This window comes from Lepidochelys olivacea (genome assembly GCF_965140295.1).
Source record: "Lepidochelys olivacea isolate rLepOli2 genome assembly, chromosome: 4".
Lineage (NCBI taxonomy): Eukaryota > Metazoa > Chordata > Testudines > Cheloniidae > Lepidochelys > Lepidochelys olivacea.
The window spans coordinates 40642732-40703679 of record NC_140414.1 but is presented as its reverse complement, the minus strand read 5'-3'; the positions used below and the strand labels follow the sequence as shown (position 1 = coordinate 40703679).

General features: G+C 42.6%; 1 protein-coding gene across 1 annotated transcript; it reads right to left on the bottom strand.

Moving 5' to 3' along the window:
- Positions 1–323: 323 nt before the first annotated feature.
- FAM241A (family with sequence similarity 241 member A) lies at positions 324–27751 on the bottom strand. The gene is made up of 2 exons (XM_084626824.1): positions 27507–27751; positions 324–2384 (listed from the first exon to the last, which is right to left on the bottom strand). The coding sequence occupies exons 1-2, from the start codon at positions 27606–27608 to the stop codon at positions 2139–2141; spliced, it is 348 nt and encodes a 115-aa protein (XP_084482950.1). The 5' UTR covers positions 27609–27751; the 3' UTR covers positions 324–2138.
- Between the last annotated feature and the right edge of the window lie 33197 nt (positions 27752–60948).

The following is a 60948-nucleotide window of genomic DNA, read 5'->3' as shown; positions in this document are numbered from 1 at the left end:
ATCCTTAGGCACTTGTGGGTCCAGAGCTCCTTCCATTACATTCAAATTGTATTCATACTTAGCTTTTGGAAATCCAGATTTCCAGCAATGTTTGAGTAAAGTATATGAGAGAATATTTTATGATGTACAGTATTCCTATGTCATCAGTATACTTATTTTACTCATGTACAGACTGATATATTCTTTAACCTGGGCCCAGTCAACACACACTTACAGCTGAGCTTAACTTCTCACATGCAAACAGTCTCATTAATGCAGTGGGGCTACTTACAGAGGTAAACATATACATGAAATGTTGCAGGATCGGGGCCTTAGTGCTTAAAACCACAAACAGTAATTGGTTTCAATGGTTGTAAAAGTTTACAAGGAATGGCTCCACAGGTCCTGCAACTGGATCAAGGTGTGCAGGCCATGGACTCCAATATTCCTAAGGACCCAATTAACTAAAGGATCAGGGCAATAGAGATTGTTTTCATTGTGTTCAATGGTCTTTAGATGAAGCCCATAGTTTGTAAATAACTAAAACTACACATGGTTAAGGTCCGTCAATCCAAAAATGTTTGCAAAAACAAAAGTAAAGTAAAGTAGCATTTCAAAAGCTTATATCTTAAATTGTAAACTGCTTTATTTAAACAAATGTAATAATGATAAAATGCATATGGATAGGGTCAATTCTGTATTTAAAATAAATACAATGTTTTGAGAGGTGCTAAATTTTTAGCCTATTAAGTGAAGATTTTCTCTGGCCTTTCCTCTGCTCAGCACTTCTCAGGATTGGATCCTACATTACCAAAGTGGATTTTACAGATTTATTTTAAAACTCTATACAATATTATATCTTATTCTCTGATATTTCAGCTTACAACATGCATCTCTAGATGGTATATTTCCAAATCAAACACCAAAAATTCCTGAGTAAGACTGCAGCTGAAATCTATCTATACTTATCTTACTTGTGTAATCGCTTATATCTTACAATAGGGCCTGGGTCTGCTGTGCTTGTACAAGCAAAACTTGCATCTAAGTTAGGACTGGGCCTAGACTGCAGTAAACCAGAATCACCATCAAAGTTGATAGATTCACATTTAATACTAGTAATTCAACCCTCCTGTGCATGAGGTGTAGAGGGACTGTGGTCAGTATTCAAGCACATTAGCTGGAATAGTAGTTGCAGGGGTGGGGATTTATATTTATTTGAAAAGTCCCCAAATTATTTCTTTTAAGAGAACTGTTCTGATATTTAAAAAAGGCATTAATGGCCAAAGCCAAGCACACGAGTAGACCTAGGCCTAGTCTACGCTAGAAACTTTGCCAGCACAGCAGAGTCAGTTAGGGGTGTGATTCTTCTCTCATAATTATATATTGGCAAAAGCCTTAGGGTAGATACAGTTATACTGGCAACAGTGCTTTTTTGCCAGTATAAGCTGGGATAGCTATGTCAGTATAGCTAGACTGACAAACCTTTTCTAATGTAGGCCTGGCATTACAGTAACTAATGTGTGTGCACACACGCACAAGCCAGTGGAAGAACACATTTTTATTTAGTTAACAGATTTCAGGGTCCAGCTTTCAAAAAGCTTACAGGAGAACAATGTAAAAATAACAGAACATAAAACTCATGGTTATTTGTACTCTTCAAAACAGAGAGGAATTTCCATTACACAAGAACCTGTCATTTCAAAATATCAGCCACACCATAGAGGAGAGGCTGACCCCATTTGGATGGAGGTGTTTTTATACCACATTTAATAAAAAGACAACCTAGGACTGAGCCCTCAAGGGTGCAGTGGCTCACATACCCTCACTCAGGGCTTGTCCACACCAAGTTAGTATTTGACAGTAGATTCACACCCTGGCTTGCTGTGTACTAACGTACTGTGTAGACAAGGCCTTCGAAAGAGTAAGTTACTTTGGACAGTACCATTATTGAGAGCATATCCTTTTCATTCCCTTTGGATATGTGCTAGGACTGATGACTTCCTTTAAAATGAGTATGTAAATTTTAGTCTCACAAATGTAATGTGTAGCATGATTTGGAAAATTGCAGCCTTTAATATGCCACTGTTTGCTTAAACACATAAATCCACTGAAAGGTGACATGGTTGTAATATGTTATCCAGCAGGCCATTCACCATACTCTACTGTTGCACGTATATAATGACAAGGCACAAAACAGCAACTAGTCCAAGAGCTTGTAAGCCAAGGAACCAAAGCATAACCCAGAAGAATATGACTATTACAGGTTCCACAATCCGTTCTCCAAAATACATCCTTGTGAAGCCTATGCTGATAAGGCTTTTGTTTAGTTCACCAAAGAGAGTCCCCATCTTTTTATAGTCATCTATAACAGGCTCTACAGCGTGGTTTCTTTGTTCTTGCTGGATCTGTAGACAGAAAACAAAAGCAGGAAATAGTTTGGACATATAGAATATGTATACGATACTTTTCAGAGTAGCAGCTGTGTTAGTCTGTATTCGCAAAAAGAAAAGGAGTACTTGTGGCACCTTAGAGGCTAATAAATTTATTTGAGCATAAGCTTTCGTGAGCTACAGCTCACTTCATCGGATGCATTCAGCTGTAGCTCACAAAAGCTTATGCTCAAATAAATTTGTTAGCCTCTAAGGTGCCACAAGTACTCCTTTTCTATATACGATACTGTTATTATTGTCTGTGTCTTACAATTTACAAACATCTCAGCTGTTTCTACTTTCAAGAATTAGGAAAAAAAAGTCAAATAAAATATACCAAAAAGTAGATGTAAAAAGGAACTCATTAAATTCAATACCTGATATGAGTCACGTATTTTAACATAGTCAACAGTGAATACAGTGGATTCATTGAAAAAGTCATTTCCAGTAAGACTTTAGAACCACTGAACCTGCATGAATAACCTCTACTAGCAGACTACAAACCTTTAGGTATTTTGCACAAGACAAAGAAACTGAAGGGATTTTTATTATTGAAAGATGGCCAGGGAAGACAATGGGCTAGGCTAGCAACAGGGAAAGCTGAAATTCATACTAGTGTGAATACATGGTGCAAGAAGTTGTGGAAACCTCCCACTATTTCCAGAGGTAGCGGTAGGCTGCAGTAGGGGTTGAGGAAAATCACAGGTGAAGCAGTGGTACCAGGGAACCTTTGCACCATTAAAGGGGGCTCCACACTAGCTCCAAATGGGACAGATTGGAGGGGGGCAACTGGATCTTCACTTATGCAGATCTTCACGTATGCAAATCCAGTGGTACAAACACCATTGTACAAGAGCCATAGAGGGGCAGAAGTCACTATTCTATCACATGGGTTGGAACAGCGGCTGCAGAGCTGGGGCAGCTCTATGGAATTCATTGTGCAAAACCTAAATACTTGGGAATTGAGTGAAGAGGGGTGAATTTCATGTTCAATAAGCACACTTTCAAGATGATAAAGTAGCTCAGGCACATGCCTTTTCTGATGCTTCCATTAGTAGCTATCACAGTGTAGACGAAGCTCCGCATCAATATTTCCGTCAACAAATCAATATTTCCAACAGGCTGGATGTAAACCCTAATTATAGTTATTAAGTGTTCATCATAAAGCAAAGTTTATGGAAGAGGGAGTACTGTGTCAAGTCTGGATTTATATTCAAAAGCTAATTTCTAACCACAGCTTCAATTATATCTAAGGGTAGAAGTCCACCTATTTCCTGTGGGTACAGCAGATAGTAATTGGCTGCCTCATGGAGACTACCTGGGTAACTGATAGTGGGATCTGGTCCCCATTACAGAATCTGATAACCTATAATTTTAAAACGCTGAATTCCCATTAGTGTAAAGCACTTGCACTTAAGGGCTATATTGCAGCTCCAAGGATCACAGTGAGCACGCATGGAAAGACACCGCACACGTGGCTGGAGATACTTTCCATGTGCAATGCTGATGCAGACAGAATACTTCTGGGAGTGCCTGTAGGAGTAACTCCTACTCCTTCCTGGAGAAACAGCATCTTCTGTCCCAACACTGGTCTTGGACAGCTGGCCAGCGCAAAATGGGATAGGGCCTGTCATAAATATAAAGGGAAGGGTAAACCCCTTTGAAATCCCTCCTGGCCAGGGGAAAGCTCCTCTCACCTGTAAAGGGTTAAGAAGCTAAAGGTAACCTCGCTGGCACCTGACCAAAATGACCAATGAGGAGACAAGATACTTTCAAAAGCTGGGAGGAGGGAGAGAAACAAAGGGTCTGTGTCTGTCTGTATGCTGGTTTCTGCCAGGGATAGACCAGGAATGGAGTCTTAGAACTTTTAGTAAGTAATCTAGCTAGGTATGTGTTAGATTATGATTTCTTTAAATGGCTGAGAAAAGAATTGTGCTGAATAGAATAACTATTTCTGTCTGTGTATCTTTTTTGTAACTTAAGGTTTTGCCTAGAGGGGTTCTCTATGTTTTTGAATCTAATTACCCTGTAAGATATCTACCATCCTGATCTTACAGGGGGGATTTCTTTATTTCTATTTACTTCTATTTTTTATTAAAAGTCTTCTTGTAAAACACTGAATGCTTTTTCATTGTTCTCAGATCCAAGGGTTTGGGTCTGTGGTCACCTATGCAAATTGGTGAGGCTTTTTATCCAACATTTCCCAGGAAAGGGGGGGTGCAAGTGTTGGGAGGATTGTTCATTGTTCTTAAGATCCAAGGGTCTGGGTCTGTAGTCACCTAGGCAAATTGGTGAGGCTTTTTACCAAATCTTGTCCAGGAAGTGGGGTGCAAGGTTTTGGGAAGTATTTTGGGGGGAAGGACGCGTCCAAACAGCTCTTCCCCAGTAACCAGTATTAGTTTGGTGGTGGTAGCGGCCAGTCCAAGGATAACGGGTGTAATATTTTGTACCTTGGGGAAGTTTTGACCTAAGCTGGTAAAGATAAGCTTAGGAGGTTTTTCATGCAGGTCCCCACATCTGTACCCTAGAGTTCAGAGTGGGGGAGGAACCTTGACAGGGCCACATCCCATGGGGTTTGTTCAATGCCACAAGCAATGCAATGACTTCCCTGATACTTGCACTACGGGAGGGTAGCAGCCAAGATCCAGGCTACACCATGCTCAGTTGGCCTTTTGGACAAAGGCAAAACCTTCAGCAAGACCCTTAAGTGAACCATCACCTCATCAGGCCAACAGTTCTGAACTATCTTCAATCTCCACAAGGAGGACTGAACAAATTTTGATAGCCTGGAGGAAACAACTGAAAACATTAAATAATAGTTCACCCCTGAATTTATGGATTTGAATTCTTCCCCATAACATAGATTAACACTACAGAGTACTGTCAGATTTTTGATGGAGACGCACATATCAAACTTAGTTCAGGACCGCCTAGAGTTTTACTTTTGTCTTATACATGTGACATGAATTAGTCCCAGGCCATTGGTGGGAAAGCCTGTAGTCCTTGCCTCTCTCGTATTACTTTACTCTGAAAGGTTGAAGCCAGCAAAATCACATACATTTTATTACATCAGAACAATGAATAAATACAATATCCTATTATTCTGTAATAGCCTATATTACAAAATTTAAAAGTCTCTTCTAGAAATGTTTTTTAAATGAAGGCATTTACTTCATTCCCCACTTCTTAAGCACTGATACAAACAAACAATCTTGTATTCCTGAATCTCTGAGGTAAAATAGATACTGAAGCACATTAAAACTAGAACAAAAGCCTTCATTGTACGGCATGTTTAATATGGCAGAATAAATGTCACCCATTTTTCTGATACTGTAATATCTGTGGCAGATTATAAAGTAACTTTCAAAAATGAGATTCTTCATCTAGGGGAAAGCTGCTAAAGCAGATAGCATGTTAGTAATCTTTTCCTTGGACCGAAAAAATCTAATAAAGAGAAATAATGTAGGGCTCTCCTCAGTAATTCAACATATTTCTAAACTAGTCTCTGTACAGATCTGAGTTAAAATTAGAATTTGAAAATGTGCTTCCAAGACTTTTGAGATGAGCAATTTTGCTTCAGCAGAGTATCAAAAAACAAGTGAAACTGAAAACAGATTGCCAGCCATAAAATATAGATGGCACATTTTTCTTCACTAATGCTGCATAATCATTCCATATTCTTGCCAAGTACTTTCTTTACCAGTGGAGCTACAGTGGGAGTACTGTTAATATAAAACTCCAACAATTGGTTATGATACTTCAGACTGCTAAAGAAATATTACTAAATAAAGCTTAAATTTATTCATAAGTAGTCCCATTGAATTTAACTAGAATACTAAGCAGCATAAAGTTACGTAAATTGTCAGTGTTTGTAGGACTGCAGTGTTAGTGAGTGTATATGATCTTTGTTCAAAAATGAACTTTCAAACACTTAGCATTATCTGTCACTGTTTTAGACCCTTATTCACGATTGATTTCCATGAGACTATTCACACGGTTAAAGTTAGGCATGTCTTAAACCTTGCTGAATCAGGCCGGGCCTTTGTGAGTGCTGCCATAATATAACAATGTTTTCAAAAGAGAGAAAAAAAATGGTTACTCATCTTCTCGTAACTGCCATTCTTCGAGATGTGTTGTTCATGTCCATTCCAACCAGGTGTGTGTGTGTGCATGGCAGCCGGAAGACTTTTCCCCGTCGGGTTGGTCCGGGCCCGACCGACCTGCCAGCCCCTCAGTTCCTTCTTGCCAGCTACTCCGACAGAGGGGTAGGTGGGTGGGTACTGGAATGACATGAACACCACATCTTGAAGAACAGTTACAAGAAAGTCGGAGCTGTCCACTAACTGGAGCACTGCTCCACCGAAGGCCACATCGTCTTTGGCCTGCTGGGTAATCATATAATGCGCGGTGAAAGTATGTATGGAGGAACACGTCGCTGCACTGTATATTTTCTGGGTTGGGACTTGCGCTGGGAATGCGGCTAAAGAAGCTTGCACCCTAGTGGAGTGCGCTGCGAGCAGAGGGGCAGGCAACTCTGCCAGGTTATAGCATTCAAGGATGCAGGATGTGATCCACGAGGAAATCTGTTGGGAGAAGACTGGAAGATCTTTCATCCCGTCTGCCACAGCCACAAACAGTTGAATGTACTTCCTAAACGTTTTTTCAATGTAAAAGGTTACATTTCTGCGGACATCCAATGAATGAAGCCTCTGCTCTCTGCATTCAAGCGTGGCTTAGGATAAAACAGTGGGAGGAAGATGTCCTGGTTGATGTGAAACTGGGAGACCACCTTTGGGAAAAAGCTGGATGTGGCTTGAGCTGAACCTTGTCCTTATAGAACACGGTGTAAGGAGGCTCTCATGTTAAGGCCTTGAGCTCAGACACCCTCCTGGCTGAGGTTATCGCCACCAGAAATGCCATCTTAAATGACAGGTAAAGCAGGGAATACGTCGCCAGCGGTTCAAAGGGCGTACCCATCAATTTGGAAAGGACCAGATTGAGGTCCCGGGTTGGGGTTGGTTGCCGAACGTGCGGATATAGCCTGCCAAGACCTTTCAGAAAACGGCTGACTATAGGGTTGGCAAACACCGACCGGCCCTCTTAGCTTGGATGGAAGGCAGAGATGGGGGACAAGTGAACCCTTACTGACGACATGGACAGCCCCTGCTACTTGAGATGGAGAAAGGAGTCTAGTATGAGTGGAATAGAGGTGAGTGTCGGGGATGGGTGATGCTGTGCCAACCAGATTGAGAATCTCTTCCACTTGGCAAGGTAGGTAGCCCTGGTGGAGGGTTTCCTACCACCAAGGATGACTGTTTAACTGGGTCTGAGCAGGAGAACTCCGTGGGGCTCAACCATGGAGCTTCCACGCTGTGAGGTGCAACAACTCGAGGTTTGGGTGCTGGCGACGGCCGCGATCCTGAGTTATCAAATCCAGGAGGAGCGGCAAGGTAACTGAGGCTTCCACGGACATTTCCAGGAGATTTGTGTACCAGTGTTGGTGGGGACAGGCTGGAGCTATCAATATCACTGAAGCCTCTTCCCTCCATATCTTGAGGAGCACCTTGTGAATGAGAGGGATGGGCAGGAATGCATATAAGAGACGGCCTCCCCAGGGGAGGAGGAGAAATGTGTCTGTGATGGTGCCCGGGCTGTGATTCAGGAAGGAGCAAAACTGTTGGCACTTCCTGTTGCGTTGCGTGGCGAGGCGAACAGGTCCATCTGGGGAAAGCCGCAACATTGGAAGATGGAGTTCGTGACACCTGGACGTAGGGACCACTCGTGGCTGTGAAAAGACCTGCTGAGACAGTCCACCAACTCATTCTATACTCCTAGGAGGTACGATGCTTGCAGATGTATCGAATGAGCTACACAAAAGTCCCACAGCGTGAGGGCTTCCTGGCACAGGGGAGAGGAGCGTGCACCTGTTTGTTGATATAGAACATTGCCATGGTGTTGTCTATCATCTCCCTGTCAAGTGGGCTTGGAAAGTCTGGCATGGCAGATGTACCGCTCTCAGCTCTCCGATATTGATGTGGAGAGTGAGTTCCACTTGAGACTAGTGGCCCTGTGTCCTGAGGTCTCCCAGATGTGCTCCCCAGCCCAAGGCTGACGTGTTCGACACTAGCCAGAGGGATAGCTGAGGACAAGTGAAGGGACCCCTGCATACACTACCAGTGGTGGCTCAACCCACAGGAGGGAATCGAGGACCAGGCAAGGCAGAGGCATGACCCTGTCCAAACTGTCCTGAGCCGGCCAATACACTGAGGCTAGCCACGATTGGAGAGGCCAGAGTCTGAGTCTGGCATGTTGCAACACATAGGTACAAGAGGCAATGTGTCCTAGAAGTTTCAGGCAATTCCTTGCTGTGGTGGTGGGAAACTGCCTGACACTTCGAATGATGTCACCCAGAGCCCAAGAACCTCGCTTCCAGGAGGTATGCCCTGGTGTGTGTCAAGTCCAACACCGCCCCATGAACTCTTTCCACTGAACAGGGGACAGAATCAATTTCCCCATGTTCAGGATAAGGCCCAGTTCATCAAACGTCATTCTTATGAAGTCGACTTGTGCCTCCACTTGAGCCCTGGAGTGGCCCTTGATCGGCCAGTCATTGAGGTACGGGAACACCTGTACCTGGCGTCTGCGTAGGAATGTGGCCATGACTGCTATGCACTTGGTAAACACACAAGCCGCCGCTGACAGGCCGAACGGAAGGACTGTGAACTGGGTAGTGTTTGTAGCTCACCACAAATCTGATATACCTTCTGTGGGACAGTGGAATTGCTATATGAAAGTACATGTTCTTCAAGTCAAGGGCGGCATACCAGTCCCCTGGATCCAAGGAAGGATGATGGAGGCCAAAGAGACCAGGCGGAACTTCAGTTTCCTCATGAACTTGTTGAGCTCTCGGATGGGCCTGAGCCCGCTTTTTGGTATTAGGAAATACTGGGAATAGACGCCCTTTCCCTTCAGCCCCTGAGGAACCTCTTCCACTTCTCCTAGCGATAGGAGCGAATGCACCTCCTGTATGAGAAGTTGCTCATGAGAAGGGTCCCTGAAGAGGGATGGGAAAGGGGGGTGGGAGGGCAGAGAATTGGAGGGAGTATCCCCTTTCTACCGTGTGGAGCACCCAGCGGTCTCATGTGATACGGGTCCACGCAGCGTAGAAAGGGGATAGTAGGGACGAGAAGGTAAGGTGGTTTGGATCCAGTCCAAGTTCTGGTGTGCCGTCCTCATTTGCACCTTCAAAAGGCCTGCTTCTGGCCAGCTGAAGGTTCAGATGAGCCAGAGCCCTGGCCCGAATATGTGTGCGGCCTCTTCCTGCTGCTCTTGTTTCTCCTTCTTGAGCTGTCCTGCAGGTTCTGCGGTTGGTAAAACCGTGGAGGAGGTTGCAGCCTAAAATGCCTCCACTGCGTGGTGTGGGTGTCGAGGCCCAGCGATTTGAAGGTGTCTCTTGAGTCTTTTAGGCTATGTAGTCTTTCATCCATCTTTTTGAAAAGAGAGTCACACCCTCACAGGGTAGCTCCTGAATGGTTTGCTGGACCTCGTTTGGCAGACCTGATACCTAGAGCCAGGAGCGCCTTTTCATGGCAATCCTGGTAGACATAACCCGAGTGGCTGCATCAGCCCCATCCAGAGCGGCCTGCAATGAAGCTCGGGAAATGAGCTTGCCCTCCTCCACAAGGGCCGAGAATTCAGCAAGGGAGTCCTGCAGCAGCAGCAGCTCTGCAAACTTTGCCATTGCCCCGCATGTATTGTAGCAGTACCTGCTCACAATGGCCTGCTGATTAGAAATGCGGAGCTGCAAGCCGCCAGTGGAGTAGACGTTTCTACCAAAAAAGGTCGAGTAGTTTTGCCTCCCAATTCTTTGGTGAGGGACCTTAATAGCCCTGGTGCTAATGTTGGTTAGCAGCGTCCACGACCAAGGAATCTGGGGAGGATGGGTATACAAGTGCTCATAGCACCTGGACGGCACAAAGAAACATCTTTCATTTCGCGTAGGCATAGGGGGCAATGAAGCCGGGATCTGCCACAAGGTTTTTGTGGTGTCAGCAATGGCCTTTATGAGGGGTAGAGCAAAATATGTGCTGGTCCAGAGGGGCTGAGGATATCCATCATTGGATCTGCATCCTTCACTACCTCTTTTGCCTGAATACCCAGATACTAACTTCAGTGCTTAACTTCAGTGCAACTATTCAGGATACATAAAGTTAAGAATATGCGTGAGTCTTTCGAGGATTAGAGCTTTACTGACCTGAATCCAATCCCCAAAGTAATGTCAATGGAAAGTCAGAGAAAGCACCAACAGAGAACCAACTAAGAAAACCAAGTTGTACATTGCAGTTTATTGAACCATCTTTTGTCTTTTATTGTAGAAACAATATTCATGGTGGGAGAATATACTCACCTTGCTTCAGCATTTAATCACCTAAAAAACCGATTTATTGCTAGTAACTGAGCTTCACAATTACATTTTCACCAGTAGATAACACATTTTCTCCTAAAACCTGTATATTTCTGTGTCAAGTTTTAAAACAGGATCTTAACTATAGACATCACCATCAGCTCAGTCTATGATTTATTTTTGCAGTTGCTTATCTCTAGGGAACAGAACACCACTATAAAAACATGCTGTTAAAATATTTTAGGAAATTTTCTTATATTGGCATACCCAGTAATCCAGGTAAGATCTGTCAAACGCTTCTGAAGAATTAGTATAACCTTTCGCTTTGTGCTCTCTACAGCTATTAATCTAATGTGGTGGCAGCGATCAACTGTATTAAAACAGCCTGCATAAAATTTTCCAAAGCACCTATATGGTTTAGGAGCTTAAGTCCCACTTTCAAAAGTGATGCACTTAAGAGGCTGTGGGCTTGTCTAAACGAACTATTAGTTCATGGCAAGCTGAAGTGTAAATCTACACCACATGAGGTTGCCATGCACTAAGTGTCCATGTAGACCCTGCCACCAAATACTAAAAGTTCCCTTGTGCACTTTGATGTAAACTGCTTTGAAGGGGTTTAGCACAAATCCCACTGATTTACAATAGGTCATTTGCTGCTAAATCACTAAGGAACTTTTGAAAATCTCCCTTATCTAATTAGCTATTCTGAAATTGCTTTACATAAAGACTAGTACAGGTAGGTGATGATCGTACAATGATTAAATTGGAACACTTAACCTTGGTGTCACAAATGTGCTTGCTTTTCAAGCTAGGATGTCCATACATTTTTGTATCCGCTCAGTATAAAAAATAATTTGAAGTCTCACTACATTTTACTTGTGGCAGGTTGGCCATGCCATTCACAGACTTACAAGACTGCCTGTTGTCTATTTTCAGGAAACCACATGACAACTTTGTGGTTTACATACTGTTAGTAGGCAATGCACTGTTTCTAACTAAAATGGTCTCTCTCGCCACCATTTACTCCTGAATAGGGACCCAATGATAATCATCATTTTAGCCACTTAAAAAGTCAATATTATACATTAGATCCCATTATGGCACATTAAAACATGATAAACTCCCAAATAAAACTTAGGTATAAAAATCCCACAATGAAATAATATGATTCAAGCAACATTAAAACAAGATTAAGGAAATTTAGCTTTGAACTTTTACTTCTAAATAATTTAAAACAGATTACTGTATAAATCTAAGGCTAACAACGTTGTTTGCAAATATCTCTTTTCCAAGACCCAATTCTGTAAGGTGCTGCGTGACCTCTGTTGCTACTGAAGTTATTATAGGTGCAGCCTATAATGTTAAGTCACATGGAGTTTCAATGGTACTACTTGCAAAGTAATGCACGAACTCATAAATAAGGATGGCAGAATTGGACATATAGGAAATATATAACTTTTCAAGCTCAAGAAGTTAGTTCTTTCTACTGCACATTGCAGGGTGTAGTACGTTAATATAGAGGGGCTTTCATTTTTCACTTTCTGTTATCTACAAATCAAGTTTGCTAGAGGGCGTCAACAATGAACAGAAGAGAAATCAGATGAATTAAGATAACTAACTTAATCAGAGCATTGCAGCAATGATTATGGTTGGTATTACAGTTTTAGTAAAAGTCCTTGTTTTCAGACGTGTAAGTTTCTGAAGAAACATGATTTGGTCCAACCTCTACCATGTCTGTTCTTCGTTTAAAAATGACTTTTTGTATGGGGAAAAACCATAAGTTATTGAGCTTGGTGCAGGAATTACTGGGTGAAATTCAATGGCCTGTGTTCCGCAAGCCAGACTAGGTGATTATAATAGTCCTTTGTGGCCTTAAAGTCTGTGAAATAAAACCCAACTCAGCCATTTTTTAGTTATTGGAGTATTTCAAAACAAATCAAAACAAAAATATCCCAAGATTTTTCATGCTTTAAGAGATTTTAAGTGCACTTTTGTGTGCTCAGATTTCAGAAAGATGGGTTATTTAAAAAGAAAAAAAAATCTCACAGAGTGATTGTCCCACAAGAGCAGAAGAGTTGAACTGACTAGAATGCTATCAGTTTCACTTTTCTCTTCTTGTTAGTACAACATCAGCACCGTCTGAAGGAGCAGTAGCAGAACTGTGAATTCCCTCAGTGGGAGAATGTCTAAAAACATAGTGGTGTGAGAAAATGTAAGATTCCCATAAACTTTTGCCAATTTAAAACCACTGTATTTTTAAGGTTAGGGAGGAAATGCAAAACTTAGAACTAGGGGTTGTGGAGGAGGGAAGAGAAAGGGAGTTTAAAAAAAGGGGCAGGGTGGGGAGCTGCCAGTAAGTAATGGGATAAACATTAGAATCATAGAATATCAGGGTTGGAAGGGACTTCAGGAGGTCATCTAGTCCAACCCCCTGCTCAAAGCAGGACCAATCCCCAATTTCTGCCCCAGATCCCTAAATGGCCCCCTCAAGGACTGAACTCACAACCCTGGGTTTAGCAGGCCAATGCTCAAACCATTGAGCTATCCTTATTTCCACCAGAAACAAAAGCTCTTGTCAGATTACAGACAAGAAGCACTATCTCCAGAACAGCTGATTCAACTGTCAAGACATGGCATAAGCCATAAACGAGGACAAGTCACATGCACAAAGTTACCAAAAGAAAGAAATAATGGAAAGAATAGCGCACTTAAGATTATCACCACATTCACCTTAAATGTGAAAAAAAAAAGCTTTGGATTTAAATCTGAATTGACATTTAATAATAAATGTCTAATAGGCACAAGAAAAAAAAGGTTACCACCAATAAATGGCAAAATAAAAATTAAAAAAACCCAAACCAAGCAAGGCCACAAATTTTTCCTGCAGTTTCTAGCCTTAACATAACCCAGCTACTAATTTTATCTCACTAAGGGTTATTTTCACATCAAGAAGCAGTGTGTATGGCTGATGGCATGCATACTTTAATGTAAAAAAAAATGCTATGAAACTTGACTTTTTAGCTTTATAGTTATTTGCTGAAAAATACTCAACAGAATTTTTTGAATGATAAAACATTAAACACAGGAAGCTCTAAAGATGTGACAAAGCAGGGTCTCTAGAAAATACAAGGTAAAATGAAGTTCTTAAGTGTAAATCTGACCAAAAATATGAGAAAACAGATTACGAAAGCTGATGTCAGGGATATTCATGAAGGAATCAATCATGAGCACCTTCACCTCCCATGGAAGGACCCAAATTAGGTAACCAGGCTACGTATTCAGAGCAACACAACAATCAAGGCTGGGAAACAGAATCCTGAGCACAAATGTAACGGATGTTTGCTGGATATGTAGCTGCTAACACAACAAATGGAAGAGTAGAATACTCAATTTTCCAGGCACTCAGAGTGATCTGCTAGATAGGTCAAGATGGTGGTTTGGCTAGATTGTGATCCCATTTGCTACAGTTACCCCTTTGACAATCGCTTGGGCTACCTACATATAGCCTCTGCCTGCATTCCTGAAGACTACCTCCATTGAATTCTGCTCCGTGGCATACAAGGTTGCCATGCATGGGCACTCGGCTTACTAATGATGTATGTTCTCAAACCAGAGCAATTCTGCTGTTTCTTAAGCTTTCCACTGCTGTGGGGAAGGTCAGGATTTCAACCTGTTTCCAAACATAACTTTGAATAATAACAACATCAAAATAATAAAATATTATTACTACTACTACTACTTATTATTATTTTACTTGGTTAAACACAACAGGATTTGGCTAAGAGTTAACCAGCAAGGATATTTTTGCTTTTCCTATTTTCCTCCCTCTTCTATCATTAAGTTAGAACGGAGCATCATACAGGAAATGTAGTAACCTTTCATCAAATGTTAGCTTTTATGAAAGTTTGGCATCCTATTCACTCAAAATACTTTATAAAACCAATCTTGCTGTTCCCCAGCCACAGGAACATACCCTACAAAGAATTCACATGCACAACTCCCACTGACTTTCACTGAAGTTTAACATGCAGATTGATGGCAGAATGCAGCCTGCAGCCTCAAAAACTGATGATTAGTGTCTTTGACTGTGCAGGTCTAAGTGACAATATAGATTTTGATATTCAGGCAATAGAATACTGGGCAGAAAAACAGTAAATATCTAAACTGCTTTGGGCAAAATGACCAGGTTCACTACCCTAGAACATTTATTCTTCTGCATATAAATTAAAAGGCTAATAGATGGAAAGCAAATGAGGAACAGTTAAACAGTGCTTGCAGATGATAGAACAAACAATGAGCAAAGATTTCCTGTATAGGAAAATTGCCAAGACCACCAGTATTTCTGGAAATAGTATCCATTAAAGATTTCTTTTCTAAATTTAAACAGGGAATTTCAACAAAGCACATGTTGTGGTATTAACACAGAACGATATCTGGGTCCAGTATTCATCACAGTAAAAGTATATAAACATCTTTCATATTTTGAAAATGAATATATTTTTGTAAAAATGAGAGACTTACTTGAGCACACTATGAAAACCATCATATCGTAGTCATACTACCTCCCTGTCGATGCCACATTTGATAACACATGCCAACAAGATCATCATCAGCAGCAATAAGCTTCAAAATGCCAGCAGAAGTTTTAAATAAATTTTGTATTAATGTGTTGCCTGCCTTGGATATTGAAATTATCTATCCATGTAACAGGTACAACCCTGACAAGAGTAGTGTAACTTTCCATACATCATCCACAAATGTACTTCAGCCCTAACCTGGAAAGAACACTCTTTAAGAGCAAGAATGTAGTCCATGTTGATTCAAATTCTTGGCCTCTCTGTGTGTGGATCTATTTTCAGGACAGGGACCTAAGTAGTCCTAAAATACCTAATAATTTGCCTCTGCGCATAGCATGATCATGGTCTCTTAACTCTAGGGATTTTCAGCTTTGGAATTCACTTCCCTTGGTCTGAAACAACCAGAATTTGCTGATGTTAGAGAATTCTGCAAATTTCATCTATGTCCTCTGCCTTTTAGCCAAGGGGAGATGAATCTAGGTTAGTAGTATTTGGGCGTGAGCTATTTTATGTTTTAAAATATCCTTTTTGTTAGCCTTGTTTTGCTAGGCTGGATTAGCTGCAAAGTTTGCTGATTGTTTTATAGATTGTGCTTTAAAATTTGTTACAGGCACCGAGAGTTTAGTATTTGTGCTTTTAATTTACATATAATTCAAAAGAAATAAGATACAAAGGCCTGAACAACCAGAAATAAAGTCTGAGTAGCAATAAGTGACTTGTTTTTATAGAAGGAGAAACAAGAACAAACAAGAATAAGCTTGTAAGACTGACCAAAGAGATAAGGAATAAACTGACAAACAATGAAAAGAAAAGCAACTGCTATGCAAAAGTTGTATTCAGCTGAAATGGCAACTAAAGTTCAAATACGATGATGCAAACCATAGGAAAAAAGAAATCTAAGAGTACTGCCTCAAGTTGTTATGGCAACTGAAATCTGAGCACAGCAACCAAGTGAACACTATCCACAAGTCTGAATTCCTGCGCATTCAGATCTTTGTGAAAGAGTATACTATAAGGAACTTAGATCAAAATAATATTTTATGAAAACACAAAGCTAGACCTGCCCACCCCACCCTATGATTTATCATCATGTTGCATCAAATAAAACATTAAAATAGGGCAAAAACAAAACACAGGAAATTTTAAGACAGCAAGAAGGAAAATCATTTTAGAAGTTGTGCTCCATGTTTCTTTTAGATCCATCTTCCTTCTCTGTCAAACTATACTAAGATGCCTCTATTGCTATCATTAGAAATTTATCCCATCCATATTATTTTAAATATATATTTGATTTTAGCCCCTTTTGCGCTGGTCCTTTCTTTATAAAGCCTTTTCTTGTATTTAAACATGTCCAGATATGCTTGAGGCATCTAATAACCTCAGGATTTTGTTTTTCTTTTAGCGATGTCCCCTTCTAAAATCAAGTCAACTTTACACAGCAGCACTCTAAGCTAAAGGAAAGAATTACAATTTAGCACATATGTATCCTGGCACTGATCTATTCTCAAATTCAAATTATAAAGGAACAACAGACAACTTCTTAAATGTATGGAAAAAGCTATAATCTGGAGAAGTTTACTACAAAAGTGAACAGAACATGTTAATACTTAACACGCTATTCAGTTGTGAGGGGAAAAAAAAACAACTTACTGCAGTAAACATCATGTGGCTACAATCACTGAAACCTTGTTGAGGAAGCTACAGAGCACTGTATTACTGTATACATGGCAGCCTCTTCAGTAGGGAGCCAAGACATTCATAGTGATAGCACAAACTTATTTGAGACCATTACAGTCACAGATGAAGCCTCCACTCCGTTTGCAGATGTCCCTCTGCATGCTTGGGAATCTACTGAAATGTACATATCATCCCACACTTAGGTGTTTATATATTTTTATAATAAATTACTGCTACCCATTTTTTTCTGTAGTAAATTGAAATACTGTATGTCCAAAACAACCCTCCAGATTTAAACACCCTTTAAGCACTTGAGACCCCCTCCCCCAAAAAAAGTGTTATTAAAAAAACATTTCAGAGAAGGAAAAAACTATACTGGACTACTGTCTGGAAAACTGTTTAATATATAAAGGCCAAGTTCTGCCCTCAGATATACTTGTACAATTTTCTACTATTACAGTTACACTGATGTAATTTAGAGCAAGACTGGGCTATAACCTACTGTGTGCAGTTTCCAATATGTAATGTTGTATAAATTCTAGTGAATAGGTGAGGTGAATTCCCCCTTTTCCCTGCCACTGCTGAATCCCATTTTAAGAATAAGTAATCAGGACACTAGAATTTTGGTAGGAATTCTGTAAAATTAAGTAGCATTCAATTAGTGGAAAAATATGTATGAGGACATACCATTTTCACCAATTTTCCAGTGCTGTAATTCTATGTGCATAAGTGCCAAGAAATCAAGGTCCTCTGTTGACTGAAAGACCCCTTTGAAGGATTTCAGCCATAGACCCTTTAACCAAAAACAACTTTAAAATGTGTATTGGAAATGTTCCAGTCAAAACTTTTAAAAGATGTCCGACCAGACACAGTATTAATTGGGCATAGAGATAAACCCATATACTGCAGATGAGAAATAGAGAGACCATTAGGTTTTATATTTAACTGGGTCTGGAATAAACCAGAAACAGTACTTGAGGCACCACAATTTCTATTCTTAATGGTAGAAATTTGCTTTTGAAAACTCGCTGATCCTCTGGTAGTTTATGATTTAAATGATGTGGTCATTGGCTCTGGTAGAGAAAGGAAAACTATTAGTGTCCATTGATCCTACAGTTCTGCGAATGATGAAACGTCTAAGAGTGGGCTGACACAACTCTGGCCTCTGTCAAGTTAATGTGAGTTGGAGACAGCAAGATAAGAGTGAACTTAAAACATCAGAGAACTATAAAATATCCTGCAAGGCAGAAGTTGCCAGTGCTGCTAATCACGCAAAGGCAAAACGTAAAGGCCACATCTGTAGTCACTGAAATTATCCTCTTTGACTTAACCTCTGTTTTTTCCATACTGGAAAAATACTTGTAGCATAGCTCGTTGAAATCTTCTTTAAAAATTTCAGAGCTTCAAAACCTAAACAGGCTGAACAAATAATAACTGAGTTTATAATCTGAAATCTCTCTGCCTCAAAAAAAAATAAATAAAAAAAGTTCTCCAAGGAAAACACCAAGAAGAAACATGCTTTTGGAAATAAAATACTGTTAAAAAATGACACGCTACATTTGGTACAGGTGTGTGCCTGGATCAATTAACTACTCTATGTGCAAAAATGCCATACATTAATTCTTGCATCTACACCACATACCATGTTTGGGAGGAAGTCAGATTTTTGGCTTATCTGTTTGGATGGCTGAGGAAATGCAGGATTGTGATCATGTGGCTGAGCTAAAGGAGAAGCCACTTACACCTCACTACACTTAACCAGGGGTGAAAATCCTGGTCTCAGTGAGGTCAATGGGAATTTTGCCATTGATCTAAGTTACATAACTTCAGCTATGTGAATAACGTAGCTGAAGTCGACATACTTAGATCTACTCACCGCAGCGTCTTCACTGCAGTGAGTCAATTTCTGACGCTCCCCTGTCACCCGCGCCTCTCGTGCTGGTGGAGTACTGGTGTAGACAGGAGAGTGCTCGGGAGTCGATCGCTGCCTGCCAATTCGGCGGGTAGTATAGACATACCCTTAGTGAAGGAAGACTTTAAATGTGGACTTCTCTGAGCGGAGACATAAAGAGCTTTTGGTACAATCTGCATGACACACTTTTTTCCCCCCTTTTACAAAGCAGTATTTTTCTGGTTTGATGATAAAAGACGTTTAGAATCTACAGCTCTTAATGTAGGTTTTAGTTTCAGTTTTGATAAACCAACATGGTGCCTGCCTATCTGTAACACTTTTATCAGTAACAGGCATTTATAGTTCTATGCTAGTTAACAATACAAAGTTTGTTTGCTATCCTCATCTTTTCTCTTATACAATACATACAGAACATAATATGACATTTAGCCCTCATCTACATGGGAAAGATTTTTCATGTTTCTCCACTATAACAAGCAGAAAGCTATAGTAAAAGAGTGGGTTCATCCTGCCTTGTTTATTCTAGGTTAAGCTACTTCCCTTGTGTCACTGTGTCCACACAGCTCTGTGCTTTTTCAGAATAACTAAGCATTCTGGGCAGATATTCCCTGATGAAATATTCCACAACTAGGCACAGGGTCGGGGGCCGCTCCGCGTGGCTCCCAGAAGCAGCGGCATGTCCCTCCTCCAGCTTCTATGCGTATGGGCAGCCAGGGTGCTCTGCTCCGCACGCTGCCCCACAGCTCCCACGGCCAATGGGAGCTGCAGGGGTGGTGCCTGCAGACGGGGCAGCATGCAGCGGAGCTGCCTGGCCATACCTCTGCATAGGAGCCGGAGGGAGGGGGACATGCTGCTGCTTCCGGGAGCTGCTTGAGGTAAGTGGTGCCTGGAGCCTGCACCCCAAGCCACGCTTCCGAGCCACCCCCCTGTGCCTCAACCCCCTGCCCATTCTCCTCCTGCCCTCTGAACCCCTAGGTCCCAGCCCAGAACACCCTCCTACACCCCAAACTCCTCATCCCCAGAGCCTTCATCCCCAGCCAGAGCCCCTATCCATCCCGTGTCCCAAGCCCTTGCCCTGATCCCTTTCCCGCCCTCCGAGCCCCTCGGTCCCAGCCCAGAGCACACTCCTACATCCAAAGCTCCTCATCCCCAGCCCCCGCACCCCAACTGGAGTCCTCACCCCCGCCTGCCCCAGCCTGGAGCTCCTCCTGTACCCTGAACTCCTCATTTCTGGCCCCACCCCAGAGCCCACACCCCCTGCTGGAGCCCTCACCCCCTCTCACACCCCAACCCCAATTTCATAGAATCATAGAATATCAGGGTTGGAAGGGACCTCAGGAGGTCATCTAGTCCAACCCCCTGCTCAAAAGCAGGACCCATACCCAATTAAATCATCCCAGCGAGGGCTTTGTCAAGCCTGACCTTAAAAACTTCTAAGGAAGGAGATTCCACCACCTCCCTAGGCAACGCATTCCAGTGTTTCACCACCCTCCTAGTGAAAAAGTTTTTCCTAATATCCAACCTAAACCTCCCCCACTGCAACTTGAGACCATTACTCCTTGTCCTGTCCTCTTCCACCACTGAGAATAGTCTAGAACCATCCTCTCTGGAACTACCTCTCAGGTAGTTGAAAGCAGCTATCAAATCCCCCCTCATTCTTCTCTTCTGCAGACTAAACAATCCCAGTTCCCTCAGCCTCTCCTCATAACTCATGTGTTCCAGACCCCTAATCATTTTTGTTGCCCTTCGCTGGACTCTCTCCAATTTATCCACATCCTTCTTGTAGCGTGGGGCATTACACTACAGTGTAGTGTGAGCATTCATGACCCGCCATACAATTTCTATTATCCAGATGGGGCCCTCGGGCCAAAAAGTTTGCCCACCCCACTTTAAAATCAGCTGGGCTCTTCTGAACAAAGAAAATTTTTAGCTCATTTGCAAAAATATGAAATAGTTATTTGTATTGCTGACTCTTTGGCTTATTAACATTTAAGTTGTTAAAGTTTTTTCCTCCTATTATTTTACTGAAAACTCTCTGATGCCCTTGATTTTGTTGCGTTTTGTAATGCTGCATCTGCTTTGTTATTTGCTCATTGTTCAGCACTTGAACACATGAGAAAACATGCTCTAGAGCGAATGAAATATTTCTAAAAAATATGAAGGTGTATTTTCTCTTAGCTGGCAATTAAAACTCCCCCGTCTGCCTATACATTTTAACAAGATTCCTGTCCCTTCATGAAGATCATCCTCACTGCATAAAAAAAGAGGGACAGAGATGCTTTAAACAGACAAATGTGCTTGTCGTCATCACACTCTCCTTCTAGTGGCTCCAGGATGGCAGCTTTGCACAGGTAGAAAGGGCATGGCCATAATCATTTAGGCTCAGGTTCCATGATGAAATGCCATGGGCACCTGATAAAACATGTGGACATGATCTCCCTGAGTGCTCTCGCAAGGGATTCTGCTATCTCCTGGTAGCATTGCTCCTACCACTGGCTCTGTCACTGTGGTTTATTTTGCTAGTCTGCAAGAAGTTCCTTCCTCACTGGAATTGTTAATGTTGGAACCTGCAGCATTAACTTCAGAGGCAGTTTGTTTCTTGTACCAGGGAAGCATAATATGTATAGCAACCACTGTCTGTTCCTTCTATTTCCTGTCCCTATTCTATGGTATCCTGTATAAGGACCTCCCACAGGCTACAGGGTAGGAGGAGGAAGTGTGCAATGGACCCACTACTCTTTCTGTTGTATACCTCCCTACCACACACCAGTTCCACCCATAGTTTTGTTTGTATCTCTTTTACAGGAGAATGGGAAGGAAGCATTGGCCCCTCTAACTGATCAACATTTTTAAAAGATAGGTGCACTGATGTCAGTTTAATTCAACAAAGTTGTGCTATATTCCTACTTGTCTCTAAAGTTACGATTAAAAGAAAAGAACACATTCTATAAGTATCAAGCAAGCTTCTTCTACCGATGAAAAGGACGAATCATGATTGAGTGCACTCACCACTCCATTTTGTGAAATTTCATAAAAATCAACAAAAAGCAATATTGATTGTATCTTGGTTTGAAGTAGCTTTGTATGCTAACATGGATGAATTATTGGTTGTTTTATATTTCAACAGAGAAATTGTTAAAGCAATTACAAAGGGAAATATCAAATAGTTTAAATTCAAAATTTTGATTATGCAGAAATATTTTACACAACATCAAATCCCTGTGGCAGGAAAAAAACCACAGCGGCCCAACACTGTAGCATGCAATTTCAGAAACAGGAACTACACAAAAATGAGGAGGTTAGTTAAACAGAAATTAAAGGGTTCAGTGACAAAACTGAAATTTCTGCAGCTGCGTGGAAACTTTTTAAAGACACCATAATAGAGGCTCAATTTAAATGTATACCTCAATTTAAAAACCATAGTAAGAGAACTAAAAAAAGAGCAAACCAACTGGCTAAACAACAAAGTAAAAGAAGCAGTGAGAGGAAAAAAGGCATCCTTTAAAAAGTGGAAGTTAAATCCTAGTGAGGAAAATAGAAAGAACCATAAACACTGGCAAATGAAGTGTAAAAATACAATTAGGAAGGCCAAAAAAGAATTTGAGGAACAGCTAGCCAAAGACTCAAAAAGTAATAGCATTTTTTTTTAAGTACATCAAAAGCAGGAAGCCTGCTAAATAACCAGTAGGACCACTGGACAATCAAGGTGCTACAGGAGCACTCAAGGACGATAAGGCCATTGCGGAGAAACTAAATGAATTCTTCGCATTGGTCTTCACGGCTGAGGATGTGAGGGAGATTCCCAAACCTAAGCCATTCTTTTTAGGTGACAGATCTGAGGAACTGTCCCAGACTGGAGGTGTCATTAGAGGACATTTCAGAACAAATTGATAAATTAAACAACAATAAGTCACCAGAACCAGATGGTATTCCCCCAAGAGTTCTGAACGAACTTAAATGTGAAATTGCAGAACTATTAACTGTAGTCTGTAACCTATCATTTAAATCAGCTTTTGTACCAGATGACTGGAGGAAAGCTAATGTGAGGCCAATTTTTAAAAAGTGCTCCAGAGGTGATCCCGGCAATTACAGGCCTGTAAGCCTGACATCGGTACCGGGCAAACTGGTTGAAACTATAATAAAGAACAATATTGTCAGACATACAGATGAACATAATTTGTTGAGGAAGAGTCAACATGGTTTTAATAAACGGAAATCATACCTCACCAATCTACTAGAATTCTCTGAGGGGGTCAACAAACATGTAGACCAAGGGGATCCAGTGGATATATTTAGATTTTCAGAAAGCCTTTCACAATGTTCCTCACCAAAGGCTCTTACGCAAAGTAAGCTGCCATGGGATAAGAGGGAAGGTGCTCTCATGGATTGGTAACTGGTTAAAATATAGGAAACAGACAGAGGTAAATAGTGGTGTCTTCTAGGGGTCTGTACAGGGACCAGTCATATTCAACATATTCATAAATGATCCGGAAGAAGGGGTAAACAGTGAGGTGGCAAAATTTGCACATGATACAAAATTACTTAAGACAGTTAAGACCCAGACAGACTGCGAATAGCTACAAAAGGATCTCTCAAAACTGGGTGACTGGGCAACAAAATGGCAGATGAAATTTAATGTCGATAAATGCAAAGTAATACACATTGGAAAGCATACTCCCAACTATACATATACAATGATGGGGTCTAAATTAGCTGTTACCACTCAAGAAAGAGATCTTCGAGTCATTGTGGATAGTTCTCTGAAAATATCCAATCAATGTGCAGCGGCAGTCAAAAAAGCAAACAGAATGCTGGGAATAATTAAGAGAGGGATAGACAATAGGACAGAAAATATCATTTTGCCTCTATATAAATCCACAGTACATCCTGAGTATGGTGTGCAGATGTGATCGCCCCATCTCAAAAAAGATATATTGGAATTGGAAAAGGTTCAGAAAAGGGCAACAAAAATTATTAGGGGTATGGAACGGCTTCCATATGAGGAGAGAGTAATAAGATAGGGACGTTTCACCTTGGAAAAGAAACGACTCAGGGGAAATATGATAGAGGTCTATAAAATCATTACTGATGTGGAGAAAGTAAATAAGGAAGTAAAAAGAAAAGGAGTACTTGTGGCACCTTAGAGACTAACCAATTTATTAGAGCATAAGCTTTCGTGAGCTACAGCTCACGTGAGCTGTAGCTCACGAAAGCTTATGCTCTAATAAATTGGTTAGTCTCTAAGGTGCCACAAGTACTCCTTTTCTTTTTGCGAATACAGACTAACACGGCTGTTACTCTGAAACCTGTAAATAAGGAAGTGTTATTTTCTCCTTCTCATAACACAAGAACTAGGGACCACCAAATTAAATTAACAGGCAGCAGGTTTAAAACAAATAAAAGGAAGTGTTTCTTCACACAACACACAGTCAACCTGTGAAACTCCTTGCCAGAGGATGTTGTAAAGGCCAAGACCATAACAGGGTTCAAAAAAGAACTAGATACATTCATGGAGGACAGGTCCATCAACGGATATTAGCCAGGATGGACAGAAATGGTGTCCCTAGACTCCGTTTCCCAGAAGCTGGGAATGAGCGACAGGGGATGGATTACTTGATGATTACCTGTTCGTTCATTCCCTCTGGGGCACCTGGCACTGGCCACTGTCGGAAGACAAGATACTAGGCTAGATGGACCTTTGGTCTGACCCAGTAGGGCCACTCTTATGTAAATACAAATATATTCATAATATTGTAAATGCGTAATGAACACTGTTCTTTGCTTGAATCATCTGCAGAGCTTGCAACCCAAACATTTTGCCATGATGTAAAATGTGATTATTAGGGTCCTACCAAATTCAAAGCCGTGAAAAACACATCACGGACAGTGAAATCTGATCTTCCCTGTGACATCTGGAGCCCAGCCGGCGGCTCCTACCCTGCTCAGAGTTCCAGCTACTAGTCCTGGCCAGGGATGGGGAGAAACAAGGCTTCCTCTTCTCCAGCAGGGGCCGCTCTCAGAGTGGGTCAGACCCACCTGTGGCTGCAGGACGGTCAAGCTGTCACCCCTGCCCCCTCGTGGAGAGGCTCTGGCTCCAGCTGTCAGCCCCTACCTTGGGCAGGAGATTGTTGGGAAAACCAGACATGTGGTAATCCACCCCCCATACTCTGTTACCCTCACTTCTGCGCTGCTGCTTTTGGTGGCACTGGCTTTAGAGCTGGGCACCCGGCCAGCAGCCTTCCTCTCTGGCTGCCCAGCCCTGAAGGCAGCACCTCTGCCAGCAGCAGCGCAGAAGTAAGGGTGGCAATCCTATGACCCCCTTACAATAGCCTTGTGACCCTCCCCCGACCACCTTTTGGGTCGGGGCCACCACAGTTACCAATACTGTGAAATGTCAGATGTAAACATCTGAAAACGTGTAACTGACTGATTTGAAAACCTCCAGGTCACGAAATTGAACAAAATGGACCTTGAATCGGTAGGGCACTAGTGATTACCCACTGTGAAAGTAACTCTAAACAAAAATGAAATTAACCAGTCTGTTTTCATTGGCTAGTTGAGTGAAATACAGAATTTCCCTAAGTGATGTTAAATGCATAACCTGTGTAAACAAACTAAGTAATTAGTTAAATTCTTATAATTATTCAGTTTTCATAAACCCCATTGTTATCAGAGAGACAAGGTAGGTGAGTAGTTACCATTTATTCCACCTATAATCTGTTCCACCTTGTTAGTAATGACGCTTTAAATAGGTTTCCCAGACCTGAGGAGTTCTGTGTAAGATTGAAAGTGTGTCTCACCAACAGAAGTTGGTCCAATAAAAGATATTACCTCACCCACCTTGTCTCTCTAACATCCTGAGAGAACATGGCTACAATACTGCCATTTTAAAAAGTCCTTTTAATTAATTGCGGCAGCTCAACCAAATATTGATGTGAAGTGCAACACTTGTTTTAAAGCTTTTTTGTTGTCAGGACCTACATCTAAAGTCATTATTGCCTCCATTCTATTAGCATAGAACACTACATTCAGGTGCGTATGTACTAGCAGAGCCTGATGCAGGACTGGAACCATTGTGAAGATATCAATAATTATTCTAAACATTCCTCCTTACCAAATCTGATTTCTCTTATTAAGGGGATGGGGGAAACAATGCCACCTCACCACATAAGTAGTTATATTATTAGAGGGCATAACAAATGTTACTGTACTATGTAACTGCATTTTATAAAAGGATGTTGTTGACATGATTAAAATCTGCAGTCCTATAATATACAATTTGAGTTGTTATAGGAAGTTTGCTTTAAGTGGTTTCATAATCATCTTTTGCCTCAATCTAAAGAATAAATTTCAAGTAGATCACCTAATTTTCTTACTGCCTCCCATGTACTTTGCATTATTGTAATGTCTTTTTGAGTCTTTAATGTATTTGGTCGCTCCTCAATTTTCTCTTGCAGTTCAGACCAGTCACGAACCGAAATTGCTAACTGAGGAAGTTGTGTGCACAGCTGCAGGAACCACAGAAAATTGATTTTGATGGCTTACACACAATACAAAAGCTGTACTATTTTTTAAGGATTCATACTCTAAAGCTGGATACCATTAAATCTTGTTTGCAGTTTTCCTGCTTAAGATGGAGTGACTGAAGATCTTTTTGAGATAGGGAGATAAAAAACGATGAATCTGATATAATTTATAAATTTGCAGGGGAGATACCAAAATCTTGAAACCCCTTGAATAACTAGCCTCAGCTCATCAGAAAGATCACCCATCCTCTCCCTTTTCCAGACCAGGTGACCAAAGCACCAGGCTGCCAGGTGACTCGCACACTGAGGTCCAGCACACTCACCGGTACCTCAGCCACCCTCGCTCCAAGCTCTACGCTTCCCTGGCTGCCCGGTGTAGTGTAGGATACTGCTCTGCGTAGTAATCAGGTAGCAATTTCGTACAATAGGATTTCTTACAATCTACACGTATCAATAAGTGCTACCGGTAGCACGTTACTACGCGGAGCGGTATCCTACACTACATCGTAGCACCCAACACACCCACCAGTTCGCCGGCCCTGCACCGAGCAGCCGCCCCGGTGGAAAGGTCTCAAGGCACAGCCGCTCCCCGCTTCGCCCCCCGGGGCTCCGCTTCCCTGCTATGCCCACCCCCTTCACCGTGGGCAGGAGGCGGCGCGAAGGCCGCATCGCCCCGTGCCCCTGGGCCGGGCGGGGCCGCGCCCCCTGCCCGCTCCAGCACGGCATGGGGTGGCCCCGCTGGGTCTGTCCGCGCCCTGTGCTCCACTTGCTGCTCGGGGAGCAGGGGGGAGAGACACCAACCTGCACCAGGGTTAGGCAGGGGGTACAACCCCTCACACACATGGCGCCGCTCCGGGTACAGCCCCCTGGTTACAACCCCCCCCTCCCCCCAGGCGCTGGGGGAAGAGGCTAGCGGCTGCCTTCTCTGTCAGCAGCTGGTGCCTGTGGCTCTGGGGCGCGGCTGCCCTGCCCTGTGCCCCAGGCGGGGAAGGTGAAACTGACCCGCTCCTCTGGCTGCCAGTGTCTGTGCCGGGCTCCTGCTGCTTCCGCGTCCCCTTCGCACCCGCAGTCTCCGGGCGGCAGCAGCCCCGCCATGGAGCCCATTCCCCTCCGACACCAGCGCCCTCTGCTCCCCGGGGCAGCCTTGCCCGCAGCGCCGCCGCCGCCTCTGCCCGGGACGCGCTACGGGCGGAGGGTCGAGCCCCGAGCGCGCCGCTCAGCCGCACAATGCCCGCCGCGGCCGCCGCCTGGCAGGGCGGGTCTGTGCTGTCACGGGGTCTGGGGGGCGGGCGCCAGCATGTGTGAGAGAGCGGGGTGGGGAAGGGCGTGTGGCTGGGACCCGTGGGGCTGGCGGGGTGCCTGAGGCGGCATGTGTCTGTGGGCAGGCGGGAGGACCCCGCCTGGGTGTGCGTCTAGCTGAGGAGAGGGAGCTGGCTGGGGCTGAGTGGGCGTTTCTTTGGAGGCGTGTGTGTGTGAAGAGAGGCTGAATTTTCATATTCCAGCCCTGCCAGTCGGAACACAGAATTAAAGACAAAGCGCTAGAGCCCTTCCCTGCAGGATCTAGCTAACTCCTACTGACTTCAGGGGAAGCTATTCATATCCTACTGTCCGGGAGAATGAGGCCCTGACGCAGTCAGAATTTACTATATTGTCGTCTGAATGCCCCACTGGACACACTGGGACTTCTTTATTTTTCTTGTCACAGTTGTAATGCTCTACCCTAGAGTTTCCAAACTGTAGTCCACAGCACTGCTGGCGGTGGCCATCAGATCATATGCTGGAGAGCTGAATGGTTATATAGTGCAACATGCTACTCCTTATTTCTAGCTTCTAAATCCCAGTAAAAGCCAAAACTATATTAAAAATGTTCCTATCACCTTCTATAATCTAAGCAATGGCTGTAGGCAGGGCCAGATTTACAGTTTACGCACCCTAGGCACAGCATCTTCAGGACACACCCCTTCTCACCTACAATTGACCTTCCTGTTTTCAGTAAAAAATGAAACTTCTAACCGACTTTTAACTTTTAGGTGCCCCAGGCATGTGCCTACTATGCCTAATTGGAAATCTGGCCTTGGCTATAGGGAGTTGCAACAATGATGGTGAATGAGAAAGGAGATGATCTGTCGTTTAGACAAGTGGGCGTCAGTGTCTACGGACCAGCAAAGGATAATATTTTAATGAAACCCTTCCTCACTTTACAACGTTAAACAGTTATATATGATCCAGGCTTGTATGTCAAGGTATTGATGGCAACTTCCATTGTAACAAGCACCATTAATATTTTAAACTTTTGATTAGACAGAGAAAAAGAAAAATCAGTTACAAGGTTTGAAATGTAAAGTATTGAATAAAGCTTTCGTCTTTAACAATGTTCCTTATTCCCTTTCCTTTTAGCTGTACATAGTCTTTTATACAGAGAAAACTCTGACAGTCTTTTAAATGGTATTACCTATTATTTAGATGGTCCGAAACAGTTGTTGTTGGAGTCCAGTCCTGTTTTCTCTTACACCTCTCCCCACAAGAGAAAATGCAGCTTCTGATTTTAGCTGTCTTTCTACTCACAGGCTCACAGCATTGTTTGAAAAGGTGGAGTTGTCTTCGTGGCTAAGCCAGACTCTTAAGGTACATCTACACTTTGAGCTGAGGGTGTACTTTCCAGTCTGAGGAGGCATACCTGCACTAACTCTGGTGGAACTAGCATTGTAAAAATATAGCACAGCAGCAGAGGGTGCACCCAGGGATGTATTCAGCATTTTGGCTGGGATTATAGTTGGAGTGGCTAGCCCCTCCTAGAGCTAGCACAGGTATGTCTCCTCAAGATGGGAATTACACCTCCAATTCAAAATGTAGACATACCCTTAGATAGAAAGTAAAAGGAGAGTGACAAGAAAAAGGAGAAACAAATGAAAGTGGTGATACCATCTGGTTCCCACTTTCTGTCCCTGTCTGGTCAGGACATCTTCCAGGATCAGTATGATGAAGGCCCAACAGTGTCATTGTGGATCCCAGCAGACAGAGGGGCTGCCAGCCATTATGATGAATCTTGCTTCCTCCAGTCCACCAGTCCCCTTCCTCCAATTTCTACAATCTTTCAGCTCATTGTCATGCCAGCCCACGACTTTCCCAGGAGTCTTGTAGACCACTTACCATAGTTCTTTTAATCATGTAATAAATCCAGTTTGTGCCAGTCTATTTGGTGCAGACTTTTATGAACAATTTTATATAACAGGGTGAATTGGACTTCTGTTAACTGGGGCCAATTTAGAGTTACAGGCCTCCGCGCAATAAGTCTGCACAGTTTTGAACAGGAGAATAGGTGATTCACTAAACAATTTCTGAGTTAAAATATGATCTGTGCTCTATTGCAAGGAACTCAACTAAGCAGCAAGTAGAGTTATTTGTCATATGCCATGACTGTTCATTGTTGATTTCTTTTCCCACACAATTTTACTTTGTAGTACATGAGTACGTAAACAACTTTTATGTAATTGATACAAAGTGAATTCTGTTATTTGTTTTAATACAGTCAATACAAAGAAAGTTTAACTTCAAACACAATAGATTATAAAACACAAGCAGAAATACGAGGTCATAGTTCCTAAAGGAACCACAGTTCAGACAGTATGGATCATGTATGTGATGGTAATAGAAATTTATTAGTGCACAACTTTTGTTGCACATAAATTTATAGATTACGTAGAACAGGTACATACTGTGTGTAGCATTTTGTGTTGTATATTATAAATAGCAGGTATTACTGCATATGGTTTTAACACCTTAGACCTAAATTGAGGTCTTGTTTACATAGAAAAGTTGTATTTGTCAAATCATAATCATTTTAAAAATAAATTTGGTTCATAGATTTGTAGTTTCCAAGGCCAGAAGGGACCATTATGATCATCTAGTCTGACCTCCTATATAACACAGGCCATAGAATTCCCCCAAAGTAATTTGGAGAGCAAATCTTTTAGAAAGCATCCAATCCATACTGGGTCAGACCAAAGGTCCATCTAGGCCAGTAACCTGTCTTCCAATAGTGGTCAACGCCAGGTGCCCCAGGGGAATGAACAGAACAGGTACTCATCAAGAGATCCATCCCCTGTTGCCCATTCCCAACTTTAGGCAAACAGAGGCTAGGGACACCATCCCTGCCCATCCTGGCTAATAGCCATTGATGGATTTATCCTCCATGAACTTATCTAGTTCTTTTTTGAACCCTGTTATAGTCTTGGCGTTCACAACATCCTCTGGCAAGGAGTTCCACAGATTGACTGTGCATTGTGTGAAAATGCATTGTGTGAAAAATACTTCCTTTTGTTTGCTTTAAACCTGCTGCCTATTAATTTAATTTGGTGGGCCCTAGTTCTTGTGTTATGAGAAGGAGAAAATAACACTTCCTTATTTACTTTCTCCACATCAGTCATGATTTTATAGACCTCTATCATATCTCCCCTTAGTCATTTCTTTTCCAAGGTGAAAAGTCCCAGTCTCATTAATCTTTCCTCATATGGAAGCCGTTCCATACCCCTCATCATTTTTGTTGCCCTTTTCTGAACCTTTTCCAATTCCAATATACCTTTTTTGAAATAGGACGACCACATCTGATGCGGTATTCAAGATGTGGGCGTACCATGGATTTATATAGAGGCAATATGATATTTTTCGATCTTATTATCTATCCCTTTCTTAATGATTCCCAACATTCTGTTTGCGTTTTTAACTGCCACTGCACGTTGAGTAGATGTTTTCAGAGAACTATCCACAATGACTCCGAGATCTCTTTCTTGAGTGGTAACAGCTAATTTAGACCCATCATTTTATATGTATAGTTGAGATTATGTTTTCCAATGTGCATTACTTTGCATTTATCAACATTGAATTTCATCTGCCATTTTGTTGTCCAGTCACCCAAGTTTGTGAGATCCTTTTTGTAGCTCTTTGCAGTCTGCTTGGGACTTAACTATCTTGAATAGTTTTGTATCGTGCAAATTTTGCCACCTCACTGTTTACCCCTTTTCCCAGATCATTTATTAATATGTTGAATAGGACTGGTCCCAGTACAGACCCTTGGGGGACACCACTATTTACCTCTCTCCTTTCTGAAAACTGACCATTTATTCCTACCCTCTGTTTCCTAACTTTTAATCAGTTACCAATCCATGAAAGGGCCTTCTCTCTTATCCCATGACAGTTTACTTTGTTTAAGAGCCTTTGGTGAGACACCTTGTCAAAGATTTTCTGAAAATCTAAATACACTATATTCACTGGATCCCTCTTGTCCACATGCTTGTTGACCCCCTCAAAGAATTCTAGTAGATTAGTGAGGCATGATTTCCCTTTACAAAAAACATTTTGCCTCTTTCCCAACAACTTATGTTCATCTAAGTGTCTTGTTCTTTACTATAGTTTCAACCAGTTTGCCCGGTACTCTAGTCAGGCTTATTGGCCTGTAGTTACCGGGATCACCTCTGGAGCCCTTGTTAAAATTGGCCCCACATTAGTTTCTGTACCAAATAAGTGGAGGATAGCTGATTTAAATTATTACAAATTACAGCTGGTAGTTCTGCAATTTCACATTTGAGTTCCTTCAGAACTCTTGGGTGAATACCATCTGGTTCTAGTGACTTATTACTGTTTAATTTATCAATTTGTTCCAAAACCTCCTCTAACGTCACCTCAATCTGGGACAGTTCCTCATATCTGTCACCTAAAAAGAATGGCTCGGGTTTGGGAATTTCTCTCACGTCCTCAGCCACGAAGACAGATGCAAAGAATTCATTTAGTTGCTCCACAATGGCCTTCTTGTCCTTAAGTGCTCCTTTAGCATCTCAATCGTCCAGTGGGCCCACTGGTTGTTTAGGAGGCTTCCTGCTTCTGATGTACTTAAAAAAAATATTTGCTATGACTTTGAGTCTTTGGCTAGCTGTTCTTCAAACTAATTTTTGGTCTTCTTTATTATATGTTTTCACTTCATTTGCCCGAGTTTATGTTCCTTTCTATTTTCCTCACTGGGATTTAACTTTCACTTTTTAAAGGATGCTTTTTTGTCTCTCGCTTCTTCTTCACAGTATTCCAGCAGCAGTCATACCAGTGCCAAATATAGAAGTAAGAGCTTGCAATCTAGAGAAAAGACAGACAGAAGATACAGGAAGGATAAAGCACACAAGCAGAATGAACAGTGTGATGGCAGCAAACATCACGTTAGTTCCTCAATTTTTGGGGGGGGGGCGGTTGGGGGTTAGGGTTACTTAAGAGGGATAAGCTAATTGGAAAGAAAAGGGAAGGGACATTTCATGCCCTGTGCGACACAGTAATGCTCAACATAATCCCCGCTGTAGATGCAGGTAGGACAATGGAAGAATTCCACTACCACCTCTTGAGGGGGTGGAGTTACTACAGCAATGGAAAAAACCCTTCCATTGATGGATTAAATGCCTACACTACAGTGATGCAGCTGCAGTGCTTGTAGTGTAGACATACCCCTAATGTCACGGTTACTGAATGACCCATGCATTAGACCCCTTTTAGTCCCTCTGGAGGCCTGGCTTCTGGCAGATCACTCTAGGTCAGGGGTGGGAAAAATCTAGCCTGTCTAATGTTTCTGTCTGGCCTGCCAGGCTCTTTGGCTGCCCCCTGGCGACCTCTGGGCCGTTAAAAGTCCAGTGGCGCAGCGGGGCGCTCAGGCTGCTCCTAGAAGTGGCCGGCTGCTGCTGGCATGTCTCTGCATGCCCCTGGTGGGGGGGGGGAGGCAGCTCCGGTTTCCAGCCAATGGGAGCTGTGGGGGTGGTGCTTGCGGGCACAGGCCGCGCACGGAGACCCACTCTCCCCTCCCCCCAAGGGGCACACAAAGAAGTGCCAGCAGCAGCCAGCCGCAGCCGCTTCCGGGAGCGATGTGGGGCCACGGCTGACAGGCAGCCTGCTCGAGCCCTGCTGAGGTGCTGGCTGGGAGCCCCCTGTAGTAAGTGCCTCCTGGCCACAGCCTGCACCTTGCACCAACTACTGCATCCCAACCCCCTGTCCCAGGTCAGAACCCCCTCCTGCATACAAACTCCCTCCCAGACCCTGAACCCCTCACCTGCACCGCAATCCCTTGCCCCAGCCCAGAGCCCCCTCCTGCACCAAACTCCCTCCCAGAGCCCTCACCCTCTCCCGCACCCCAACACTCTGCACCAGCACGGAGCTCCCTCCTGCACCCAAACTCCCTCCCAGACCCTGCATCTCCTCCATTAATATAGTAGAAATGTGCGGCCCGTGACGACTTACCAAAATACGTGGAGCGGCCTCCCTGTGAAAATTATTGCCCACCCCTGCTCTAGGTGTAATCATGCAGTACAACTACTCCTAGACTGCATCTCTGGGTTGCAGCCTCCTATGCCAGCCATGTTAGTCTGATAGGCCCAGCTGAAAAACTGTTGTTTTCTAACCAATAGATCATACTTCCTCTTTAAATAAATCGCTAATGTATGGTATGTGGTGCACATGTCCTCCTTTCTCAAAACCTGGGGTGGATACACTAGATTAGGGCTGGTCTACATGGGGAAATTAATAAAAATAGCTTTTGTGGAATAAACTATTTCAGAATAGCTTCCTGCGTGGACACCCTATTCTCGAATAAAAATAAGAATAATTAGTGCACTTCCAAAGCAGAGTAATTATTCTGGAATACAATCACTTTTGTTCCAGAGTATTGTGCACAGAGAGAGCTATTTCAGAATAGCTATTGCTGGGTATCTTATTCTGCAATACCTACTCCAATCAATTTCCTTATGTACACAAGCTCTTAGAGTAGCTTTGCAAAATTGCACCAGAAGGAGGCCGGCTTGCAAATCTATTTCTCTGCCAGACCCCCAGAGGCTTCACCAAACAGCCTAAAGAATTCAGTGGGGGCAAAAAGTCCTCATTTAGCACAATAATCTTTCCCATTCCCCTTCAGGTCACAGTGCTTATCTAGCCCTGATGTTTGCTGCTAGAGCTGCTGCCAAGATCTGCCATGTAGAGAGCTATGACTGGGAGAAGAGGAACTGAACTGCAATGTGTTTTGGGTCTTCCAAGAAGGAAGGTCAGAGGGGAACTGTGTGGATGATTGTACTGCTGAAGGGTAGAAGTCTGACTGGGGGGAGAAGGAATAGAGTAGATGGTGGATAACTGCATCTGTTTTGCCTTATTCTTTTTGGAATACACATGTTCCCATTTGATTTAGATACAGAACCTGGAAAATTTGAGCTCCACTGCTACAGTGAACCAGTTCTGCCCTTACACTGGTATTGAATTTTCTTTATTTTTCTTTTCCTGTTCTTCATTACAGATAAGTTCAAATCAAAGCACCACCCCTAAATACTTCCAAACTTTGGGAAAGTCTGGGTCTGTATCCAAACTTTATGACTTAGGGTCATGTCTGGTCTTTGTGTTGCCAATTCTTGTGATTTTTTTAATTGAGAGTCTGGTGACATTTGATATATTTCTCACATCCTCAGTACACAGAATCCAATCATTAAATGAAAGCCAAGATTCTCACGTAAAACAAACAAACAAAACCAAAAAAGTTTCTAGTCATCTGGGCTGTGGAGCAAAGCTTGAAAACACGACTGAACTGCACCCAAATGGTTCAGAAACCAGATGGCAGATAAAAGGAACACTTCTTTTTTAAAAGTCTCATGATTTTTGGTGTCTAATGATTTCTGAACACTTGGGGATGACAATATCCAGTAGGACCCTAGCATGAAAAAATAGTGCCTCTTAAATTCATCTACTACTACTTATTCCAAAAGTGTGACATTGCATTTGGGGCCTGATGCTACTCTGAATGACTCTAGTGGTGCAGAATCATGCCCTTGGCTATACTGGGGCTGATGTTACAAATGGAGGACTAGCACCTACCTTAGGCAAATAGCAGCAAAACCAGACAAGGTGTAAAACAAAAACCAGTTTTTTCTTAACAGAAGAAAAATTCATAATATCAAAGTCATTGCTATGCAGAATTGTTTCCAAATATATTTTGCAGTAGGGTCCAGATGTTCTTTACATTTGGAAAAGCTAGTGCAGTCATGCTGAAGCCCATTTAAGGCCTGGTATACACTAGGAAATTAGGTCAGTATAACTACATTGCTCAGGGATGTGAAAAATCTACACTCCTGAGTGATGCAGTTAAACCAACCAACACCCTGGTGTAGACAGCACTAGATCAACAGGAAAATGTGCCCATCAACCTAGCTACTGCCTCTTGGAAAGGTGGATTACCTCCTGTCATCTTAGGTAATGTCTTCACTGAAGTGCTACAGTGGCACAGTTGCAGCATTTTAAGTGTAGACAGGTCCTTAAACATAGTATTATATGCACACTTCAGTTCCTTTCCTGTTTTTCCTTCATTTTTATATTTTTCCAAGTTATTCTGTCCTCAGTTATTCAGCTGGGATTAGCTCTTTTAGAAGCTCCTATTGTCTCTCTTTGCCCTATGTACTCAAAACAAAATTTCATAACAGAAATGTGAATGGCACATTTAACAATATGCTGTCATATTGTTAGAAATTACCCAGTCTGACCAACCGGATTAATCAGCTCTAGCCCAGTGTCTCTGTTTACAATATGTAGACTGGCAGATTCCAGTGCTTAGTGCAGATTATCACACAGTTGTACTCTTGTGTAGGAAGGCTTATTTGATTACATTTTCTGCCACAATCTGAGGCTACATCTACACTGCACCATAGTGCGGATGATCAGGGTGCGAACGGCAGAGAGCACCGAAACCTATAACTGCCCCATGTGGATACTGCTGACTTGAACTAAAGGGTACCCAGCAGTAGTTCTTCTTAATAGTAAAACATTGGGTGGTGTAATGCAGCTTTCTATGCCGGTTATACGTACGTAAAGCCTTAACTTCACAGTGTACATTCATCCATTCTGTAGAAAGAGAACTACATTTGTTAGACTTTCTTTTCTCGTATGCAGAGTCCTCCTACAAGACTCAAAATCAATATTCAGTGTGGGCCTTTTGAGTCATGCCACTAACAATTTTCAGCAAAAACCTGAAATTAATGCTGCAATTTTCAACAAAAACCATGTGCCTGGGTTCGGTAAGTGCTCTACCTCTAAATGTTGCATCTAGGGAATGGCAGTTTTAGGCTCTTGAAAAGGACCAAGGAAAACCATGCCCCTTTCAGCACATTTCAGGTGGTCAAGTGTTGGGAGTTTAAATGGGTTATTCTGTGCTAGATCAATCCTTTCACTGCTGTGTGCCGCATCACTGATGCAAGTCAACAGAGATAAGGCAAAATTGGAGACAGGCAGACTCTAACATGAAACTTAGAACCTTTTTTCCACCAGTGTAAATCAGCCCCAGGTAGGTTAATTACTGAAAGGTACTCAGCTGCTATAATTTTAAGCACAGTACTAAGAACCTATCCAGCACAGAATTACATGATGGCTGTGTGATGATCTGTGTGAAATGTGCTGGGTGATCTCAGTGCAGTTTCGTATGGACAGGCATTTCTATCTACAAATCACTACCATTGACACTCCTGTTGGAGGTAACAGCAAAAGAGGCACTGAACATGGAGTTAAACTCCTTCCTCAACTTTGGAGAATGCCTTCTGAATAGGTCTGAGGCATAGGGGCAGGGTAGCTCTTTCTGCTGTTGCCTGTGCTGGACCTGTTCAAGGGTGAAACAGAACTTTAGTTTCCAGCAGCACAAGACATGTCAACCACTACACCTCTTACAAGCATTAAAATTCACTTTAACATCAGACAAAACTATGCAAAACATGTAAATTTAAGCATTTTAAAACTAATTTAAAATCCCAGTTCTACACAGGAAAAGTAACTGTTAAAATAGCAGTTTCTTAACTCAAACAGACCAGCTGCCACCAGGCCTATTTCTCTGCTCACTTACTTCAGCTTTACACTCTGCTGATGTCAACCTCCCAATTTAAACTCTTCTAAGGCAGAAGAAGGTAAACCATGTGCGTATCTAGTGTCACCCAAGCCACTTTGAGAACAAACAAATATTTACTATTATATTTTTATGCTGGTCTGCTTAGCTCCACAGAACCACAAGCTCTGGGAGTGTGAGTGGTATTCCTTTCTGGCTCATGCATCATCTAAGAATTTTTAAATAAGTTTGACTTTGCTTTCTCCCAATGCAAATATTTCATTTGCTTTCACTTTTAACATTCTTCTCCCCTAATCCTACCTTACCACTCATACCTTAAACATGACACCTGCCTCCACTCTGACAGTGATACCAGCTTTTATTATGCATTAGTTCAACGTTCCCCCAAAATCCTTTGTGCTTTCTCCCCTCTCACCCCTTTATGTCTGGGAAGAGCGCCAAGTAAAAAAACTGCAAAGTCACTATGTTATCCTCCTTTAGATCTTTCCTTAAAACCTTGCAGGGTTTGGGCCATCTATGTTTCTCTTAAAGTTCCGGGTTCAAAGACACTCAACAAAATATCAAATTTTTCCTGGCTTCAGGTTTCAACACATGCAAAACTACTATCTCATGACACCAGGACCCGCAACCATTTTCACATGAGTAGTCCTATTGATTTTTTGTTATAAACTGGGAACGCATCACTTGGAAGTAACAGAGGAGAAGGACCTCGGAGTATTGGTTGATCACAGGATGCCTATGAGCCGCCAATGTGATATGGCCGTGAAAAAAGCTAATGCGGTCTTGGGATGCATCAGGTGAGGTATTTCCAGTAGAGATAAGGAGGTGTTAGTACCATGAATCAAGGCACTGGTGAGACCTCATCTGGAATACTGTGTGCAGTTCTGGTCTCCCTTGTTTAAGAAAGATGAATTCAAACTGGAACAGGTACAGCGAAGGGCTACTAGGATGATCCGAGGAATGGAAATCCTGTCTTATGAAAGGAGACTCAAAGAGCTTGGATAGTTTAGCCTAACCAAAAGAAGGCTGAGGGAGATATGATTGCTCTCTATAAATATATCAGAGGGATAAATACCATGGAGGGAGAAGAATTATTTAAGATCAGTACCAATGTGGACACAAGAACAAATGGTTATAAACTGGCCATCAGGAAGTTTAGACTTGAAATTAGACAAGGTTTCTAACCATCAGAGGAGTGAAGTTCTGGAACAGCCTTCCAAGGGGAGCAGTGGGGTCAAAAGACATATCTAGCTTCAAGACTAAGCTTGATAAGTTTATGGAGGCGATGGTATTATGGGATCTTTGACTATTAGCGATATATATGCCCAATGGCCTGTGATGGGATGTTAGATGGGGTGGGATCTGAGTTACTACAGAGAATTCTTTCCTGGGTGTCTGGCTGGTGAGTCTTGCTCACATGCTCAGGGTTTAGCTGATCGCCATATTTGGGGTCGGGAAGGAATTTTCCTCCAGGGCAGATTGGCAGAGGCCTTGGGGGTTTTTCACCTTCCTCTGCAGCGTGGGGCTCAGGTCATTTGCTGGAGGATTCTCTACACCTTGAAGTCCTTAAACCATGATTTGAGGACTTCAGTAGCTCAGACATAGGTTAGGGGTTTATTACAGGAGTAGGTGGATGAGATTCTTTGGCCTGCGTTGTGCAGGAGGTCAGACTAGACTATCATAATGGTCCCTTCTGACCTTAAAGTCTATACTCAAAAATAAATGCCCCTCTAAATGACTTCTCAAACTATCAGAGCAGTTGTAAAAAGGAAAAGGGAGGGGAGGAGAGGAAAGGGAAAACAATAAAATAATATTTTGGTTAAAAAAAAGGAAAAATGTCAATTCAATTTTGATGGCAAAAGAAACCTTGCTGTAGCAGGAAGCAGCAGGCATTTCATTCCTTAAATAATGAGTGGGCATAGCTCCAGGGCAAAGTTCACAGAAGAAATACTTTCCGGCCTATTCTTCCAAAGCATGTGGGAGTGAGCCTCCCAGCTCAGGTCCACACTCTTATGCTAGTAAGGCTCACGTGAGTGTGCTAAAAATAGCTGTGTAGGTATTATTTTGAGGTTGTGGCTCAGATAGGAGCCTTTCCCCAACCACATGAGAGCCAAAGCTCCAACCTAAAATCAATGTCTACACAAGTGGCTCTTAACCTTTCTGATTTGTCTTGCGTACCCCCAAGTTTCACCTCACTTAAAAACTACTTGCTTACAAAATTAGACAAAAATACAAAAGTGTCATAGCCCTCTTTTACTGAAAAATTGCTTACTTTCTCATTTTTACCATATAATTAGAAATCAACTGGAATATAAATATTGTACTTACATTTCAGTGTATAGTATATAGAGCAGGATAAACAAATTATTGTTTGCATGAAATTTTAGTTTGTGCTGACTTTGCTAGTCCTTTTTATGTAGCCTGTTGTAAAACTAGGTAAATATCTAGATGAGTTAATGTACCCACGGAAGACCTCTGCATACCCCCAGGCAGGGCTGGCTCCAGGCACCCGCGAAGGAAGCGGGTGCCTGGGGCGGCCAATAGATAGGGGCAGCACTCTGTCCATGATTGAGGCGACACGGCCGCGTCTTCGGCGGCAATTCAGCGGCGGGCCCTTCACTCCCTCTCCAGCTTCAAGTCGGCGGCAGGTCCAAGTCGGCAGGCCATAGTTCTTTTTTTTCCTTTGCCGCTTGGGGCGGCAAAAATGCTGGAGCAGGCCCTGCCCCCAGGGGCATGCATGCCCCTGGTTGAGAACCACTGGTCTACCCAGCTATTTTTAGCATGCTAGCGTGAGCCCCACTAGCACAAGTCTGTGGACCTGGCCTGGGAAGTCAGCCAAAAACGTTCTGGTAAAAAAATTTCACCCAGCTCTATTTAGGAGAACAATTGCACACAGTGAATAATGAAGAGTTAAAACCACAGTCAGAACAAATAGTTTGTCAATAACCCTTGGACCACAGTTGTGTAAGGTTTTTGGAAAATTCTGAATACTGAACAAATTAATAAAAATTAATGTCTGTTTGATAATTTGAAAAGAGAAAATTCAAATACACTATTTGCTACAAGTAGTTTGCTCAACGCCCTCTACAATTATATAGAGCCAAGAAGTTATACCACAGTTTGTTTTACAGCTGTAGCAACCACAGGCACTACTGCCGCTGACGTCAGTGGAATTACTTGCAAGCTGAACGTTAAGTACAAGCTTAATTGCGCAGCCGGATTGGGACAATAATAAGGAGCTCTGGATACAAATAGCACACACTTAAAACTGAACAGCAAATTTAAGGCCTGACCAAAACCTACTGAAATAATTGGAAATATTCTTGTTGACTTCAGTGGGCTTTGGCTGGAGGCCCATAGAGCACAATCCCATTGTTTTAGCCTTGTGAATTTGGCAGCTATTTAGCAAAAGCTCAATGGCCACAGAAAATAAAAGGAAACACCAAACTTTAAATTGATAATTGAATTAATTAACTTCATTAATTGCAAAGGAATTACATCGGGGATTAATTTGGCCCACTGATGTTATGGATGTAATTAGAAGTCAAAGCTACAGTCATGGCTAGGCCTCTTGCTGCTGCAGTAAAACACTTGTAGCTGAAGCAATTGGTGCACAAGGCATAGTCTATTCTTATTGACTCAGCATTACATTTTAAGTTTACAAACCTAGTGTCAGAAATCAATGGCACTTCCAGTACTCTGGGGAAAAGCTTTTTCTAAACCTAATGTACATTGTATTTATTTCTAAAATCTCATCCACTAATCCCTTCGAAATAAACTGCTGCACTATAAATGTCATGTCTTTTCCTGTGTGTTCAATTTAAGGGAATATTGCCTTTTCAGAGCTTCTCCCACAGGATTTTCTTCCTCTCCTGAGCTGGGGGGTGGGGGGGAGTGTTAATCTGCGAGGAACATGGAACCCTTAAAATATTTTCTTGCAGGTTCACAGTAAATAGTATATGTGTGAACATGTACTTTATATTCCTATAGACACACCTATTGGGCCAGATCCTCAGCTGGTGTTAACTGGCTTACAAGGAGTTATAGTGATTTATACCAGCCCCATCCCTGGCTGATCTAGCCCACTGTACATCATCAATCGTGAGAAATGTTCATAAGGAACCTGACGCCATGAAAAATTCATCTGATTCTATATTGCATTTGCTGACACGGATACCCGTTCTTTTTAAAGATCTCTCCCCCCCCTCCCCCCGCTTCAGTGGCAAGGGGATTGCATAGAAATCTTTTAGTTTATGTCAATGATCTCTATTATAAACAAGCATCTATTTTAAAATTTGTGTTGGAGACCTAGACAAGTGTCTGTGACCCAACGACCTCTTACTGCCAACTGGCAGAGGGCACAAGGGTGCGTAAGGGTACAGGGAGCCCGTGTCTGTTATTTATATTTTAATTCACCAAAGAATGTCATGTAAGGTTTCTGCTGAATGCCTGCATCACTCTGGTCGTCATAATCTTTGCAAAGTGTATGCACAGATAATATGTAAGGAGTTATGTACATATACTGGAAATTATGTTTTTAAAGTCTTGAAGGTAAAGGTAGGTCATCCAGCAGTAATATGCCTTCAGACAGGTTCCACCAGAGGAGGTGGGAGACATTTCTCTCTCTGGTTGGTCTCTGTATACTGTGGAAATCTATTTGCATGGAAATGGAAATCTATTTGCATACCAAGTCAAATGCTAATGAAGAGATTGCTGGGACTTCAAGTGAGGAAATTATCAGGAAGAGTTGAACAGCAGAAGAGGGAAACCCGTTTACAGGTAAAGAACAAGAGAATGGTTTAATATACCTAGGGGTGCAGAAAGACACCCTAGCATCTGTCTGGGGAGACAAGCTGCCAGAGGGCTTGGTCTCATGAAAGGAGGGGCTCAGCCATCCTGGTAGAATATGCTGTAAAAAGGACTTTGGGTAAGCATTTCTTATTAGACAAGAAGGCTTCTTGTTAGTTAAGTTTAAACTTCAGAATGTACTATGATTTTATTTTATATGTAATCCTAATTTTACTTACTTCTTATCTCAGACCTTCTCTTTGTTAAATAAACAAATCCTTGTTTTCGGAATAAACATATCTAAGTGCTGTGTGTTAAGCAGAGTAGCATTATATAGGTGAAACTGATATGCTGGTATGTACTATTCTTTGGGAATAGCAGGTGTGTGAATTCTGCATGTCCAGGGGAACAGGGGCTGGACACTGCAGGAGGATGCTTGGAGGACTTAGGGTTTGGAGTCTGCAGATCACTAACCTGTATGAGGGCCACTGGAACCTGCACAGGCTGAGATGGAAGTGCTTGTGTTGCCTGGGGCTGGGATGTCAGAGAGCTGACTCTACGGTAAAAGGAGCCATAATGTGACAACTGTGAAATGCATACACTGAAGAGCGTGAGAGTGAAATCAGGCTGTCGCATGAGATTTGGGATATGTCTACACTGGCAGAGTTAGATCGCCACCCAGAGAGCACTGAAACTGCTGTTCTGTGTTCACACTGTCAGCGGCCTGCGCAATAGCGTGTTCACACTTGCGGCACTTTCACTGGTATTCGGAGAGGTGCAGTGTGGGCAGCTATCCCACAGAGCATCTCTTCCTCTTCTGCTGCTAAGAGTTGTGGGAAGGTGGAAGGGGTCAGGGGGCATCCTGGGACCTGTCCCAATGCCCGGTGATGCGTTGCTTCGCATCTCAGCATCCCTGTGCTTCTGTCCACATATAGCGCCATCTTTCGGTTTGTGTACTGGGCTCTGCCTCTTCAATTTGCAGGAATGGATCCTGCACAGTTGACCAATATGCTGCTTGCTCTGACTAACATGTCACGAGTGGCAGTGGAGTTATTCCTTAAACTACAAAGGCAAGAGGAGTGAGACATTAATCTCTCCACATGTAGTAGCTATGACATGAGATTGCTTGTGGCATTCACGGAGGTGCTGGTCACAGTGGAACGCCACTTTTGGGCTCAGGAAATAAGCACTGAGTGGGGGGGGAATCACATCGTCATGCACGTCTGGGATGATGAGCAGTGGCTGCAGAACTTTCGGATGAGGAAAGCCACATTCATGGGACTGTGTGATGAGCTTGCCCCAGTCCTGCGGCGCAAGGACATGGAGAAGTGTGTGGCGATTGCACTGTGCAAACTGGATACTGCAAACTGCTACTGATTCATCGCTAACCAGTTCAGAGTGGGAAAGTCAACCATTGGACTCGCGTTGACGGAAGTATGCAGGGCCATTAATCGCATCCTGCTCCGAAAGACCGTGACTCTGGGCAACATGCATTTGGATGGCTCTGCACAAGTGGGCTTCCCTAACTGCGGAATGGACGATAGATGGCACGCATATTCCAATTCTGGCACCAGACCACCGAGACACTGAGTACATTAATTGGAAGGGGTATTTGTCTATGGTTCTCCAGGCACTTGTGGATCACTGTGTGTGTTTCATAAACATTAACGCAGGTTGGTCCAGAAAGGTGCATGGCACACACATCTTTCAGAACACTGGCCTGTTCAGGAAGCTGCAAGCAGGGACTTTCTTCGCGGATCAGAAGATCACCATGGGGAAGTCGAAATGCCCATTGAGATCCTACCTCTTAATGCCGTGGCTCATGAAGCCATACACGGGGCACCTTGACAGCAGCAAGGAGCAGTCCAACAACAGGCTGAGAAAGTGCAGAAACGACTGTTGAGTGTGCTTTTGGCCATTTAAAGGCCCGCTGGCACTTCCTATATGGGAGGCTGGACCTGGCCGATGACACTATTCCTATGCTTATAGCCGCGTGCTGTACGCTCCATAATATTTGTGGAGGGAAGGGTGAAAGCTTCACTCATGGCTGGACTGCTGAGGCTCAGCGCCTGGTGGCTGAGTTTGAACAGCCAGAGACTAGGGCTATTAGAGGGGCACAGCGTGGGGCCATAAGGATCAGGGATGCCTTGAGGCAGCAATTTGAAGCGGAAAGCCACTAATATTTGTTGCTATGCTTGGGAGTGCAGTGCTTGTAATGCTAGGAGATGATTGTGGCTGGTTCAGACGATGCATTATGAAGGTTTAAGAAAACTGCCTGTTGCTTTGCAGGGCTCTGTTTGCTTTAAATTAATAGAATAAAGATTGTTTTCAAACCAACATAATTCTTTTATTAAAACAACAACAACCGGAAGAGAGAGACAAAAAACCACACAGCAGCACTGAGGGAGATGGGGAAGAGAAGGTCCCAGGAAGAGGTGGGGTTCTGGGACGGTTAAAGATTTGTGTATGTCGAGGGATATCATCCAACCTTCTCTTTTGGAGTACAGTGCAGTGGGTACTGTACTTCAGCAGGGCTAAACTGCAGAGGGATGGGTGTTGAGTGCAGTGGGTACAGGGAGGCCGCAGCGCTGGTGCGTAACCGCAAGGGTAGGGAAAAAAATCAGTGTTCCAGGACTATACTGTACACTGGGCACACGGCTCTTGGGTAGAGCCAGTACTGTAGTGGGGGGGCTTATAATCATTCCTGTCCCCACATTTTCCACAAGCTGTGTTCATTATGGAAGATATCTCGCTGCTGAGGGGGAGCAGGGAATCAAGGGAGGGTCTTCTCTAAGACTGAAGCTTCCACACTAGCCCTTATGTGGCTTGCCTGTGTGCAGCAATGGTTCCTTCCCTGCCCCCCACCAGTGATGGCAGAGTGGCACGGGAAAGTTATCCTTAATAGGGCAAGAAACAAAGCAGCTCTGCCAAAGAACCTGCGGCAGCAGATTGCCCAATATCTTCATGAGAGTTTCCTGGAGATTTCTGAGGCAGATTCCCGTGAAGTGAGGGAGTCAATCAACACCCTGTTCCGCCACTCAGACTAGCCATGTGGTGGTACGTGCATAATACAGTCAGAAGCCTGCTTTCTGCAACTCTCCTGACCCCAACAACTCGCTTCAACGAGTCCCAAAATCAAAGCCTCTTACCAGCGGCGTCTCTCCTGTTTGCGCTTCACCAAGATCTGACAGCTGTGGCTGACTAGCCTCCTCCGGGGTAGAGAAGACCTCCTGGCTGCATGCATCTCTGGCCTCTGAGTTGTCCTCTGCCTGTGGGTCCTCCTCCCCCTACATATCCTCATCCAAGATTTCCTCCTCCTGGCTCGGTCCACTCTCGACTAGCACCTGAGCCACCGAAGTATCCAGTGGCCTTCGCAGTGGAGGTGGCATCACCACTGAGTATCGCGTCCAGCTCTTTGTAGAACCAGCAGCTCGTGGGTGCAGCACTGGAATGGCGGTTTCCCTCCTGCGCCTTGTGGTAGGTGTTCTGCAGCTCCCTCACTTTGACCCTACACTGCAGTGTGTCCTGGTCATGGCCCCTTTCTGTAATGCATCATGAAATCTGTCTGTAGGTATCATAATTCCTACGGCTGGAGCATAGTTGGCACTGGACAGCCTCCTCTCCCCAAATGCTGATGAGGTCCAGCAGCTCGGCATTTCTCCAAGCAGGGGATCGCCTGGTGCATGGAGCAGGCATGGCCACCTGGAAAGATGTGCTGAGATCACTTCATGTGTCACCGACAACCACCTTTTTCCTGCTTCCTGCAGAATCTCAAGCTGGATTCTATCCTCCCTGGAGCTTTGTCAGGCTATACACATTCCACTGTTATCACTTGTTCTGGTGTGATTCTGATTTTCTTTAGAAGTTTTTATTTCTTCCCTCTGAAAATAAATATTCTTGTGGCCTGTGTCTGGTCCAAAAGAGCAAAGCCAAGATTTATTTATTTATTTTTTTTTGGGGGGGGAGGGGGAGGATTTCCTTCTGCTTGTCCATTAAATGAGCTTCTCCATCTATTAGAAAGCTCCTGAGAATTTTACTGTCTACTTAACTAATTTCTTCAAGTACTTGAAGAAAAAAAAAAAAGGTCATTGCTTACTTCCCACTAATCTTCTCGGGCTGCTGGGGAACCTTGGGGCAGCTGACTAGGTCCAGTATCTGGCTCCTCATTTGGTGCCATTGCTGCCACCTCCCTGGCTGTGATCCTGTAAGTGTTGTGGAGGCTGTGGGGGGGGGGGGTAGGGGGGAAGGCTCAGCATTCACTACAGTAGCCCATATAGTCACAAGCTGCCATTGCCTGTAGTTAGGTCATGTCTACGCCATGTGTGCTTTAGTAGAATAGCTACAGAACCACAGCTATGTTGTTATAGCTCTGTAGCGTAGATGCAGACTACAATGATGGAAGGGCTTTTACATGGCTGTAGGAATGCCAGCTCCCTGCGTGATGGTAGCTAGGTGGATGGAAGCATTCATCCATTGACCTAACTGCTTCTACACCAAGGGATAAGTTGGCATGGTTACGGGGCTGAGGGGTGTGGATTTTTCACACCTGACTGCTGTAGCTCTCTCAATTTAAGTGTAGTCCAGAGCTTACTTGCAGCTCAGCTGGATGTGTGAAAATCCAACTGAGATGCAAGAATACATGACAGGGATGCCAAATATATGAGTATCACACAAGAAGCATGACACTCAGCAGCTCTAGTAGGTGGTCTGCTCCCCCAAGCCCATGTTCAGCAACACTTGGATGTGGAAGTATGTCCCTCTTAAGTCTGCTGCCACTTAGAGACCCATTTTCTCATTCTGGGACTGTTGTGTCCAGAGGGTTCCTTATAGGCACAGTATATTCTAGGGTGCATCATCCTCAGAAGGGGAGGGAAGGATATCTAAATGGAAGCAAAAGACTAGAGCAGCACGTCCCAATTTTGCTGTTGCTGAAAAAGTTTGGAGAGGGAGGCTGGCAAAGTTTAAGAATTAAACAGGAAGTGAAAGAAACCCACAATTCATTTTATTATTGCTTTCTATTTCTAAATACCCTTCTGGGCACTAAGGTGCTTATGTCCCATGTGATATTTTTGGATAGGCTCCTTTTAATTTTCTGCACCTTAAAATATATGTGTCATGTCCAAATTGTTACTCTGCCTTTTGCCCTGCCTCATTGAATTTCTATGGCCTGATGAAGGGGGTTTGATTCTTGAGAACATGATCACTTCAGTCTTAAATAATGTAACACCGAGTTTTTTATTTGTTTTTAAGGTCTTTAATTGCACCATTGCTATATCCTGCGCTAATAGGCATTGCTCGTGCTTGCTCAATCCCTCTCCTCATCCCCATCTCCCAGACCTTTTTAAAGATCAGGAGATCATTTAGGTAAATGACATTGATCTGGGATTGTTTGATATGTTGATATGTGAAATTGCATGTACATCTGATTGTGTTTCATAGTCTGCATTTTGCTGTGAAATCGATAGGAGTGGAACCAAAATAGCAAGAATGTTAGAATTCTGCAGCAGTATATTTCAACATAAGTCTTGTGAGTCTGGTACAGTTTAATTTATGAACAGAAAAATAAAGAAAAATAATGGACAGCTGGAACCCTAATTCCACAATAGCACCTTATTCTGGTTAAATGCAAGAAATAATTTCCTGAAATTCATGTAAATGGCCACCAGATGTCAACCTTACTCCACAAAAATGATGATAATGGACCATTTGACTGGCAGTTCAAGCTCCTTAGTACTTCAGCTCTCCTTTATATATGGGTTTATATCACTGCAAATCTTGTCAAGTTAGCTACTGCACTTACTCTTTCACATAGCTTATAAAATCAACTGATGTGTAAGTGGTAATGTTCACATCGCCCCAGGAAGTACAACTGAACCCCATATTAACTAGAATGGTTTTAGCTAGTTACACATTTAATTCTGTATAACTGACAGAACTGAATAAGAAAAGAAAATTCTAGCCATCAAAGTTAATACAACTCTTTGGGGCAGCATGATACTCTTTATTAATCTTAAATTTTCAGGGTTTTTTTTTGCTATGTCTTAGTGAATAATGTTGCAGACCCTCAAGAAGAAAAGTTGAATAAGACCATTTAAATGTGAAAATGTTAAAAGTCAAGTTAAATGAAGAATAATTAAAACTCAGCAGCAGAATTAGATGCTCTGACTTTCTGAAGCATTTGCACCTGGTGTTTTTATTTCCAGATGTAAGTGTCATTTGTCTTCACACAGACATGGTTTCATATTTGTTACATGCCTGAGTGCAAATTTTTTTTTTTAAAAAAAGGATGTTATTCCGACTTCATCCATTCAGTAGTGTGAAAAATAAGATTCCAAAGGCCTAACCCAAGTGTTTTGCAGCTAAAAAGGGGGCTTTAATAGCTGGGAGAAGTACACATTAAGGACAAGCAGATCTCAAATCAGAGAGAATAAAACCTGAAACTGAGAATGATACAGAAGGATTTCACAAAATGATATTCTGAAACTGAAATTATTTGCTTATAAATGGGACTGGCATGGGATAGGTATCTCTCACTGGGGTGGCCTTTTATTAACACTCAACTGGTAAACTTCTCTATATCCACTGTGGCTTGCAATTAAGCCTGAACAAGTTTGGTTGCCTTTCACAGACAGATTTAATTTCATCCAGGTTTCAGCTCTCAGAATCAAATCATTTCAGATATAGCCATCCTTTTTGCTGCATACACCTGTTTCCACTCATTCTGACAGTTCCAGATTTAATGTGAAAAGGGCAGCAGGGCATGATGCTAAGATCGTGCTCTACATTCCTGAGAGTCTGAGCCAAACAGAGGAGATGATTCCATGACACCTATTTCATAATGCACATGGAACAATGTGATATTTCAGGGGCCTGAGTTCTAGACATTGACAATTAAATATGGTTTTGCAGAGAAATCACTGTGCTTAGTTAATATTTTGACCAAGAAACTGAAGTGAGGTGCAGTGCATTTATTTATCTGGCACCATTAGTCATATTGGGAATCAGAAATGGAACCCCAGTACTATGATGGGGTGAACTGGTTTAGAAATAAATTAAGAGCCCCTGCCAAACCTTGACCTATTTTCAGAAATGAATATGGATAGAAAAACCAAAATACCATAAAAATGAGAGCTCAGATGCAAAGGAAAAAGTCAAGCCCTTAATCCTTCTGTATCCCAGTTCTCCATCTGCAATATAGAGATAGTGTTTTCTTCAGCCCACATTTTTTTGTCCTGCTTATTTAGATTGTCAGTTCCTTGGGACAGGGACTGTCTCTTATGAGTCTGTACACGCTAGCACAGTGGGACCCCCAAGACTCATTTGGAGATTTTAACTGTTGCTGTGATACAAGTAATAGTTAATAGCAGCAAACAGGAAGACCTAGGGCAGCATATTTACATAAGGCACAATCCTGCAAGGTGCTCAGCTGCCCATGTAGTCCCCAGGAGGAGAGGGTGCTGAGAGCACTTTGTAGGTTTGATCCTCTGGTTCTCTCTTTCTACTTGCCTCAAATATGAGAATTCTGTGGTGCAAATTCTGAATAAACTAAAAAGCCTATAGCAAAGATAAAAAGAGAAAATCTGGTTAATAAAAGGATTTATTTCCGTAACTAAAAAAAACCCCAACCCTCTACTGCAAGTGAAATAGACATTTTCAAATACCGCAAGGCAGAAAACAAATCAGCCATAGTAATAATGATTACAATGAGCTTGTGATTCATATTCAAAGCAGTATAATTACAGTGAATATCATATTGGATTTCAAAATGAGGAAATAATTTTAGTGCTTTCTAGGTTAAGGATAAACATAACTGATTTATGATTAATACCAAGGTCTGGCTTATTTTGCAAATATATTGTGTTTCACACATTAATGAGGATAAAGGCATTTTTCTCATTTCTATATGAAACCCAATATTCACATACCAGAGGCAAGAGGAGGGATATTGGCTGGAGCTACTGCTAGATGAATACTTGACATCATTCATGCCAAAGTCAAGTCCATCTGTTGCATGGCAGCAGAAAGATGAATGGGATGATGAAAGATTAAAGAGAACATGGAAGTTTTTGAAAGTTGTATTGATTAAGTAACAATTATGAGAAAGCAGGTTCACCTCTTCTTGTCAGCTCTTGTGAATTACATAAGTGCAACACATTTCCTGGGACTTATTGAGAGTTGGAGGTTAGTGGCCCAAAAGCTGTGCCTTTGACCACCAACTCTTGCCAGTTGCTTATTAATGCCAAAGAAGTGCTAAGCACCAAGCTGTCGTCACTGTTACCAGCTAAGGAAACAAATAGGCGTGTGTATTATCATTACAGCACGTGCAGTTTCATTTAGTGAGCCCTGGACATCTTTAAAGAATTAGGGTCTGATCCTGCAAGGCGTCAAGCTCCTTCAGTGCCCATGGATTTGATTTGGAGTTTGGGTACTCCGTTTGCTGGAGGGCTCTTATAACCTCACAGGATCCAGCCCTTGTGTTATTTATTTAGATTTAAAAATATAGATGCCGATCCAAGGCCCTAAAACATCATTAATAATACAATAAAATTCCTACAGCATTAAAATGATCAATTCAACAGGAACACAGCCAGCAACCTACCGAGACTCTTTTCCACCCCTTCATCATTGTGGGAATATACCTTCAGTCCTCTCCAAAGACGCTGTCAAACAGCTGTCTTTTGCAACACATCTGGAAGGTCACCCAATCTGGACTGTGTCTGACCAAGGGGAAAGCAAGTTCCAGAGTCCTGAAGCTGTCCTAGAAACTATTGCCAGCTGCCCTGTCTTTTCTAAGAAGTGGATCCAGCTCGATTGCCCTTGTTGACTGCACTGCTACATTCACCTTTCAGGCTGCTTGAATCATTTCTCGCTATTCCATCTGAGATATTATTAAGGAGGGTATTTTGTAGGATTAAATTTTAAAAAAAAAATTAGATTCAGCCACATTTTAATCCAATGCAAGAGCAGGATGGTGGTGATCCCCCATGGAAAATACCAGACTGATATTTTTTGAATTTAAGATATTTCAGGGTTAAATCAACAAGGGGAAAAAGTCATTTGACTCTTACCTGATCATCATCCTGCCACAGTGATGGGAATTGTTGGTTGCTCCATCTGTGCATATCTGACATGCTGCTTTGCTTGTGATGAGGTGCACATGACAGCCGTTTGACATGACAGAAGGCAGGAGGTGCACTCCATATCCGTATTGCTTGTGGGAGTGGCAAGAAACTGAAATGCTCTTTGGGCTGAGTGACTTCTGTGCCAGAGATGTAGAAATTCAACTTCAACCTAAGGGTCCAATCCTGCTCCCACTGATGTCAATGACAAAACTGACAATAGCAAATTCCAGCAGAATCAGACTAACTCCCTTTCTTGTGTTTAGTGGAATTTTACTCTCCAAAAGTCTTCATAGCCAGGGAGGAAGGCACTACTCAGGACACGTAAGGTCATCAGAAACAAGCCCTAGAAGATTTACATTCAAGATGGAAACCAGGATTTATTGGGTTTAATCCTAATCCTTACTCCTGTGAGAACATTAAGTGACATAGGACCAGACTGTATCTGGCCCTTATGTGAATGCACAGGGAGTCTTCCCTGCCCCACCCCTCTCACACTATCTGCTTAAGGACTAACCACTTTTGGAGTCCCAGGACTTTGGGGAGCATAGGGACTGCTTCATCTCTGCACCTTTCTGTTCCTGCTTCTTTATAGAGATCAGCCACACGGGCCCATACAGCAGATTAGCCACACTGGGCTAATCAGGGAACTTGGGGAGAGATTGCAACTCTAGAGGCAGAATCACTCCCTGGGATGGTGCAGGTCTGCATCACCTCTATTACAGAGTAATGCGTGGGAATGCATAGAAAGTTCACAAGCCTGTGCTAAATAAAGGGCACTAGCCCTTCTATCTCTAAACTAACATTGCGAAAGCATATGCCATGGTAGTAATAGATACTTTCTAAGGGTACGTCTACACAGCTTTTTAAAACTCACGGCAGTGATGGCTATCAATAGGATCTGCACTTAAAAAAGCAGACAAAGCGTATACAACACATACGTTTTAAGGGCAACATGTTAAAAAGCAGAAGAATCTTCTCTGGAATTCTTCAGCATAAATAATCGGGATTGTTTATTCAATATGAGAGAAGCTCTTCCATTGTTTTAAATTAAATCCTAACTTTTTTTCCCATGGGGTGGGGACCTCAACTTTTCCTACCACCATTCTTCACTGTTTTCAATTTATCAAAAGCAACCTTAGTTTAGCAAGAAAAGCTACTCTAATAGAGATCTTTATTTTAAAATAGAAGGAAGAATACAGTAGATTATAGGAGAATGTTCTGCTTGGAGAAATGCATTTGACACAGGCCATATTGAACTATTTCACCTTATACATAGGGTTAATTTTTACTTAGAGTGACGATCCTTGGCATGACTCTGGCTTGATATAAAACCCCAAGATGGCAACACCACAAATTATTTCATTTGTTCTTTACCCCAGAAGAGAACTTAAAATTGTAGCAATTGGGTAAATCTAGCAGACCTATATGCTTTGTGCTTTTCTGAAAGTTGATGCTTGCACAGTACTTTGAAAGCATAAAAGCAATATATAGAAGGTAGATAATGTTTATTAGGTGGCAAGGGATTTCTGCATGCCTATACACCAAGGAGGTCATAGCAGTAGAAAATGGAGACTCTCTTTCTCTCCAAAACACTTAGGGCAAGGCTTCACTGCAGAATCAAACCAGGCTCTTAGCTATGTTTTAGCCAAGTCACTGTACCAGTCACACAGCAAAAACCTCTGACCTGGCATTGGAGGTACTTTAAATCTAGGTTAGCTTATCCAGGTGGGTGTGTGGATTAGAACCCAGACTTCAGTTTAATTCAGGCTGGAACCTACCCACTTTGCAGTATGGATGTAGGCAAAAATCACTTGAGTGCTGATACCTCTGTCTTGGGGAGAATTGTGAGAAGGCTATGTCCTCCCTCAGTTGACTGGGAAAGAGCCCAAGAGCATCTCAGCACAAAAAGCCAAGAAATACACCCCCAGACACACACAGGGAAGTGCAGAAACATGAGAACCAAGTAACATAGACTGGGCTTTGTCATGGGGATGTGCGCACCTAGACCAGACTAACTGAGGTGCTGAAATCCCAGTGCCAAATCAGCCAGCTTAACTCTGCAACAAAGACAGCGCCTTTGGGTAGGTTTACACAACTCCCCCCTCACCAAACGCACCAGTGGCAGCTGACTTGGGTTCATGGGGCTTGGGCTATTTAATTGTGGTGTAGATGTTCAGGTAGTGTCTACACAGTGTAGGCTCAGGTAGTGTCTACACAGCAATTAAAAAGCCCTTTAGCCAGAGCCTGAGCCAGCTGGCCAGGGCAGCTGCAGGTTTTTAATTGCAGTGTAGACATACCATTAGACTCTGTTCCATAAAGAATTTAAAGCATGCACTTAACTTTAAACATATAAGCAGACACTCTGAAACAATGGGATTAATCAAATGCTTGTAGTTAATCACATGGTTAAGTGCTTTGCTGGATCAGGACCTTAAAGAGCAGTAGGAAGGAGCAAGCCACAGCTTAGCAGTTATTTGTATTCTGTAGTTCATGGAACCACCTTTTTGTGTTAAACATTACATGGACCTGTAAGAGAACTGTCCATTTTTCACACCCAGGGGCAGTTCTGCAGCTTATTACCTCAGTTTTCCCTCTTCAGGGCTCTATAAACTCCACCAGTGCAAAGCCCTTAAAACATTCACCTCCTAGCTTTAAGTTATTTACTTATAGAATTAGAAAAACTCAGTGCTCAGGCTTCGTTCATCTCTGGTCTGAGTAGGTCAAACCCCATCCTACCTGGCTGGAATATTTTCTGCTAGCATCTCAAACTCTGCTGAAGTATTCTGCTCTCTGTAACAACACTATACTACAGCTTTCTGTTCCTGCTTCTTTATAGAGACCAGTTGCCCTCTATCAGGTGCTATCCAAGGCTGGTAATGAGGCACAGGTGGGTTGGACCAGGTCCCTCTTAAAGGGCCCAATCCACCCTATGACAGGGCTCTAATCTGCATTCTTATTTAAGACAAACTTCCATGGGAATTTTGCCTGAGTAAGGAGTGGGGCAGGAATATGAGCACATGAGCCTGAAAACACTTAGTACAACAGTGTCACAATCAGTCATGTTGACATCATTGGGGCTACTAGCACAGATTACCGCTCTAGTCAGACTTTGTAGAGTCTATACATACCTAAGGTTGGTAAGTGCTCTAGCCTCCTTCAATTAACAGAGGAGATACCAGACTTTTTTTTTCCTTTTTGCAGACTTGGTTGCCTAATACAGCCAAATGTTTAGAATTAAGGTAGCTATACCTTAGTTGAAGTAAGTGTCACATGACTGTTAGTGAACGTGCTCTGAAACAGTCAATATTTCCGTATTTTGATGTACATGTTTATTATTAAAACCTAATAAAGAGAGTCAAAACAGAAAAAACAGGATTGATCAGTTCTGGATTTCCCTACCTCTCTGCCTACCTTTGAAAAGCCAACTGCTGATGCTACTTTCAGCTTAATAAATACTGTGGGATGCAAAATCTGCATGTGATGAATGAATTATACATTCACATACTCAGTAGAATGAGTGTTCTTTGTAGCACCCAGAAAGCAGGTGACATGCAACATGATTGGGGGGAGGGATAGCTCAGTGTTTTGAGCATTGGCCTGCTAAACCCGGGGTTGTGAGTTCAATCCTTGAAGAGGCCATTTAGGGATCTGGGGCAAAAATTGGGGATTGGTCCTGCTTTGAGCAGGGGGTTGGACTAGATGACCTCCTGAGGTCCCTTCCAACCCTGATATTCTATGATTTTCCTTGGGGAAACAGGAGGAGAGTTGGCAAGAGGAAAAAAGCACATAATTTTGGAGTTATACTAATTTTGCAAAATGTAATACTATTGAGACCTTTATATATTTTGTTCTGTACCAACAATTATGATAATATACTTAATGATAATTATATAACTGTAAACATGCCTTTTGCATGAACCATGATTTACTACTTTGCTTAGGTTGCTGATTTTTCAGGTTTCTCTTGTTTGGGTGAAAAGTGCATTGTTCCCTCAATAATGAATGTGGATTAGTGGTGTGAGCAAAGGAGTAGGTTCCTGGAACTGAACTCTAATCCTGCTTTTATAGCTATGGCTTCTGTCCTCCCCCATGTGTGTGTTTAGTGAAGTCTGTGCCTCAGTTTACCTCTCTGCAAAAGAGAACACACCCATATGTAGTGCATATGTACCACTGAAACTTATTTAGATTTAGTAAAGCATGTTGAAGATTAAAAGTGCCAGGTGTTGTTATAACCTAAGACCTACAAATAGTGGAAGAGAAATCTGTACTTATCAAATATTTGGAGAACAGTAAATTGAAATGCAGTCACAATACAAAGGTATATAGTATATTTCAGTAGTAGAGTGAACAGTTTGGATCAGATTCTGTCCTCTCATGTGCATTGGCAGGTCCCATGGAAACTAGTGAGAGCTGGGCATGCACCAGCAGAGGGCAGAATCTGGCACTAACTGCATAGATTTTAAGAGATTTTTCAAACCCATCTTGTCCTAAGTAGAAACTAAAAGCTTGGAACAGAAACAGAATCTTCACAAGTCCTTTGTGCTGGAGCAATTTTCAATATGCAGTGTATTGTCTTGCCAGTGCAAAGCTGTGCACTGCAGTGTACCTTGGAAAAAATCTCTGCTTGTACACAGGTGTATCATCACTAATTTTTGTCCAGATACAGTATGTAGCCCGAATGATGTGCACCAGTGTATTGGATAGCAGCCAGAGCCCAGAGAGTGCACATTACAGTGCTTATATTCAGTTTTTCATACAAAATGTAAGATCTTTTACAAGAAGCTCTGTGACAGATTTCCAAGTAAAGGAGAAGTGTGAACTCTGATTTAACATATCTCAAAGCACAAGAGCCAGTGCAGACACTGAAATGTTGGAAGAAATGTTCCTAGAGTGATCAGCTGTACATAGCTAATATTGCAGATGACAATTAAAATAATTTAACTAATGAAACCTGATATGACCTTGGGACCTGTTACAATTTTCATGGACAATAACTTATTTTAGTGTTTTCTGTCACTTTTTTTGGTTAAAGAGATAATTTCCCCCCTCCCTCTTATGGCTTTTAATGTGGTCAGGAAACTGTTAGGAACAGTCAAATCAAATTGTAAATCCACAGAAGACATAGTCCATTGTATATTTTGCATATCTCATGGCTTCATGTATAGAAGACCAGAATCTGATCTCTCTCTTACAATAAAGGAAAGCCAGACCATGGGGAATTTATGTATTATTTTTATGGAAAAATATCCATGACTTGGTTTCTCCACTCCTGTTGTATCATTACTCACTCAGTGCTAAAGGGTTAATTTCTTCCCTGGGATAGGGGACTGGAGAGGAGTCACACAGGCAGTAGGCACATCTGCATTGGTGTGACTGAATTACCAAAAATTGCCAACGTGTGAATGGAGTTACCGTGGCAATGCAATGGAAGACCAACAACTGGACTTTAACTTTTAATGACTGGTAGATGGGAAGGCAGAACATATGGAATTGGCACGTTGAAACAAAAGTGGGAGGCAGGAGCAGACTGTGGGTGTGTCTACACAGCAGCTGGGAGGTGTAATTCCCAGCTCAGGAAGGTGTTCACGCACTAGCTCAAGATGAGTTAGTGCCTAAAAAAGCCACAGTGGCACAGGTGGTGGCCTGGGCTGATCACCCAAGACCAGACCCAGGGGGTTAGGTGGGATTGCACTTGGGTGGCTAGCTCAAGCCATTTCCCACGTAACGGTGGCTACCCTGCTATTTTTAGGCACTACCTTGAGCAAAGCTAGCACACATATGTCTACTTGAGCTGGGACTTACACCTCCCAGCTGCTGTGTAGACATACCCTATGTTAAGTAGGTTGCTACCCAGAACAATGGGAGATGGAATCCTGGGTTTGTGCAAGAGAGGTAAGTGATACTGCCAGCATTGCTTTGCATCTAAACTTTGCTTTTCCATTCTAACCCAGGGACCCTAACATACGGTATTCTAGTTTACTAGTAAGTGATGGCTTGTTTTGAAAAGGTTGTTCCGTGTCACTGCAAAACATCTGCTGTCTATATGGCTCCCAAGAGTGGCAAGTCTCCAACAGGGAGGGGGTACATGGTCTTTTGGACCCAGCTGAAGAAGCCCGGATGAAAAATGAAAGTGCTGAAGCCAGGGTCTCCCTCTCAGAGGAGGGGAGCCCCAGACTACCTTGCACAAGTTACAGTCCTAGGGTCTAGCACTAAAAGGCTACCATCCCAGAGAGACTGTGTAAAGGTCAGAGGCCTAGAATGCCCTGTGGATCCATGACACAGGCTAAGTGCTTTGAAGCCACTGGAATTACTGCAGATTTAGTCCTGTGTAACACAGCAGAATGTGGCTCAGTAAGTGAAAAACAAAGCAAAGCAGAAGACCTATATCTTTCACTATTGACGCAGCAACATATGACCGTAGTCTTTTCTGAAGTGGTGTTGTTTTGTTGGTATTCAATCCATGTTGAATTAATTTTCTTTGGCAGTTTCTTGATTGTTCCACTGTCTATTTGTTTGAAATGGAAACTGAGCTATGTCATCTTCTCCCTCTTCTGGCACATGCTTTTACAGTACAGCTTCCATTTTTTGTAATCAATCACTATCAATGTAATTTCCCATTGTGTGCCTTTTGGAGACGATTTCATCTGAACATCAGATATTGTGCAAAAAAATGATAAAAACCTAAGAGCGAATCCATGTGTCCATGTTATTCCAGCCACTTGCTTAATCCTTTAAAGACATTTGAGTTGGAGCCTTTGATTCTGAGATTTTCCATGTACAAAGGGCAAAATTCCCAGTCTTGGCTGTCTGAAATTAGACACCTAAATCCTAATAAGCAATCTGATTTTCACAAGTGCTCAGCAACTGTAGCTGCTACAGACATCAATTGAAGCTACAGATGCTCAGCGTTTCTGAAATCAAACCATAAATGTTTGTGTGCTCTGGATCTAATCCAAAACATTCTGCCTTTAAAAAAAGAAGTTAGAAGTAGTATAGTTCATAATTGCAGTCATATAAAGATGCAACACCCGTAAAAATAGATTTGGACTGGAAATGCATTACAAAAGGGTTAGATTTTTAAACAGTCAAGATAAACAAGACAATTAGTGCTACCTTTGTTTGACACATCTCACTTCAGAGCTCCCATGAGGGGCTTCAGTCTACAATTGGACTAAGTTAGCTCTAGCTGCATCTTATTTTACTTGGATGGACAGACTGAATGTTCATGGGTGCTTTATACTAGAATGTATTTAACACAATAGGATTTAATCCTTATGTTGTTTGTCTGCCACCTGTGCAACAAAGGTGATATGAGTGTGAATTAGTCTTAGTATATTAATACTTAACTCTTATATAGAGCTTTTTATATGTAGATCTCAAAGCACTTCACAGATAATGTAAATATTATCCCTGTATTGCAGATGCGGAAATTGAGGGACAGATGTGAAATGATTTGTCCAATGTCATCCAGCCGGTCAGTAGCAGAGCCAAGACTAGAACTTACATCTAAGTCCCAGGCCAGTGTCCTAGCCACCAGGTCACACTGCCTCTTTAATAGAAAACAGCCACCTTTGAAAAACCAGGAAAAGAAGATGCTGGAATGCTGGGCTGCAGAAAGCCATTGGAGGGTAAAATTCATGATTGTGATCACATTCTCTTTCCATATGGCAGCCTTGGATGCAGAAGGGGTTGGGCAGTCCCTGTGGCGAAAGGCATGGGTTCTATGTCCATCTGTGTTACTGAGTTACTGTGTATGTCTCTCTCCCCATCTGTAAAAATATGGCAATACTATCTACCTACCTCATAGGGTTGTGGTAAGGCTTAATTAATGAAAAGGCACTATAATTACAAAGTGTTCATTACGCGTACAGAGAAGTGGTTTTCGCTCTCATCCACCTGCCAAAGCTCTCTCCTCCATCTTTGGATGGCTGAAAATTCTTCTTTTCATCCTTTCACCGGTTCAGCTGGAGTCTTGTATACATGCCACATTGGACTGTACTGAAGAGACAGCCTAAATCTCTGAAGGCCAGCTCTTGTAGAGCACGCTAAGTGCTTTCAGCTCAGCAGCAATGGAAACTGTGGCTGGCTGGAGCCTTCACTTCAGAACAAGCTGCTCCAGTTTAACTTGTAAGATTTGTGTTCTTGCTCTGTAAGATGATCTCATTTGTTCTGTTTGGAGTGATTTTGTGACACACCTTTCTCTCAGGGGGATCACAGGAAGTGAGCTAAGAGAGGGCTACTCATCCTATGCTCACAAGAGTTTGTAGCTCAGCACAGCTGAGAGATATAGTAGTTCAGTTTGGATTTCTGTAAGCCTGTGGTCTCGACTGCAACATGCCTTGTGTCTGAGGACCTCTTAATTGTGCCAGGGATTTAGTCATTTGAAACAAAATAGGGGTAAAGAATAACTCTCAACGAGGAAGAAGAGGTGAATGGGTAAACAACTGTGGCAAGACAGCTCACATTCTTTTGGATCTATATTAATGGAGTTGAGATAGTATGAGATAGAAAGCTGTATGAGGTCTTCTGTGGCTGTTAAAGCATATGGAGCCCCATTGTGCCTTATGGGGAGTGCATGTTTTGCTTCCTTTTGACTTCCTTTGTTGTAGCTAGTGCCCCAAAGCAGGGTGCAGCCCCTGCATTCAGAGAACAATGATTGTAATTCTGGCAATGGTGATTCAACGGAAGATGAGAGCGGCTCCTTGGCCCCTTCTCACACTTGTGCACAATGTGCAGGAGCTGACCCCAACCTGGCCCATGGTTTGCAGCCTCTGAGCTGGCATTCAGCTGTGCTGTCAGCAAGCCTTCAGCTCTGTTGTAACTACACAGCATTATTTTAAAGGTCTGATTTTCCAAAAGTCAGGCCCATGTCCAACAGGCTTCCTATTTTAGTTACAATGACTGTGACTGCACGTACACACAGACTTCATTTGCAGGAGCAAATGGCTGCTCATACATCTACTGTCTATTTATACTGGCATACACCCAATTTACACATTACCATGCTAATGGGGCCTAAAAATAAGGCGTGTATGGGTGTGTACACTTTAGTGCCTCACTCTTTGAAAAAACAAAGGCCAGTTCCTTGGCTGGCCTAAACTACACAAGATTTACACCAGCTGAGGCTCTGGCCCTCCATATTTAGTGAGGAGCATACATCGTAGAGTAATTCAACCACAAGCAAGCAAGAGTTGTAAAAGAAAGCATTGGAATTACATTATAGTATGTTTGCTTTCCGGCAGTGTTGTCAGTGAAGACCACCCTCAGAAGCAAGGTATGTAAATCCCAGCCTCATTTGCCTAATTAGGAGTGAGAATTTGAGGAGTAAAGTCTCCACTGAACACTAGCATCTAAATTATGCTTCATTGAATAAAATAGTCTCACACACACACACACACAGAGCATATGAGTTGCGGCTTGCTTTTTACAGCATCAGAACACTCATTTGTAAAACTGGTTCTCTTGTTATTGTCAAAGTGAGACATCTCTAGGAAGGTGGTTGACAGGTTAGACAAAGGGCCCTGTTCAGTAATAAAATTATTATGCAGGTGTTCTTCAGTTTTCCCTGCAGCATTTGTACATGCCAGATGAACTATGCTTGGGCCTGATACATCTCTACTCCCCTGAATTATTGCCACGGAAATCT

Coding starts and splice junctions, on each gene's coding strand:
- FAM241A (XM_084626824.1), bottom strand. CDS start 27,608: ATGGGCTCCATGGCGGGGCTGCTGCCGCCCGGAGACTGCGGGTGCGAA. Junction 2,385..27,506: donor ACTGGCAGCCAGAGGAGCGG/GTCAGTTTCACC, acceptor TTCTGTCTACAG/ATCCAGCAAGAACAAAGAAA.